Source organism: Balaenoptera borealis (assembly GCF_965194805.1).
Source record: "Balaenoptera borealis genome assembly, chromosome: 8".
Classification (NCBI taxonomy): Eukaryota; Metazoa; Chordata; class Mammalia; order Artiodactyla; family Balaenopteridae; genus Balaenoptera; species Balaenoptera borealis.
This window is the reverse complement of record NC_138865.1, coordinates 115,798,186-115,869,070: the sequence shown is the minus strand read 5'-3', so window position 1 is coordinate 115,869,070 and position 70,885 is coordinate 115,798,186. Positions and strand designations below refer to the sequence as shown.

At 52.8% G+C, this 70,885-nt stretch overlaps 1 protein-coding gene and 1 long non-coding RNA gene across 3 annotated transcripts; one reads left to right on the top strand and one right to left on the bottom strand.

The window, feature by feature from the left end:
• Positions 1 to 36,282: 36,282 nt before the first annotated feature.
• On the bottom strand, positions 36,283 to 61,465 carry LOC309633850. Of its 2 annotated transcripts, none has more exons than XR_014247714.1 (3): positions 61,345 to 61,465; positions 53,103 to 53,246; positions 36,283 to 51,135 (listed from the first exon to the last, which is right to left on the bottom strand). It is a non-coding gene; the product is annotated as an uncharacterized lncRNA (long non-coding RNA). The 2 variants fall into 2 exon arrangements; XR_014247715.1 differs by lacking the exon at positions 61,345 to 61,465 and adding an exon at positions 55,434 to 58,085.
• A 507-nt stretch (positions 61,466 to 61,972) lies between these two features.
• IER5L (immediate early response 5 like) lies at positions 61,973 to 64,618 on the top strand. Its single transcript, XM_082403115.1, has one exon. It carries the CDS (start codon positions 62,110 to 62,112, stop codon positions 63,319 to 63,321), a length of 1,212 nt encoding a protein of 403 aa, XP_082259241.1. The 5' UTR covers positions 61,973 to 62,109; the 3' UTR covers positions 63,322 to 64,618.
• Positions 64,619 to 70,885: the final 6,267 nt, after the last annotated feature.

Below are 70,885 nucleotides of genomic sequence, written 5' to 3'. Positions count from 1 at the left end.
ACTGGAGCCCAGGCAGAGGCCCGCAAGCCCCCTACGGCTGGGCTGCCCCCCTTTCCCCTCCCCAGCCCAGCTCCCTTGTTATCCTGCAGGCTCCCCAGGTCCGCTCTGGACTGCAGCCTCTTGCATCTTCCCATCATGCACTGCACTGGGGCCCTGCAGGAGTCATTCTCAGAGCTGGCAGTGGGAGGGATTTCAGACATTTTTTCCTGCATGACTTTTACATCTGCCTCTCTTTGCCCGAAGCTGGGTAATGGGGGCTGATAACTGAGGAGTTTGCAAGTCTAGGCCTGTGGTTCACAGACAGATACAGACCCAGGTTCAAATCTGGAGTCAAACGGGCAGCAGTCTGGCCCTTGGAGAAGGAGAGATGGGAGTCATGCTTATCTAGTTCTTCTGGAAGCCAGGGGACCAGGTCTCCCTCCTCCCGCCCCTTGGATGTCCTTGAAGCTATTTTTATGTGTTGCTGGAAACCAGAATTACAACCAGAGCCAAAAGCACTGGGAGGTTTTCTGTGCGCCGCGGGTCTCACCCAGGGGAGCACAGGCCATTCCCAGCAGACTGGTGGAGCCCATCCAGATGCTTTACTGTGTGGGTGGGGAAGCCTGGTCCCCATCCCCCTCGAGCCTGGAGGTCATTGTTGAGAGGCCCCTGGTTGGTTGGCGCAAAGATAAGGAATGAGGATTTACAGAGGCTGAGGAGGGGGTGCAATTGTCCTGGGGTCTTTGAGGCCTGCGTGAAAATCCAGAATCCTCATGGAGTTCAATCATCCATCCATCCACCCATTCATTCATTCATTCATTCACTTATCGCTGACCTCTTCACCCATCACTTATTGAACCAGGATCTTCTTGGTGTTGGTGGGGCATCACCCACCAAACACACGGGGCCCTGCTTCCAAGGAGCTCACAGATCTGACTGCTTTACTCTCCAGCTCCAGCGGAGATGCTGCAATCTTTATACCATGACAGGTACGAGGCACAGCAATGGTCCCCACTCACTTAGGTCTCATAAAAGAGGATCTTGATCTTGGCCCTTCCTTCTGCCCTCTGCAGAGAGCTCTCCCTTTCCCAGCCTGGTTCCAGGGAGAGGCAGGGACGCAAAGCAGAGGGGAAGGAGCACGGTTGTGCGCTTGCTGGGGCAGTTCTGGGCTGTTCTTTATTGGCGGCTCTGTGCAGTGGGGAGAACAGAAAGGGACTGGAGTCCCTGAGGGTGAGTGGAGCTGTAAATGAAGAACTGAGTGGGCAGAGAGAGGCAGGAGAGTGAGGGATTCTGGAGTAGAACACAATACAAGAGCCCTGGAGGGAGAGGTGAGGGGATTGGGAAGAGTTGCTGGGGGTTAGAAATTGGACCCTCCGTGATATTCTTTGCAAGACAAAGAATATTGGAAACCCCTGTAAATAATATGTGGGTGCTGTCCCAAACTCCTTTTAATGAAACTTTGTAGGGAAGAGACCACATGGGCCCCAGGAGTTACTCGGGTTACATTACATGGCTTATGGGGCTTTCCATGATCTGTGGTCTGCCCATCTTTTTATCACTCATCTCTTCACTTTTTCCCTCCCCCAACTCCTCATCCAAACCCCTCATTTCAGCCTGATCTAGTCCCTTTGACCTCCTGCTGGCCTTACTGTGACCTCTGCCTGGAACCACCTCTGCTCCCATACCTGGACTCTTTCGAAGTATTTGGTCTCCTGAGCTCTCTATCACTTCCCTCCCTCGGTCACTGGGTTGATATGCCCAGACTACTTTCCTCTTGTTTTCTACTTTAGTATGATTTTTAGTGCAGTCTTAGACAGATGAATATCAACTTAGCACACCGGTGAGTTTTATCAGTCTGTTCACACTTAGCACGACACACAGACAAATAACCAGAATATCTAGGGAAGTGACCCTGCCTGGCACTTTGTCTTTCTTGTTCACAATAAACCACAGTAATTAATTCATTAAAAATATCCCTTGGGCACCTATTACCTCCTAGACATTCTGTTGGGGGCCGGTGATATAAGTATATTTAATGGAATTCAAATCTACAATCCAAACCCTAACCCAACACCAGGCCTAAACCCAACCCTAAACCCAATACCAGCCCTAATCTTAATGCCAACCCTGATCCTGAACCCAATGGTAATCCTGATCTAACCTCAATCCTTTCCTGGCCAAACCCAATACCAACTCTACCCTTAACCGAAACCCAACCCTAACCCTAATTCTAACCTTTGTGTTAAAAATCTTTCGGTAAATGTGTGTCTCCTTGTCTGTCGTAGTCAGTGGATGGTGCTGAGTAGTAACGAAACTCATCTGATTTTGGATCATCCAATGCCTTCAGACTGGAAAAGGTGGAAGGCAGGTGAGACCAAGTTGAGCACCAGCCCAATCCAGGCGGGAACTTTGAAAAACAGGGGTGTATATTTTCATGTAAGTCCCCATGAGGCTATGTCATGGCCCATTTTCTAAACTCAAGATCTTTAGTGTGACCCTGCCTGACGCAGGTGATACCTGTTGACTCCTTCCCTCGCCGGCCTCTGGGCCACACAGACCCTCTCCTTCTGTGGATGACCCGAGCTCCTTCTGGCCTCAGGGCACCCATGTGTTGTTCCTCTTGCCTGAAATACCTTTCCTCCCCTCCTCACCAGGCTGACTTCTGCTCAGTCCTCAGGCCCCTCTGAAATGTCACTTCCTGCCCTGCCTGCCCTCTCCCCCCAGACTCGTTTTTATTTCCTTCATGCTCACGGATCCTGTGCTTTCCTTTCAGGGCATTTGTGGATATTTGTGGCCACATGTTTGTTTGCATGTTTATTTCTTTAATGTCTGTCTCCCCCGCCAGACGGTGACCTCTTTCAGGGCAGGGACCGTGTTTTGTTCACTGCTCTAGCTCCAGGACCTAGCACAGTGCCTGGCACACAGCAGACCTGCAGAAAACTCGGTTGATTGAACAAACGAATGAATGAGGGCATTTTCCACTTCTTCATAAAAGTGAAAGAAAGATTCCAGCTAACTGCAGCTCCTGGCTAGGGAATGTTTGTCCCAGGCCCTGAGCTGAGCCCTGGGGAAGCCAGGAGAGAGGGGTCAGGTCTCCCAGCGCAGCTGATCATCCATTTCCTCTTTCCAGATTCTCCACCACACTGAGTGGGAGGGCCTCAGGTATCATCTTCACTGTTTTACAAGATGCTTTTGCCCAGAGAAGTAAAAATGCTTGTGTGGGTCACCTGGCTGGTCGGCAGAAGTGCCAAAACCCTGCTTCCTGGTCCCCAGCCCTTGGCATTGACCCTTCCTTTCCTTCTGCCCTCGCAGCTGGAGGTGTTCAGCTCTGTGTCTGCCTCCATGAAGTCAGCAGCAGGCCCGCTGCCATGGGGACCCTGACAGACTCCAGGCCATCTTCCCATTTTGTTAACAAGCATGTTGAGACTGGTGCTGGAACCAGGCTTGAGCAAATGAGTCAGAGGTCAGCACCCTGGGCTCCCAGCTGAGAGGGTGGGTTCTTCACACCCCAACGGGGGCCCTCCTCTCTGGAGGGTCAAGAGAAGGAGCTGAGTCATAAGGGTCGCTGCTGTTTATTGAGCATCTACTGGTGCCAGACCTGGGCGAATTGCTTATTATCTCGCTGGAGCTTTACAATACTCAATTTACCAGATGAAGAAATGGAAGTACAGAAAGTCTGTCACTTGTGCAAGGCACACAGCTGGTAAATGTTGCTGGTGGGATCTGAACACAGATCTACTGGGGTCTAGAACATTAACCTTATACTTAAAGGCAAAGAAAATCCCAGGAGTGCCGAGGAAACGCTGCCCAAATGTTAGCAAAGCTGCCCGGTCCAGATAACGGCACATTATGGCCCCAGGAAGCATCCTGTGCACTGCGGTCCGCCCAGGCTGCGGCGGGTGATCTGGGCCCCGCCCTCAGTTTTCTGACACCTCGGCCCCGCCCCGCCCCTCCTGTTTAGGCCGCGCTTGGCCTCGCCCCCGCAGGCAGAGCGGGACTCCCATTGGCCACCGTTTCCATGGTTACTTGGGGTCTGTGGAGCTCCGGCTTGCCGACACGTGTCCCCCGGAGCCGCCCGAAATTTGACAGGGGACCACGTGCCCGGCAGCGCGGGAGCCAGACAAAGGACCGGGGGAGGCGGGGAACGAAGCCGGCGGAGAGGCCAGCGTGGCCGCTGGTTCCGGCGGGGGTAAGCTCCACGCTCCTCCTGTGAGAAGGAGGAGCCCTCCACCTCCGTTTTGGAGGAAAGAAAAAAACAAAAAAGAATTGCTGCGGGAAGTGATGGGGGAAGAGGATTCCAATCAGGTCCACCTGCCCTCCCTCTTCCAGGGAAAATCGGGTACAAGGGCATCTTTTAAGGCCTGAGAGCCCACAGTGTCCTTACTTATGCCCTGGGCTTCTAACCCCGCCTTGACTTCAGTCCTTGAGGTTTCAGTTCTCTTTCGCTGGCTTGTTCAGTAAGCAAAAGCTTAACGAGCATGGTTGTTTTGATGCTTGAAAAATGAAACCCAAGGAATTCTGGGGAATCTTGCCATCCATTCACCCTACAGCAGCTACTGCATCCCCAACCGTGATGATGTTGACCCCGCCCCCAACTTCTTTACTGGGTCCCTGGGCTCTGTGCCTAGCGAGGGCCTGGGCTGGGCTGGGCTGGGCCGCTCAGGTCAGTGCAGTAGACAGATACTCATCCTCACCCTGTGGCCTCTCCTGGTTGGAGGCATTGCCATCTTTCCAGTCTCCAGGCCAGATGCCCTTAATATCCCCTATCCTCAGCCCCCATTCCCATCACCAGTTATATCTGCTTCCTATTGCTGCTGTAACAACTCACAGCAAATTTAGTGATTAAAACAACACAGATTTACTCTCTTACTGTTCTATAGGTCAGAAGTCTGACACACGTCTCATTGGGCTAAATTCAAGGTGTTGGCAGCCCTGCATTCCTTCTGGAGGCCCTGGAGGAGAATCATTTCCTTGCCTTTTCCAAGTGTAGAGGCTGCCCACGTTGCTTGGCTGGTGACCCATTTCATCTCCAGAGCCAGGAGTGGGCCGTGGGGTCTGCCTTTACTGCAACACCGACTCTTCTTCCCTCTTTCATATTAAGAACGCTTATGATCACACTGGCCAACTTGATAAGTCCGAATAATCTCCTCATCTCAAAGTCAGGTGATCAACCACCTTAATTCCATCTTCAATCTTAATTCTCCCTGCCAAGTAACATAAAATATTCACATGTGTGGAGATCAGGACGTGGGCATCTTTGGGGGTGTATTCTGCTGACCACACCAGTCCTGACAGTTTGACCTCCGAAACTTCTCCGCAGTCCCCCTCCTCTCTCCTCCCTTTCTGGCTGCCCACATCTCTGGCGAGATGCTCACAGTGGCCACCTTTCTTTCCATCATCTTCCTCTCTCACCCGCCTCTGTCCACAGCCCCCAGGGTGAGTGCTTCAAGATACAGATGCTGCCACTTCCATGGCCCCGGTCACCTGCAGTTGAGAGTTCAAACTCTGTACTTGGGCACAAAGGTCCTCAACCTGCCCCCCACTCCGCCCCCTTAGCTCCTCCAGACCCATCCCCTCCCTCTCTCTGCCTCATGCCCTTTGCCCCTGTAATACTAAATCACTTCCGGTTCTCTTTATTCCCCAGGGCATTTGACACCTCCTGGACTTTCGGGATTGTTCGCCCACCTTTATCTCCCCCAGGAAACCTTCTCTGACCCCTAGGTCGAGTTAAGGGCCCCATCATTGTCCTTCCCCAGAACCTAAATGTGCACTGACCACGGCGGCTGCAAGAGATCCGAACCTGTGTCTGCCTCCTGGTGTCTCTGCGAGCCCTCCGCGATGGGCCCTCTGGGAGGGGCACTGCATCTCACTCACCTCTTTTGGCCACACTGCCCAGCATGAATTGGCCACAGTCAGCTCAGGGACTTGGTGGTGGGTGTGAGGAGACCAGCTGGGCTATTCTGGGAAACAAAGGATAAAGTGGATGGAAAAGGCCTTTCCTTCCCGATACGGGAGGACTTTTGCTCCAACTCCGGCTGCTGGGATGGAGTAATAATAACAGCAACAACAATGGCGGCAAAAAAACAAAACAAAAGAAAACCCCCAAAAAACAATGGCGGCCAACGCTGCAGGCTGCTCCACATCAGGAGCATTTGCTAAGTGCTTTATACATGTGTCGTCAACTGATTCTGACAACAGCCTAGGAGACACCAGCTATTATTCCCCCACCCCCATTTTACAGATGAGGACCCTGAAGCTTTCCAGGTTAAGAGCGGGTGGGCTTCTGAAGAGACCCTGGGCCAGGAAGGTGTCTTGGGCTCTACTTGGAGGGGTGGTAAGAGCCAGTGGAAAGGTCCCCAGGCTGTGGCTGGCTCTGCCTTGGGTGGGGTTGGCCTGGCCCCTGGGGAGCAGCTTCCGGGATGCACTTCCTATAGCCTCTTCTTTCCTCTCACTTCCTGTTTCCTTTTCCTCATGGTTCTGCCAGCCTATTATCCTCTTCTCCCCTCCCTGGCCTGTTCAACCAGGATATGTAGGCAGGAGGTTCATTTTGAAAAATAAAGGAAGGGGAATGGGGAGTTAGGGTTTGACAGGGGCAGAGTTTCAGTTTGGGAAGATGAAATGTTCTGTGTGTGAATGGTGGTGATGGTTGCACAACAATGGGAATGCATTTAATGCTCCTGAACGGTACACTTAAAAATGGTTAAAATGGCAATTTTTGTATTATGTATATTTTACGTCGATAAAAAAATTGAAAAAAAAAAAACGAAAGGAAAAGTGTTTCACATTTGCAGAAATTTTGAAGATCGGCCTCTCACTGCACCTTTGTCATTTCTCAAGCCCCTCTCAGGGACCAGACCACATGCAACCTCACTTCATCCTGGAAACAACCTCCAGGAGAGAGGTGGCCTCCTCCTCAGCTTATGAGGAGACTGAGGCCCGGAGACTGGACGTGGTGAGGCTGTGTTTAAAGACGATCCACCTCTAGTTCCAAGGTGCAGTGTAGGGAAGTGTTAGGGGTTTGGGCTTGAAATGGGCTCATCTCCTGACTGCTGTGAGACCTTGGGCAAAAGTTTTCCATCGCTGACCTTCCTCTTCTGGCAACTGGACACAATAACAGTGTCCTCTAAAGTGTGATGGAAAGATTTGGCAAGATGTTGTTGGAAAGTCTTTGCACAGGGCCTTGGCCACCGTCAAGAGTAAAATGCCCTCCAGGGTCCTGCTGGGGCCCCCTCTTAGTGCTACAGTGGACAGAGGGCTGGGTGTGAGGCCAGGAGACCCGTGTCAGCCTGACACTGACTTTCTCTGTGACCTTTGGGAGGTCCCCTCCCCTCCCTGGGCCTCAGATTTCTCTCTGTAAAGTTTGGAGGGGGTAAGGTCTGCAGAACTCTTCCAGTTCTGGTTTTCTGGGGTTTCACGCATAGCCGAGACATCTTCAGAATCAGTGCCCTCTGTCTGGCCCATCCTCCGGTGGAAGGGCGGGGCCAGGTCTCTGTTTCTACTTTTGCCCTCTGATCTTTTCAGGAGCTTTTAATCCCTGACAAGAGGAAAAGGAAGAAGAAGATACCAAGCAGTGTAGCACAGGGAGCTCATCTTGGTGTTCTGTGATGACTTAGATGGGTAGGATGGAGGGGGGAGCGGGGAGGGAGGTCCAAGATGGAGGGGATATATGTATACATATAGCTGATTCACTTCGTTGTACAGCAGAAACTAACACAACATTGTAAAGCAATTATATTCCAATTTTTAAAAAATTAAATATACTGAAAAAGAAAAAGGGAGAGAGAATATATTTCTCTGCCACATACCACCCCCGAGTCCCACCACCATCCTCCAAGTCACAGCCAGTGATCAGGGGAGATGGGAACCACCAAGAGTCCAGACAAGCAAACAGCTTTTAAAAGAGCCCTTGTTCTGCTGGTGAGTCTGGGACACACCCCAAGAAACAAGAGAAAAGGGCCTTGCAGGTCTCACTCGTTGCTGAGTCCCCAGCACAGGGCCCTGCACACAGGAGGTGCTCAATCAATGCTCCAAATGAACAGTGAGTCCCCACCCCACCTAGCTGCTCCTCGAATCGTGGAGGATGTTGCCGGCAAAGGCTTGCCTGGGCCAGGATGGTCAGCACGAGCTTCCTGAGGAGCAGAGCCTGGCCTTGCAGATGTGACTAGACAGGGGAAGGGGAAGGGCATTCTGGAAAGGGGCACAGCACAAGCAAAGGCAGAGGGACAGGAAGGGACACGGAGGATGGGACAAAGTATATGGAAAGACAGTAAATAGAATCTAGAGAGAATGCACCATCAGCCCGGCCCCCATCAGTGCTCTGAGATGAGTAATACAGATAGGGGAAAGTCCCACAGTCAGGGATTCTAACCCAAGTCTGAGACCCAGAATCCTTGGACATCATCGGACACGCCTCCCAGCCTGACTTTCTCCTAGAAGCAGGTCTTGGAATTTGTGTGCACAGAAATGAACTTTACAGGAAATAGGTTTTCCCATAGTTCAAATTGAAAATGCCCCCTCAGGTATATTCTCCTATTCTTGGGACCTACAGCCCCAGTTCTTTGCTTAGGGGCCAGGGAGAGGGCATGAGCCCCAAGGGAAGTGTGTGTTAGAAGGAGCTTGGAGTCATTCTGTGCAAAGGATTGAGCAGCTAATGTGGAGGGGGAACAAGGAAAGGAGCCCTTCTAGCCAGGCACTACCAGTTCAGTTGCAGGGGATGGGTCCCCAAAGAGCCAGAACGATTCACAGTGTCAGGGAAAAAGTGAGAGGCCATCCGTCCATCAATCCATCCATCCATACATACATACATCCATTCATTCACTCAAAAATGTTAATTAAGCCCATAGCCTAGTGGAGTGACAGACAGGGAAGCATGTAATTATAGTGCGGTGTGGTCAGTGCTGTGATGGGGGATGTACAGGGTAGTGTGGGAGCCCAGAGGAGGCACCTGACCTAGCAAGAGGTTGGAGTGGTGCAGTCAGGGAAGGCTTCCTGGAAGAGGTGATGTCTAGCCTGATACTTAGAGGGCAAACAGGAATTAGTCAGGCCACAGGCTGAAGGAACCAAACAGCATCTGCCTACACTCAGAAGTGAGGGCTTTCAGGGATCAGAACAGCTCAGTGTGACTGAAGCAGAGAGCACCAGGGAGGAGGGGTGAGAGGTGAGCTTACAGAGGAGGGTGGCCAAGGCCAGATCTGTCAGGACATTGGGCAAACAGTCAGACTACCGTCTTTACTGGAGGGCAGTGGGAGCCCATCAAGACTTCTAAATGGAAGAGAGATGTAGCCAGATTTCCTGTTTAGAAAGATAACTCAGACTTCCAGTAAATATGGGCTGGGTCTTTCCAACCAGGCTTCTAGTTGAAGATAACAAGATACTTGAGGTATCTATATCTAATATAGAGGTAGAGATATATATTTGCAAAAACATTAAAAGTTTACAAGAGAGTAAGAAATTTCCAAACCATACCAGAAGGGCAAATAGGAACTCAGAGAGGAGAATGCACATGGAGACCACTTTTGGTTAAAGAGATTTTCCAAGCCCAGAGGAGCCTTCCCTCTGCCAGTTGTGAAAAACTAGGGGGACAGAAACAAAAGCCCAGAACCTACAGTCTAACAGGATATCCTCCCCACAATTAGCTGGGACCCCAAGGGCTACATCCTCAGGGAGAGGGAGACCAGAAGTGGACCAGCCCTTCTGAGGAACTATAGCTGGGTTTGAATGACTCAGGTCTTCCAGGGAACCTCAGTCTTGGATGAAGGTTGGTCCAGACAGGGAGCACATCCAAGTGCATGGTAGAAGCAGCCAAAATTCTCTCTGGAAGAGGTAACTTCATCCCATGCCTTAAATTATCCCTGCACTCAAGTTTTCAAAAACTATGACCAATGTACAAAGAAAACCAGCACACAAATAAGACACCATGAGAAAAAAAAAGAAACATACCTGTAAAGTTTTCAGATATTGGAATTAGCATAAAACAACTATGCTTACTATATTTTTAAAAATAAAAAGGCAAGCTTGAAACATCACCAGAGAACATAAAACTATAAGTGACATAGCAAGCTGACAAAAGGACCAAATAGAAGCTCTAAAAATGAACATTATGATAACTGAAATAAAATACTCAGACTTTATTTCTTGACCTTTTGGTGATGGTCCCACACTCTTCCACAAAGCTGTATGTTTATAATTTATGTGTTTTATGCATATGTGATATATTTCAAAATAATAAAGGATAAAAAACACTAAGTGGATGGGTTTAAGAACAGATTAAATGCAGACAAAGAAATAATTAGGTCAAAATAAGATAAGTAAAAAGAAAGTAGTATCCAGAGTGCACTGCATAGAGACCCAAAGATGGGGAAAAGGAGAGAGTAAGAGACAGAGAAGATTGAAAATACGGAGTTTAATTAGAAGAAAGAAAGACAGAAGAAGAGAGAGAGATGGGCAAAGGCAATGTTTAAGAGATGATGGCTGATAATTTTCCAGAACTGATAAATGACATCAAACCATAGATTCAAGACACCCCAAGAGTCCCAAGAAAGATAAATTTTAAAAATCCTCACCTCAGGCTTCCCCGGTGGTGCAGTGGATAAGAATCTGCCTGCCAATGCAGGGGACACATGTTCAATCCCTGGTCCGGGAAGATCCCATATGCCATGAACAACTAAGCCTGTGAGCCACAACTACTGAAGCCCGCATGCCTAGAGCCCGTGCTCCACAACAAGAGAAGCCACTGCAATGAGAAGCCCGTGCACCTCAATGAAGAGTAGCCCCTGCTCGCCGCAACTAGAGAAAGCCCGTGCACAGCAATGAAGACCCAATGCAGCCAAAATAAATAAATAAATAAATAAATAAATAAATAAATAAATAAATAAATAAATAAAAATTTTAAAAATTAAAAAAAAAACCTCACCTCAGTCTAGCATAGTGAAGCTGCAGAAAACCAAAGGTAAAGAGATAAGATACCTAACAGCCCAGAAAAAAACAACAAACAAAAAAAGCTATTCATTTTCAAGGGCTCCCTATTTAGACCAACAGCTGACTTCTCTGCAGCAACAATGGAAGCCAGAAGCCATGGAAGATACTCCCCTCCTGGAGAGTTAGAGGCAATGAAAGGACACTCGGGCTGCTGAGTGGAGAACGGAATGCAAGGGCCAGACCAGAGGCTGAGAAACCGGCCAAGGGCTGAGATGACGGCAGCCTGGACCAGGTCAGCAGCAATGGGGAAGGAGATGTGTGGATGGGTCTGGGAGAAGCAGAGGACGCAAAACCAGGATGACTGGGGACTGACTGTTTATGGGAGATGAGGTGAAGGAGGAGGCAAGGGTAAGGCCAGGTCTGGCTCAAGGGGCTGCTGGGCTGGAAGGGCCCCAAGGGGATGAGATCAAGGAGGAGGAGCAAGTTTGGGAGGGGGTGGGGCTTAGTTTGGGATGTGGTAGTCAAGAAGATCAAGGCTGTTGGTACCCAGAGGAAGGAGAATCTTCCAGGCAGAAGGAGACAGGAAAGACACCCAGAGGAGGAGGAAACACAATCAGCTCTAAAGGGCAGGAGGCAGGAGGGGGAAGATCTACACGGTGGCAGGTCTGCAGAGCACGGCGGCCACAGCCCCATGAGGCAGCGAGGGTGATGGGAGGCCATGGGAGAGAGCAAGCCTGGGCAGGGAGGCCGAGCGGGCAGAGCACCTGCAACAAGCAGAGCTTGGCTCAGTACACGTGCTCAGCCAACCCTTGCTGAACAAGTCAAACAACGACTGCCCTGCACGTAGTGGGTGATCATGGTTGGTGGCGACGGTGAGGGCAGCGCTTCACCTGATTTCCCTTCTCCATCCTGCTCCAGAGAGCCAGGCTCACTCACCTGTCACCTTCCCCTTCAGTGGTGATTTCCAAACCGTAAATATGCCTCCTGCAAACTGCAGCAGATGCAGCACCAAGTTGGGAAACTGAGGCAGTCAGAAGCAAAGATTGCTTGGCAGAGATTTTTCTTTTTTTCTTTTCTTTTTTTTTTTTTTTTGGTAGGAGGAGAAACCAAGCCTCCAGACCCTCCTGCCTGACTCCCTGCTGCCCCCACCAGCCCCCACCCCACAGAGGGTTTCCGTAGAGAGAGATGCGCACATTCACGTCTCTCCCTGTCACAAACGGAGAGCCATCACCTCAGCCTCGCTGGCATCCCCAGGGGTCCCACCTCCAGAGCTAAATGCATAACCATTTAATGACACAGAGACCCTCTCCTCCCCGAGCTGAGAACCCCCAGGGGTCCCCGAAGCCCGTGAAATTGGGGGAACTGAAGCTTCTCGGAGCCCTCCTGCTCCCGCCTGCCTTGCGGCAGCTCGTTTCTACAAAATCTGTGGGCTGAGACTCTGGTGTGTGACTCACCTCCCTCCCTTCCTCTTTCTGAGTAAATGTCAAGTAACATTAGTTATCCCATCTCCCTCAGCAGCGTCACTCCCCCCCATTTTTGGCAGTGCTGTTTACCTCGGCAGGATCAATCAGAAAATAGAAACCCTTTTAGATCCAATTAATGAAAATTGGGCAGCAGGAATGTGCCTGTTTAAAATTTCACTACCTGGGCAGGGAAAAGACTGGAGATGCAGGGACGTGGGCCCTGTTATCAAGCCCTGGACCCTTCCAATAGTCAGAAGAAAATCCCCAATTTCTGCAAGGGAAAGAGCTGGGAAGACCCCCCTCCAAACTGGGTTCTGGTTGAACACATCTTTGTGGGTACAGAGCTGGAAGCAGCCTCTTTGCTTGCTCCTTGGAGGGTGAGCAGGGAAATGATGAAGGAGAGGGGGAGGGGTTTGGGTCAGGTGGGGGCCATGAGAGTAGAATGAAAGCTTTGGGGAGACTCGAGGTCCAGCAGCTGCTTTGGGTGGGGCCTATGACACACCTTCCACCTGCCACCGCTTCTCCTCCTTCTCTGTCTCCCTCTCCCGCCCCTCACACAGCCCCCTGGGAGCCCTTCCCAGCAAACTATCTGCACCCAGGCCCTCACTGGGCTCTGCTCTCGGGGCCACCCAGGATCAGACAGGAACGAAAAATAGCACTGGTCTTCTAAGCACATGTGATAACCATGTGGCACGAGCGGATCCCAAGCACTACGGGAGTGTGACGGGCCCAGCGTGTAGTAGATGCTCAATAAACAGGTGCAGCTTCCCAGGCCAGGGCAGCATTCATTCATCCACGCCACGCAGGGTGGAGAGAACACCCAGGAATGGCACACTCCCTGCCCTCGAGGATCACAGTCTTCTAGGGCAGACGGACAAGTCAACCGTGGGGTGCAAACCCAAGTGACAGGGGTCATGTCAAAGTTGCAGAGGTGAGCAGGGTGCGATGGGAGAAGAGAGGAGGACATCCCCTGAGCCCCCTGCATCAGGGGTGGGAGGAGGCAGGAAGCGCTTACAGGCAGACAAGGCAGGAAAGACGTTCCAGGCAAAGGGGACAGCTTGAGCCAAGGTCCCAAGACAGAAGACAGCACCAGGTGGTGGGAATAGTCGAGAGGGATGGGCAGGGATGAGGCTGGGTGGGCCCAGAGTCTCGGGCTCCCAGCAGATCATGTCCTGCCAGCTGGGTCTTTGCTGGCCTAGGGGTGATGCCTGGCTCCCAGCGCTGGCAGAAGCATCTGGGCATGTGTGGCACGGACATCCCTCCACCCTGCCAGCAGCAGCTCGGGCTTTTGTGGAAGCACCCGGCTCCGGAGGGGTACACACAGGAAGGACCCCAGCTCTGCCCAGGTTCCATGTGGCTCGGCCAGGTTCGGAAAGGCCTGACAGAGAAGGGAGGCTGCCCCATGCCAGCCCAGAGCTGAGGGCCCCACTGGTGTCCTGGCGTGAACAAGAGGCCACATCTGCACAGGCCAGAGTACCCTGTGCAGCGGTGCAGCCCAGCCTCACTCAGACTGTTCCAGGAAGCAACGACCGAGCGCTCCCAGGGGCTGCCCACAGGGCAGGGATGTGGGGCAGTGCCCAGACACCTTCTCACACGCAGCAGGTGGGGGCCTCCGAGGTGGGAGAGTCGGGCTCAGCTGGACTCGGCTGCAGGAACAAACACCCCCCAAATCTCAGTGGCTCCACGCAACAGAAGTTCCTCTCTTGCTGACACTTCCCAACCACCGGTCTGCTTCACAGCGTCACTCAGGGACCCGGGCCAGGAGGGGCTCCCCATCTTGTAGCTCCCCATCTGGAACAGGGGGCCTTCTCGGTCACCAAGATAGGGGAAGAGACAACAGGGAAGTTGGTGCTTCAGCCCAGAGGGACCCCGTCTCTTCAAATCTCAGCCCATTGGCCAGAGATGCAAAGGGGCTGGAAACGTGAGACACACATGAGTCGCTTGGCATGACCATCAACTGCCACAAGCAGCAATGTGAATTCTCAGCGTGGGACCCTGGACCTGGTGGCCTCGGGCACGCGACTTAACCTCTCAGAGTCATCCCCGGTGGAATAGGGAGCGGGTGGTCTCGGCCTCACTGGGTTGGAGCGGGAGGCTAAGAGGTGGACTCAGCAAAGCGCTTCCCACCGCACCAGGCCCGCAGACAGATGTTTCCTGTGTGTGTGGTTCCTCCTCCCGTCTTTAATGCAATGGTTATTAGTGAGAACTGTCAAAACATTTTATTGCGTTTTCTCTTATTTTATAAAAATGAATTGAAAAATGCAAGAGCAGCGCCACGAGCACAGAGGGAAGAGGGGTGGGCTTGGTTAGTGTAACGAGCCCCAGGGCAGACCTCCAGAGACCCACCGTGGACCATGGCTCCTGAACCTCCTTTGGACATGCCCCGGATGTAACCCAGACAACAGGGCTGGAAACTGTGAAGTGAATGAAAAAATTGAAAAACACACAAACTCCTGGACCTAACACCTTGGTAATTGTGCCTAAAAAGGTAAGGGGATTTTATGTTCTCCTGCTTTGCGGGGGAACAGAAACCCCATTAGAATACTCAAGTGTGTGTGACATTCACACATTCGCCTCCCAAGAGTTTTCTTCAGGAACATCATATGTTGAAAGGAAGGGATTCCTGTCACAGGATTCCAGGTGCCCTAGGGGTGAGGGGCAGAGGAAGGGATGACCAGTTGCCAGGGGAAGCTGGCTTCACAGAAGAGGCGATATTTGGGGTTGGCCTGAAAGTGTAAACAGGGTCACATCCTGGAAAAAGGGAGACTAACAGACATTGAAGGTCAGCTCTCCCTCGGACCATTCCCAAACCCTTTTCCCCCACCTGCCTCCCATCACAGAGGCTAAAAAAGTCATGTGCTTACTTAGCCAGCCTCCCTTGCAGCCAGAAGAGGCCATGGGACTATGTTCTGGCCAATGGCATATAAGGCAAAGTCTGCAGGGGCTTTGGGGAAAGGTCTTTTCCTCAGGGATAATAGGCGAGAAGCCCAGGGGGAGAGCACTGCCTCACCACCCTCACTGTACCTCCCATCACACACACCTTCTCCCTTCCCACTTGGGAATGTGGTCCAGTGAAATCAGGGAGCCTGGAGCTGTGGCAGCCATCTTGTCACCATGAAAGATGGGCCAAGAGAATCACAGAGAAGCAACCCAGGGCCCTGACCCTGATCCTAAGGTGGAATAAGCCCTGTAAACACCTTCCCTGGTCTTCTTTTTAGGTAAACTTTAATTGGTCTGGGAGTTAGCTTGTCTGATACCTGTGGCTGAAGGCATTTCTAAGGGATATAAGGTCCCTCCCAGCAAGGAGCTTGCAACAGTAAGCAGGCTTTGCCTGTAGAAGCCATCTCAGGAAAGCAAGTAAACTCCCATTTAGGCAAAGAATGTTTTCATTATATCATCTAAAATCAGAACTAAGAGTATTCCTAAATAGCAGCAGGTCTGAATGCAACTCAGGGCCCCTGGCCCTTGAGCTGGAACCCACCCCCTCCAGCCTCACTCTCCTCCACCTCCTCCACCTCCCCCACTGCACTTCAGCTCACCATGACCTATGGCCCCTTAAACACACCGAGTTGTATTCCATCTCCAAACCTTTATCCACTGGTGCCCCACCGGCCGTGCTTGACTGCTACCCTCCTATCTTAGCCTGGGCTGCCAGACGAAACTCCACAGACTGGGGGGCTTAAACAGACATGTATTTCTCACAGTTCTAGAGGCTGGAAGTGGAGATCAGGGTGCCAGCATGGTAGGATTCTGGTGAGAGCCCTCTTCCTGGTTTGAATACAGCCTCCTTCACTGTGCTCACGTGGCCTTTCCTGGGTGGGTCCACATGGAAAAAGAGAGATCTGTCTCTCTCTCTCTCTCTCGTCCTCTTGTTATAAGGTCACTAATCCCATGATGGGGGCACCACTCTCATGACCTCATCTAACCCTAATTACCTCCCAAAGGCCCACCTCCAAATCCCATCACACTGGGGGTTAAAGCTTCAACAAATGAATTTGTGGGGACACAATTCAGTCCACAGCACCTCCCAAGGCTGGACCTAGTCTCCCTGGGCCCCAACCTCTCACCATCCAGGGTGCATTCACATAACACATCTTTTCTGAAGCCTCCCCTATGTCTTAATAAGCCCTAGAGAGCTCCTGCCACATGCCCAGTACCAAGCTTGGCCCTGGTGTTACAGCCACGCACAAGACACAGAGGTCACAACACACCATTCACTAACTACTGAATTACAATTGTGACAAATGAAGAAATGCAGGATGCCAAGAAAGTGTGTAACAGGGGACCCAGCCGGGTGGGTAGCAGAGGGCTTTCCCAAGAGGTGACATTTAAACTGAGACCCAGAGGACACATCAACCTTCTCCACTGGCTGAGGTCGGACAGGTGAGCCCATCTCTCTGAGCCTCAGTTTCCACACCTGTAAAATGGGGTCCTGGTGGGCCTCCCTCATAAGTCAGGCCTGACTCGTGTTAAGTGCTCGACAGACACAAGCTATGAGCATTATTCTTTAGGAAGAGCGGAGAGTCTGTTGGTCCCTTGTGACGGGAGCTATTGGAGAAACAGCCTTTGGCAGTGTGTCTTCGGGCTGAAGGGCTCTGAAGTGGTGGGCGGGAGTCCTCCTGTTTGACGCTTGGGAATGAAAGGCACTGCTCTCGAGGAGACCCCACCCAGAGGGCAGGATGCAGGAGACAGAGCCCCAGGTCCAGGGCAGGCAGGCTGTCAAAGGCAACCAGAGGCCAAGGCCAGGCCAGCAAGGGGTCAGGGGTCAGAGAGGAGGCCCCAAGGCTGGGAGGGGCAACGGGTCCTGGGATTGAGAGGCCCAAGCCCTGGAGTCAGACAGACCCCGGTGGGCTCCAGCCCCTACTCTGCCACTCAGAGCTGGGCTATGGGGCAGGTCAGGACCTCTGGTACCTCTGCAGCCTCGACTGAAACAGAGGCTGCTCATGGCGCTGCCTCGTGGGGCCCCGGAGGGTGGATGAGGACGAGAGCTCGCTGTGTGTTCCCGCCCCGTCACCATCGGGGAGCGGCGCTGGCATCTCCGTGGGAACCACCGTTTAACACGCTGCGAAAACTGCCTTATGCCTCTACCCCGCCCCCAACCCCTCACCCAGCGATGCCCACATCTCCGTGGCCGCTACTGTCTGCCCTCAGTTTCAGGAAAAAGTCCCGACGCCAGCAACCCCCAGGAAGTTCCGGAATCCCATGGCAGGCCGTGGCCTCCTCCTCCTCTTTGCTGGCTGCATCTCACACCCTGGGCTTGGAGAAATGTCGTTCCGTTTGGGGTTGCCAGAATTAGCAAATAAAAATATAGGATGCTTTGTTACATGTGCAATTTCAGATAAACAACAAATAAAATTTTATTTCAAGTATGTTTCCCATGCAATATTTGGGACATACTTATACTGAAAAATTATTGACTATCAGAAATTTATATTTAACTGGGTGTCCTGTATTTTATGTAGCAACCCTAATCCCATTATGTCCTCATGTCACATCCTCCCTAAAGATCCATCCATGGCTCCCCAGTGCCTTAGGCCAAAGTCCAGCCTGCTGCACGTGGGACGGCAGAGACCTGCACTCTGCGGCGCCTGACCGGTGCCAGCCTCTGCAGGAGGAAGCAGTGGGGCCCAGTGCACGAACAGCCGTGAACATCATGCCAGGGGCGTGGGTGGGGGTCAATTTTTCTTTTTCTGAAGACAATGAGGAGACATGGAACGAAAACCCCATGCCACCCACCCCCATCCTGGCACCCTGCCCCCACTGGAGAGTAAAAAGGGTCAGAAAAAGTCCTTTTATGTTGCTGTTGCCCCCTGACGCGAAGGGCAACACAGAGGTCCCTCCATTCATGTCGCAGTGACTGAGCCCAGCAGGGGCCTGGTGACCCTCCCACTGTGGCTGCCCTGGGTTCCCTCCGTGAACCTCACCCCCATCACAGGCTTCCACCTAAAAAAGCATTTCTTTCTGTTTTAAGCCCCTGCCTCCTCCCTACTTCCTCCTCTTCATGGGTGGGAAACCCCTGGTTTCAGATCAAAAGGACCCCAAGCTTCACATGGCATTTCAAGTCGAGTCCTCAGCCAAACTATCGACTTCAGAGAGTTCCCAAGAGCATCGCTAGGCAGAGCGGTCCCAACCTTCACCCTCGCGGCCGAGGGAGGGAGAGTCGCCTGCTTCCCAGAATCCTGGACCAGCAGCAGAGGCCACAGGCCTCTCTGCCTTCAGACTGAGCAAGAGACCAACTTGGGGGATGACTCGGGGGCACTGCAGGGATGAGACCCCAAAAGAAGGGATTAAGGCAGCGACAGTCAACATTTATGAGGTGCTGTGTGCTTAGCAGGTAACCCTGATCCTTTAAGACTTGCTCCAAGTAGACCTTCCCTCACCACCGCCTCAGAACAAGCTGCGTCCACAGATGACCCGTGTCTGAGCACCCTGACCTGGGGCAGATCAGTTTCATTTACTTATTTGGGGAATCATGTGTTGAAAGTCTGTCTCCCCAGTGCTGGGGGGAGGGGCAGACGGCCCATCTGTCCGCCTCACTGCTGACCCCCAGCACCCAGCCCAGCGTCTGACACAGAGCAGGCGCTCAGAACAGATCTGTGGGACGGAGGGGGGAGGAGGACCGTGCGCTCCGTGAGAGCAGGCGCCTGGTCTGACTGGCACCCCTCTCGGCCCTGTGTGCTCTGGGCAGCACCAGGCACACGCATGGTGGACGCCCCAGGAAGCTGTGTCGCAGCAACGGGGGCTCCCTGCGTCAGCACCATAACATCGGTTCCTAGAATTTAACCAACGAGCCATCATCAGGAAATGCAAAACCTCGCTCATACATTGTTCCCCCTCCTTCTCCCCAGGAGACGGTGGCACAGGCTGGGCCCATCACACAGATGAGGAAGTGGACGGCGCCTGCTTCCTTGTCACACAGGCAGGCAAACCTAAATCCTGGTGCAGAGAGAGATGTCAAACTCTAAAGGAAGGCAGGGGAGTGATTTCTCCAAAAGTTAGGATCGGGGTTACCTCTAGGGGAGATAAAGGGGGTGTGAACAGTAAGGAACACCCCGGGGGTCGGGGGGCAGGTTCTGGATGCTGGTGGCAGCACTCTATGTCCTAACTCTATCCACATCGCCACAAGTGAGAGAGAGAGAGGGATTTCATGACCTATAAAAGCTTTGTCTTCTGCCCGTCCTGCTGCTCCTTTACAACCCGCTTCTCCTCTAAAGGTCCCCTAACTGTCTGCTCCTTGGGCCTCTGGCCTGGGTCCTCTCCTCACTCCTCCATCCCCTCCACCCAGTGGTCCCCTCCAGGCCCGGCTCCAGCCCCATCCACACACTCCCAGTCTTCTGTCCACAGCCCAGCTGGTCCAGCTGCCTGTCAAGCCACTCAAGCTCCTCAGGGGCCCCCATGACAACCAGGCTGAGACTGGAGATCCAGTACAGCAAGCTGACCAGGTCAAGGAAGAATATTCTAGGAGCAGAGACAGCATATGCAAAGGCCCTGGGGCAGTCACGAGCCTGCTCCATTGCAGGGACTGAAAGTTGCTCCTCGTGGCCGAGAGGGGAAGAAAGGAGGGAACTAAAGTGGGTGAAGTTGTGCAGCGGCGAGGCCTGTGGGACCCCGGGGGGCACAAATGCCTGTGTTTTCATAAGGGCATCCACCCTACACCCCACAATCCCCCACAGACACCAACTCACCCAGGCCTCATGTGTTCTCACAAGTGGGGTTTATCGCTCCACCCGACCTCACACCCTCATCTGCCAAAACTCCCTCTCCCTCTGTCCTTCCTCTTCTCTCTCCTCATCTTCACCCTTCTTCTCCCTCCCCCCTCTTCCCCCTCCCCCCTCCCTCCCATTTCACACATACTCCCCATCTGAACAAGGAAGAAAGTACTAGCACAGCCCCTCCCTCTCCACGGCTGGCAGAGCAGACATGACAGCCCAGGACCCTGGAAGCCAGGAGGTGTGTTTGGCCTCCACATCCAGCCTGGAAGCTTCTCTCAAAGAACGGCCTCAGCCTCCTTCCCGCTTTCTCATCCCACCGCTCCTCCGGTGGATGCACCCCGCATGCCGTCCACTTCCTGCAGGGCTCTGGCTGCCGAGGGTGGTCAAGCTCAGGTCTGGCTTTCGTCAAACACCACCCATCCCAAAGACCACAAGCCTACGCGGAGGAGGAAGGGGTCAGGGGAGGGGGTGGAATTCTCCAGATTTTCTCCCAGCCTCCAAAGGGCCTCCAGAGAGGTGGTTATATAAGCTTTCTTTGTAAAAAGCGTGGAAAGGAATTTCTTGCAAATATTAAGAAGTGCCACGCAGGACAAATAACGGGTGGATACCCTGCTTGTGGATAGGGCCAGTCCTGAGCCAGGGAGGCCCAGCTGCTCCCCCGTGGGCAGCGGCTGGGCCAGCCCGTCACTTTGGGTCCCCAAGGCCAAGCTCGGCACCAGGCAGGACGAGGCGCTCAGCGAATATCTGCAGATTTAGCAAATGAAATCAAGGAGAAAAGAGCTGGAGAGGAGGAGAAATAGGCCAGGAATGGGGGTGAAAGGAGGGAGCCCAAGAGAGAAGGCAGGAGGGTGGCTCCTGATGGGGACGGGGCTCAGGAATCAGGAAAACTGCTGAGTAAAAACTGTCTTTGAAAAGGCCCCAGATTATTCATCTAAGTCCTCATCTCGCTAAATTTCAGTTCAAGCGGCTGCAAATATTTGAAATGAGTAATTTCTCCTGATGAAGAGAGTCTGATTTTGATTCTGCCTAATTTATTTTGAGATTTGGGGGAGCACCCAGAGGAGAGGGGTTGAGTCTGTCATCAGGCAGCTCCCGGCCGCCCTCTCCCCCAAGTCTCCTAGTCCGGCCCCGCCCTGCTCCGGAGTCGAGATCCTTGGGAGAGGAGGGTGGGCTGGTGCCCCTGGGCCAGTGGAGGGGCCTGCCTGGACCACAGGTGAGCCCCTAGGCCCAGGCAGCAGAGGGGCCCCCTTCAGGGGACAGAATCAGAGCCAGGTGGCCCCAGGCCTCCGTGAGCTCCTGGCCACTGCAGACTCATCTGGGCCTCTAGGCCTTCTGGTCCTAGCCTCTGGTCCGCTCTGTCACAGCTGCCGGCCCTGAGCCCCTGAGCCCCTCCGCAAATCCCTGAACCCAGCTAGTCTGGCCCGAGTTTACCTCCCAGCCCTGCCACCCCTAGGGCCCCTCCCTCATCCTTTATTCACCATGGCCAAAGTGTCCCCAGGCCCTGGCGGCTTTTCATCACTTGGGCGGGCACCAGGCAGTCCCCTGTTCCTCCTACAAGGCTTTTGAGACGAACGTCACCTCCTCTGTGAAGTCTGCCCTGCTACATGGGAGGCAGAGGCACCTGGGGCTCCCCCGCCCTGTAGAGCACTTGTTCCCTGAGCAGGTGTGGAGGCCTCCCCACTTTCCTCCCGGAGCGAGGCCCAGGGCTGCTCTGTGATCTGTAGCTTCCCAGCCTGGCACATACAGGGTGCCAGGGTAATATTGGGGGTAAGAATTAACTATAAGGGCACAGATGAAGAAGTGACGAGTGTCTGGATAAACACATGAGGGAACCAACAGATGAACTCAGGGCCCACCCTAAACAAGCAGAGGCCCCGGCACCCTGTCTGGGTCCAGGGGCAGCCACAGGAGCCTCCAGGAGAGGTCAGTCCATGGAACCTCTCCAGAGTCCACCCACCCAGACAGGGAACAAAAGGTCGGCCTTGGCCCTGGGACCCAGACAACACGGTATCTCAGCAGCCCCTCACTACATGCAGACTGTGGCTGGCTCAGGGCCATCTGTCACCACTGGGAGAAGGCCACTGAAATGGCACACAGTGGGCACTCAGTAAACACTTGTCAAATGAATGAATGGATGGATGGAAGCATGGATGGAGGGATGGATGGATGGAGGGAGGGATGGAGGGATGGATGGATGGAGGGAGGGACGGAGAGATGGAGGGATGGATAGAGGGATGGAGGAAGGGATAGAGGGATGGATGGAGGGAGGGATGGATGGAGGGAGGGACGGAGAGATGGAGGGATGGATAGAGGGATGGAGGGAGGGATAGAGGGATGGATGGAGAGATGGATGGAGGGATGGAGGGAGGGATGGATGGTTGGACGGAGGAGGAGGCTCCTTCTGATTCTAGATCCCTAGTAAGGAACACAGCCTCTGGGTAGGAGAGCCTGGGCTTGAATGTGGGTTTTTTTTTTTTAATTGAAGTATAATTGATTTACAATGTTGTGTTAATTTCTGCTGTACAGTGAAGTGACTCAGTTATACATATATATATTCTTTTTTCATATTCTTTTCCCTTATGGTTTATCACAGGATATTGAATATAGTTCCCTGTGCTGTACAGTAGGACCTTGTTGTTTATCCATCCTATATATACTAGTTTGCATCTGCTAATCCCAAACTCCCAATCCTTCCCTCTCCCATCTCCCTCCTCCTTGGCAACCACAAGTCTGTTCTCTAGGTCTGTGAGTCTGATTCTGTTTCGTAGATATGTTCATTTGTGTCGTATTTTAGATTCCACATGTAAGTGATATCATATGTTATTTGTCTCTCTTTCTGACTTACTTTGCTTATTACGATGATCACTAGGTCCATCCATGTTGCTGCAAATGGCATTATTTCATTCTTTTTATGGCTGAGTAATATTCCTGTGTGTGTGTGTGTGTGTGTGTGTGTGTGTATACATATACCACATCTTCTTTATCCATTCATCTGCCAATGGACATTTAGGTTGTTTCCATGTCTTGGTTATTGTAAATAGTGCTGCTATGAACATAGGGGTGCATGTATCTTTTCAAATTATAGTTTTGTCTGGGTATATGCCCAGGAGTGGGATTGCTGGATCATATGGCAACTCTATTTTTAATTTTTTGAGGAACCTCCACACTGTTTTCCATAATGGCTGCACCAATTTACATTCCCACGAACAGTGTAAGAGGGTTCCCTTTTCTCCACACTTGAATGAGGTTTTGCCGCTTCCTGGCCCCGAGGCCACGTCAAGCCACATAGCCTGGGGGGGGGGGGCTTCCAGAACATCTGAGGTGCCTTGTCTCCCAGGGTCCCAGGAACCAGAGGCCCTGACGACCCGGATAACAACACTCACGTCTGTTGAGCACTGGCCGGGTGCCTGGCCTACGTCAAGGCCTCTCCACCCCATGTGACCCACAAGTGACACCACAGTGACGCCGTGTCACAGATGAGGAGACTAAAGTGCAAAGAGATACAGCGACGGGTCCCAGTTTAGAGAGGGGAAACTTACGCCCCCAAAATTAACTCGGTAAGAAGGGGAAAGAGCACTGGGACAGGAGCCCAGGAGCCTGGGTCTAGGCCACCTCTGCCCCCGCCAGGAGACCCACAGCCCGCAGGTCCTCCTGTCCCCAGTGGTGAGTCCGCTGTCCCACACTCAGGATCAGAGCAACACCCAACAGAGGCGGGATCCAGCGGAGCGAGCTTGGCCCTAAGACCCTCGTGAGTCCTGAGCCCTAGAGAAGAGGCAGGTGTGTGCCCAGCGGGAGGGGGCATCAGAGGGCAGCGGCACAAAAGCTGGAAAAGGTGGGCGTGTTGATGCCTGGGTGCCCAGCTAGGTGCTCTCGCTTGCATTTTCCCTATAAAGGAAAAGCAGCATGTGCGTGGGGGGTAAAGGGAGTGTCACCAGACAGGTGACAACAGGCTTTACACACATGCCCAAGAGCCTTGGTTCATTTCAAGGACGCTGACCCGGCCCTACAATGCTCCAGGTCCTGTGCTGGGGTGGGGTTCAGAGCTAAGTGAGGGCGGCGGGGTGGGTCCCTGCACTTGAGGATTCGAGGTGGGGGAGGGGAGGCAAGCAGAAGCATCGTTGGAGGTGGCGGGGCTACTCTCCAAGGCAGACAGGGCTGGCAGCTCCCACCACCGAGGATCAGCTTCTGGGCGGAGGGGCGATGCCAGGCCCAGAACTCCACTCTGGCCCGCAGAGACCAGCACGGACTCTGCCACCCATCCTCCCAGCGAGGTTTGGGCTGGGCTTAGACCCCAGGGGGGAAATATTTGAGCTGAGTGAGCCGGTGAGTTCCCACCCCCAGCCACCTTGGGTCTCAGATTTCAGGATGCCCATAAGGGCTGGGGTAGGGTAAGGGGTTGGGGGGGGAAATCCCTTGTTTTAAATGCAGGTTTCCAGGCCCCACCCCAGAGGCTCTGACTCTGCCAGTCTGGCCCAGGCCCAGGAATCTGCTGTTTGACAAGCTGTCCAGGTGACTCTAGTACAGCAGGTCCAGGAGGGTATCACTGCCCAACACTGTATTGATGGAGAACCTGGCAGACGTGAGGGCAAGTCCCACTTCCCCCCTTCCCTGCTGTGTGGCCTTCAACTTTCTGCTAGCACCCAGCGCAGCCATTCAGAGAGGCCGGTGGGTTCAGGGTTTAAAAGCTCAGGCTCCCAGTCAGATGACCTAAGCTTCTGTCCTGCTTCTGTCCCACCTGTGCCCCTCACAGCTGTGTGACCTTCCACAGGCTAATCAACCTCTCTGTGCCACAGTTCCTTCATCTGCACAGGAAAGGTAATAATAGCACCTGCTCCCAGGGGTGTTAATGGAAAATACATGTGTACACTAAACATTCAGTGAACCGTGGCTCTTGGGTACGAATTCTTGACTTCCCAACGGTCTCCCTGCACCTGCCCTCGCCCCCAGAGCAGCCAGAGGGATCCTGTTAAAACCTGTGTCCCATCAAGTCAGGCCCCCCCTGCAGTGGCCTCCTGGCCGGTAGCCTTCTTTCTCACCATGGACCACTGGCCCTGGACGCTCTAACCCCTGCCCATGCCTGTGTGCTCAGCCCCATCCACCACCTGGGCCCTGGCTCACGTGCCTGCCCTCCCCAGGAACCCTCCCTGGTTTGGCTCCTTCTCATCCAGGCCTCAGTCCACATGTTAGTGCCCACTGTGTGCCGGCTTTTTCGTTTGAATAGAATATTTATATTTTCTCCAACAGGGACACCTCGTCTTACTGTGCTTCGATTTATTGCACTTCACAGTTATTGCGTCTTTTACAAATTGAAGGTTTGCGGCAACCCTGCATCAAGCAAGTCTATCAGTGCCATTTTTCCAACAGCATTGGCTCACTTCGTGTCTCTGTGTCACATTTTGGCCATTCTCGAAATATTTCAAACCCTCCACCAGCAAAAAAATTATTAATTGCTGAAGGCTCAGATGATGGTTAGCATATTTTGGCAACAAAGTATTTTGAATTAAGGGGTGTATATTGTTTTTTGTTTTGTTTTGTTTTAAATATAAATATTTATTTATTTATTTATTTATTTTTGGCTGCGTTGGGTCTTCGTTGCTGTGCGCGAGCTTTCTCTAGCTGCGGCGAGCAGGGACTACTCTTCGTTGTGGTGCGTGGGCTTCTCATTGCAGTGGCTTCTCTTGTTGCAGAGCACGGGCTCTAGGCGCGCGGGCTTCAGTAGTTGTGGCACTCGGGCTCAGTAGTTGTGGCTCGTGGGCTCTAGAGCACAAGCTCAGTAGTTGTGGCACACGGGCTTAGTTGCTCCGCGGCATGTGGGATCTTCCCGGACAAGGGCTCAAACCCGTGTCCCCTGCACTGGCAGGTACATTCTCAACCACTGCGCCACCAGGGAAGCCCCTGTACGTTGGTTTTTTTAGACATAATTCTACTGCACACTTAATAGACTGTGATATAGTGTAAACATAACTTTTATGTGCACTGGGAAACCAAAAAATACCCGTGACTCGCTTTATTGAAATATTCGCTTTATTGCAGGGGCCTGGAACCGAACCCGCAATATCTCCAAGGTATAACTGTATCTACCAAAAGAAAATCTGAAAGATTCTTTAAAAACTAAGAACAGGGCTTCCCTGGTGGCACAGTGGTTAAGAATCCGCCTGCCAATGCAGGGGACACGGGCTCGAGCCCTGCTCCGGGAAGATCCCACATGCTGCAGAGCAACTAAGCCTGTGCGCCACAGCTACTGAGCCTGCGCTCTAAAGCCCATGAGACACAACTACTGAGCCCACGTGCCACAACTACTGAAGCCCGTGCACCTAGAGCCCGTGCTCCACAAGAGAAGCCACCACAATGAGAAGCCCACGCACTGCAAGGAAGAGTAGCCCCGCTCGCCGCAACTAGAGAAAGCCCACACACAATAAAGACCCAATGCAACCAAAAATAAATAATAAATTAATTAATTAATTAATTAAAAAAACTAAGAACAGTGTTTATTGGGATATGGAATCAGGCAGATAGGAGCAGAGGTGAGAGAAGGGCTTTCCTTTTTAACTTTTTCTCTATTCTGGGTTTTGAACCACATGAATGCTCTATATATTCACCTTTTTTGGTGAATAAATGTATAAATAAATGGATGGATGCTTTTTTAAAAAAGTCTCCACCGTTTTCATTAAAAAAACAGAAAGACAACTTACTGAATTGGAGAAGATATTTGCAAACAATATGACAAATAAGGAGTTAATATCCAACATATATAAGCAGCTCATACAACTCAACATCAAAAAAAACAAACAAACAACCCAAATAAAAAATGGGCAGAAGAACTGAATAGACATTTTTCCAAGCGGAAATGCAGATAGCCAACAGGCACATGAAAAGATGCTCAACATTGCTAATTATCAGGGAAATGCAAATCAAAACCACAGTGAGATATCACCTCACACCTGTCAGAATGGCTATCATCAAAAAGAACACAAATAATAAATATTGGCAAAGATGTGGAGAAAAGGGAACCCTTGTACACTGTTGGTGGGAATGTAAATCGGTGCAGCCACTGTGGAAAACAATATGGAGGTTTCTCAAATAACTAAAAAGAACTACCATGTGAGCCAGCAATTCCACTCCTGGGTATATAGTGCCCCAAAATGAAAACACTAATTCGAAAAGATACATGCACCCCAATGCTCATAGCAGCATTATTTACAATTGCCAAGATATGGAAGTAACCCAAGTGTCCATCAACAGATGAATGGATAAAGTTGTGGTGTATATATATATATATGCAATGGAATACTACTCAGCCATTAAAAAAGAATGAAATCTTGCCACTTGCAGCAACATGGAGGGACTTGGAGGGCATTATGCTAAGTGAAATAAGTCAGACAGAGAAAGACAAATACGGTATGATATCAATTATATGTGGACTCTAAAAATAATACAGCAAACTAGTGAATAAAACAGAAAGGAAGCAGACTCACAGACATCCAGAACAAACTAGTGGTTACCAGTGAGGAGAGGGATGGGGGGTAGGGGCAGTATAATGATGGGAAAAAAGGGTTATTATGGATTTATGAAATCAAGTGTGTGAAAACTCTTGAAGATTGTAAAGCACTATAGAATTTAAAGAATCTTTCATTCAATTTTTTAAAAAGGGCTTGCCTGGCAGCACAGTGGTTAAGAATCTGCCTGCCAATGCAGGGGACACGGGTTCAAGCCCTGGTCCGGGAAGATCCCACACGCCGCGGAGCAACTAAGCCCATGCACCACAACTACTGAGCCTGTGCTCTAGAGCCCGTGAGCCACAACTACTGAGCCCGCGTGCCACAACTACTGAAGCCCACGCGCCTAGAGCCCGTGTTCCACAACAAGAGAAGCCACCGCAACGAGAAGCCCACGCACTGCAACGAAGAGCAGCCCCCGCTCGCTGCTACTGAGAAAGCCTGCGCACAGCAACAAAGACCCCACGCAGCCAAAAATAAATAAAATAAATAAATAAATTTATTTCAAAAAAAAAAACTTGAAAAAATTTTAAATTAAATAAATAAATTTTTTAAATCACCTTTCTGGAGAGGCTCTCCCTGACCAACCTTAATAAAACTGCCCCCTTTCCATCACTCTCATTCCCTCACCTGCTTTATTTTTATTCATAATCCTGTCACTGACTGCCATCATTTTAAGTGTGTATTGGCTGATTATTGTGTGTCCCTCCCACTGCAATGTCACCCTGTGAGCAGCAGGCCATATCCCGCCCCAACGCCTTGTCGGAGGAGTGTCATAGATCCCGAGGGGAAGAGTGCAAATCATCACAGAGTTAGTTGCTCTCACCTGCCCGGCTGTGTGCACCTCCACACCCTGTCCAGGGCTTGTTGATATCGCACCCAGTATTGAACCTGGCACAACTTCACGCTCGATAAATCGTTGTTGAGTGAATAAAGAAATGAATGCCTAAAAGACCTTTTAATAGATGGACACATACCTTCCAGAGGGACAAGCAAAGCTTTTTAAGAGGAAAACACCTAGAAGAGGTACTGGCATAGAGTAGTTGCTCCATACGTGACAGCTACTATAATTATACTAAAGTCTAAATGATTTACCTGAACCTCTTTCTTTGAGCAGGAAGAAGTGAGGCCAGGAGAGCCCTGAGAAGACAGGGAGGAAGCAATTCCAGAGACACAAAAATCTTCTTTGGAGTTTTTCTCCAATAATTGTATCATTTCCTTTTTCTTTTCAAGAAGTCTCTGTCCGTGTGGGTCTCTGCTTGCCTGCCCCTCCCTGCTGTAAAACATCCCAGACAGTCTGAGGGCCAGGAGCCCCCATCAGAGAAGCTACAGCTTCAGATTCATGGTCACGAAGCTCACAGCCCCCCAAGGGGCCAAAGGGGCCACACCTAGGTGTTGGGGGTAGGGAGAGCAGGGAGTGACCACCTCTTACCCCCCACCTACGCCCAGGGCTCCTCCAGGCCCTGCTCCCAGCAGCCCTGAGAGGCCACAAACGTGCAGCGGAAAGAACTTGGTCTCTAGAATCTGTCAGCCCTGGATCCTGTCCCAGCTCCTGACCTTCCAGCACATTCTATGCCCCAGTCACCTTACCCACTATTTGATATGCCTGGTTTTATTTCACCCTCACATCTTTGGGAAACAGTTGTGCTATTGCCCCATTTCATAGCTGGGGAGGTTGAGGCCAGAGAATCACTTGCTCACATACTGTAAGAGTGTCCCAAGCCAGGAGTCCCACCCAGCCTGCCTGTGCTCCCACCTCCCACCACGCTGCCTTAGGCCAGGTGCTCCGCCTGGTGACCCTCAGTTTCCCTATCAGTAAAATGTGGGGAATGGAGGCTCCTTTTCAAGTTTATTGTGAACATTTAATCACTTGAAAAGTGACTCACGGAAGCGTTTGACCAAGGAGGGGCTCATCCAACATCTCCTTCCCTCCCTGGGGAAGCCCTGCATCCGTTCACCACTGGACAGCAGCCTTGGTCGGTCACTTCTTCCGTTTCCCATGTGAGCGGGATGAGGATGCAGGGAGGGCCACTGGGAGGACCTGAAGGGGCATAGTGCCCACCAAGCCCGGCGTGGGGAGGGGCTGGGGGCTGAGAGCCCACGTGCCAGGACCCTGCACACCCCACCCCCGGCCTGTCCCCACAGTGACACGGTACCTGCTGCCATCAGCTCTGCAGCAGGGCCAGCAAGGAGCTGGCAAAGGAGGGCTGGACAAAGAGGAAAGAGCAGCCCTCCTCCCAGCTTTTGTTTCTTCCTTGCAGTGCTGTTTTTTGCTTTTTGGCTTTTTTTTTTTTAAATCCAGCCACGCTGTGGTCCCATCCAGGGCCTCCTGCCTCCTTCCACCTCCTCACTGGTGGCTGTCACACGACAGACATTTTTAGTGGTGACAGCTGGCCTTGTGGAACTCAGCTCGAGTACGGGAATGGTTTTTAAAAAAAGAGCGAGCCAAACCACCGTCACTTTAAATAGCAATGCAGCGGGAGGAGAGGCGGGGAAGCGCAGGCAGGCAGGAGCCCCACGACCCGCATCCCCACGTCAGGCTGGGCTTCCACACACAGCGTCAATGGAAGGAGGAAGGTCCAAGCCGAGACGACCTCAGAGCTCACAGGTCCCACCTCTGCATTTGACGAAGGGAGAAACTGAGGCCCAGAGAGGGAGGATGTCACACCCAAGATCACACGCTTGGGAGTGGCAGGGCTGGGACGCCAACCCAGGTGTGTGTGGGTCCAGCCCCAGGCTCTTCACTGTGACAAGGCCCGGCCCCCCGATGCCCCCGGGCCCTTTCCTGACCTTGGAGAGAGTCCACTGCAATGGGCGTGACTGGTGACCGCTGCTGAGACCAGCGCTCCCAGACCAGGGCACCATGAGAGCAGAGGCCCCCGGGGCCTAGAACAGGCTGGAACTCAGTTAATATCTACAAAGGAATGACAGGTACAGGCTCAGATTCCAAGGGATCCACAAGCTTCCCCGGGACCCTCATCTTTGTAGCTGCAGGATCTAGAGCCTGTCGATTCCCCTTGGTCCCATCCAACACCAAGTCTTGTCACTTTTGGCCCCACCACATTCCCTTCAGTAGCCTGAAACTGACCACAGTGGGCTACTGATACCGTGAAATGGACCAATGCGACCACAGCTCCACACACAGATCGCGAGCATCAGCTCTGAGCCCGAGAGACCTGGGCTCCAGTCCTGTCTCTTCCGCTTCTCTCTGTGAACTCAGGCACGTTGAGCCTCCATCAGCTCCTCTGCAGGCGAGGATACGAGTATCAGGTGGACTGACTGTGAGAATCAATGAGAAAAAGCATGTAGAGCCCAGAGCCCAGCACCTGCCTTAGTAAGTGGTGGCTGTTCTTGTGATGACTAAGGTGACACGGTTCCCTGTCCCTTCGCCATCCAGGTCTCCCCTCTCTGGACATCTGCCCTTCGCTCTGACACCCATAAGGGGCGGCTGGTGCCCAGCACAGTGCAGCACACGCCCGTCTGGCCTGAGCAGAGAGAGAAGAAGAGGACTCTCCCCTTCCCTGTTCCAGAGACCGCATTGCCCCTAGTGTAACCTAAGAATGAACTCCCCAAGCCCTCTGGGCCACCCCATTCCCTACCACTGCCCTTTCCTGCCTAATTCTCTCCATGGCACTTACCTTCAGCGCTGTGTTGGTTGGTTTAATGCGCATCTCCCACCCCTCATCCCCACAACAGGGGATCCATGAGGGCAAAGAGTTTGCTGCGACATCCACAGTCTAGCCGGGTGCCTGGCACATCACAAGAACTTAATACACAACCACTGAGGCTCAAACGTGCCCTGGGGACACCTCAGCGGACTGACAGCTTCTCCGTGCCTCATCCAGAGCAACCTGGGCAACCATGGGAGAAGTTAAAAATTAGAGAAGGGAAACATGAAGCAGAAAGGGGAGATGAGGGCACAACTCCTGCATAGCAAGAGGGAACGTTTGTGTCCCAGGAAGCTTAGTTTAAACGCAAACCTCTAGATGCCCTCCTCTGCTGAGAACCTACTGGATGTCTCGCATTTGACCCTCACAACACCTAGGAGGTGAATTTTTTTACTATCTCCCCACCCAACTTTACAGAGAAAGACACTGAGGTTCAGAGAGGTGAATACACTTGCCCAAGGTCACACAGCACTAAGTAAGTGTGGGACTCAGAATTCTAACCAAAGTCTGACCCTAGTGCCTGTACTCTTGCTATTAATAATCTATTAATAATCTGCAGCCCTGCCCAAGAGAATCATTCTGCATCAGGGCAAAAGATTCCGAAATTAAACAGGCTGGTACCTGAAGCAGGGAGCTCCCCATCACTAGAAGCATTCAAGCAGAGGTTGAGCAACCCCCAGAGATGGACAGGATGGCAGGGTCCCTGAACTGGGTGAGGGTGGGTGTGAACTAGAGGGACTTTAGGATCTCAATGCTGAGACATTTCAATTCTGTGATCCACACCCCAGGCTGTGAGCTGTGGGTCCGTGTTTCCGTAAGCAACACAGTCACTCCTTGTTTCAAGGCTTAGAAAAGAAAAAATAACCCAAAGAGTTAAATAAATGTATCAGCATGTCATGTCATACATTGGAGAAACACACTTATTTTTACATAAGAAAAATTCTGGTAAATAATAATATCTAATATTTTATGGAGTTACTACATGCCAGACTATAACAAATATTTTAATATATTAAATTGTTTAAATATATTACCCCATTTAATCCACACTGTGGTCCTGTGTGGTGGGTACTGTTATTATACAGGTGGATTAGTCAGGTTTCTGCTGCAATCCTGCTGTGTAACAAACCACCCCACCAATCCAGTGGCTCACCACATTTCTCTTCCTCTCTCATAGGTCTGCGGGTCAACTGGGGTGACTCTGCCTCATTCTGTGGGTCGGCTTGATTTAGCTCCAGGCCATGGGTCAGATTCAGGTCAGCTCCACAAGTGTCTCCTTCTAGAACCATCAGCTAGCTACCTGGGACATTTTGCCTTGTAGCACATGGCAGAAGCTCAAGCATCCAGGCCAAAAACCCAACCACATATCAAGCCAGTACTTTTGTCACATCCACTAATGTCAGACTGGCCAAGGCAAGTCACATGGCCAAGCCCACACTTCAGCGGACTGGGGATTATACTCTGGCTACTCCAGTGGGGGCACTGCAAAGTCACATGGCAAAGAGAATGGATGTATTAACCTATGACAGGAGGGAATGAAAATCTGAGAATAATACCCAGTCTATCCCCAAGAGGTGTCACAGATGAGAACCCAGGGCCTCACCTAGGGACACAAGTGGCCCAAGGTCACAGGGCTGGTTACTGGGATTCCAACTGGGATTCTGACCCAGGATGTCTGACATCAAAGCTACTCCACCCCCACAGGCAGTCAGGCAAGTACCTGATATGTACTAGGTGCTCCATAAATTATCAGTTCATCGTTAAGTTGTATGCTTCAAATAGGTGCAGTTTATTGCACGTCAATTATAGTCAATGAAACCGTTAAATTGTCTTTAAAAAGAAAATTTAAAGAACAAGAGAAAGGGCTTCCCTGGTGGCGCAGTGGTTAAGAATCTGCCTGTCAATGCAGGGGACACAGGTTCGAGCCCTGATCTGGGAAGATCTCACATGCCGCGGAGCAACTAAGCCCGCGAGCCACAACTACTGAGCCCGTAGTGCCACAACCACTGAAGCCCGCGCACCTAGAGCCCATGCTCTGCAACAAGAGAAGCCACCCAATGAGAAGCCCGCGCACCGCAACAAGGAGTAGCCCCTGGCTCGCCGCAACTAGAGAAAAGCCCGTGCGCAGCAACAAAGACCCAACTCAGCCAAAAATAAAAATAAATAAATAAATTTATTTTTTAAAGAAAGAAAGAACAAGAGAAGAATGATCAGTCAATAAATGAGATGTTAGTACCTGGTGCAGGACTTGGTTTTGAAGAACATCAGCAAAGGATTGGAGCTTGGCTTCCACAGTGAGAACCAAGAAAGCCTCCGTGACTTCCATAAGGAGCTGCTCAGAGGGGAGGTCAGGCCTCCACCACAAGGCTGCCCTGGAAGAGAGGCCAAAGGGAGGCCTGGTTCTTCTCCAGAACCGAAGGCTGAGAGCAAGCAAGTATGGTCGGCCTGGGCATTGAGCAGCCGGAGGTAAGGAGAGAGGAGGGTCCACTGCTTGCTGGGACCTGCCCCAAACATCCCTCGCACTGAGCCAAAGAGGGTGATGCACCCGACGCAGCCAATGAGCGTGGGGCGGTCTGCAGGATTCAGGGAACAGGGTCAAGACTGCGGCCCAAGGTCAGTTCCAACACTACATCTGCCCTTTCACCTCTTGGGTTGCAGAAGTGACCAGGGGTGAACATAGAGAGGATGTAGCCCTTGCCCAGCTGGGCCCTTTGCTTCGTGACCCAGAATTTGGGTCACATGTTGCCTCAGAGCCCCAGATTCCTCCTCAGTTAAAAATAAGGGGGCGGGGGCTTCCCTGGTGGCGCAGTGGTTAAGAATCCGCCTGCCAATGCAGGGGACATGGGTTCGAGCCCTGGTCCGGGAAGATCCCACATGCCGCGGAGCAACTAAGCCCATGCGCCACAACTACTGAGCCTGTGCTCTAGAGCCCGCGAGCCACAACTACTGAGCTCGTAAGCCACAATTACTGAAGCCCGCGCGCCTAGAGCCCATGCTCCGCAACAAGAGAAGCCACCGCGGTGAGAAGCATGCGCACCACATCAAAGAGTAGCCCCCGCTCACTGCAACTAGAGAAAGCCCGCGCACAGCAACAAAGACCCAACAAAGACAAAAATAAATAAAAATAAAAAATAAAAAAAATAAGGGGGCGGGAGAGGGGCTGGTAAAAGATGGTAAATAAAGGGAAAGGATGGAGCATCTGTTCTACCTGCCCTAGTCAAACTGTATCACCTGGTGCCCAAACATAGAGGAGGAACATCTCAGCTAATGGATGAAGCAGGGATAGCACTGGGCTACATCCACTTTGCAGCCCCTCATGAATTAACGGGTCTGGACCACGAGGAGCAACTGGCTGCTGACCTCCCAAAATGAGAAACCAGAGGGTGTCGTGCCTGGTGGGGAAAGTGCTTCAAAAGCACGCCTCTGAAGTCGTCTTACCAAAAACAGCGAACTTAAATCTGGAAGAGCCTCTAGACCTGAATGCCAATTTACAGGAAATACAGAGAGAAGAGAAACAGGTTAGAAACCACCAAGGGGACACAGTCGGCAAGATCCAGACCAAGGGGAACTCTTCGTGACAAATACATTGCAAGGAAAACAACATGGGACTCGGGGAGCCTATTTAAGAACAGATTAAAAGCACTTGTCAATTTCAGTGTGCGGCCCTTATTTAGATGCTGGTTCAAATGAAAATAAACACACATGAATGCATGTTGTATATATTTTCACATATTAAATACATAAATATAAATATATGTTAAGTATCTAATATATGAATACCCTAAATATTAAATAGATATGTTTATCTATTAAATGTAAATTGAGACCATTGGAAACGAGACCATTATGTAATGACACTGCATAAGTGTTTTACATGTATAATTAGGTATGAAATATATTTGCACTTAGAAATGTGATGGTTTGATTTCGGTTTTTTAGGTATTGTAGCTATGTGTTACACTTTGAAAGGCCTTATTTTCTAGAGCTGCACTCTGTAGTATTTCCAGATGAAACAATATGATGTCTGGGATTTGCTTCAAAGTAAATAGGGAGGGGAAGCAGGGGGTGGGGGACAGAGGTGAAATGACACTGACCATGAGTGATGGTTGGCACAGCTGCGTGATGGGCACACGGGGCTCATTATACCATCCTCTCCATTTTTGGTAAATGCTTGAAAATTTCCATCTGGAGAAATTAAAGCTAAATAACCTCCATAATGAAAAATTTAGAAAGTTTTTTTTCCATTTTTTATCGCATAAACTACAGATAAACATAAAATTTACCGTTTTAACCGCTTTTAAGTGTCCTGTTCGGTGGCATTAAGTCCATTCACATGGTTGCGCAACCATCACCACCATCCATCTCCAGAATCCTTCTCATCTTGCAAAACTGGAACTCTGTCCCCATCAAACAATTCCCCATTTCCCCCTCCCCGCAGCGCCTGGCACCCACCATTCTACCGTCTGTCTCTATGAATTTGATAATCTAGGTGCCTCATATAAGTGGAATCCCATAGTATTTGTCCATTTGTGACAGGCTTATTTCACGTAGCATAATGTCCTCAAGCTTCATTCATGGTGTAACATGAGTCAGGATCTCCTTCCTCTTTAAAGCTGACTAATATTCCATTGCATGTATAGACCACATTTTGTTTATCCATTCATCCATCAGTGGACACTTGGGTGGCTTCCACATTTTGACTATGGTGAATAACGCTGTGATGAACATGGCTGTATAAATACCTATTTTTTTTTAAGATTCTCTAAGAAGATAATTACGGAGGCCATTCTTTCCAAACCAGAAGTGGGAACTCACAGCCTGGCATTCCTGCAACACTTGTAATAAGACACATTGGGCACCTGCTAAACGTCAGGGGGCTTCCCTGGTGGCGCAGCGGTTGAGAATCTGCCTGCCAATGCAGGGGACACGGGTTCGAGCCCTGGTCTGGGAAGATCCCACATGCCGCGGAGCAACTGGGCCCGTGAGCCACAACGACTGAGCCTGCGTGTCTGGAGCCTGTGCTCCGCAACAAGAGAGGCCGCGCGATAGTGAGAGGCCCGCGCACCGCGATGAAGAGTGGCCCCCGCTCACCATAACTAGAGAAAGCCCTCGCACAGAAACGAAGACCCAACACAGACAAAAATAAATAAATAGATAATTTTTTTTAAAAAAACCGTCAGGTACCATATTAGATTCTATGGACCCCCCCCAGTGAGCAAGACAGACACACCCTTGGCTGAGTGGAGCTGCCTGTCCCATGGGACCTGTCAGGTCAGGGGGTCTCCAGGGCAGGGGGAGAGGGCATGGGGGTCAGGCCTGTGATTTCAGGAGCTCTGGCAGGGCGGCAGGCTGAAAGGGGACAAGTTCACCAGCCGAGCAAAGGACAACAGCAGAGCCATTCCACGCCCCCCCATCCATGTCATTGTCCTGCTCCCAACCAGGAAGTGACCCTCTCGTCCCCTCCATCCCTCCCTCCCGGCAGCCCTCCTCTGAGCATTGGACTCAGGCAGCCGTGGCTGTCAGGCCGGCCAGCCCAGCAAGACTCAAGGGGTCACCTCTGCTTTAACAGGAGAGTAACCTGCAGGCCAGCTTTTGGAGTGAGCCGGTATGCCTCTTTCTCTTCTCCTTTCTAATCGGTGTCCAGGAAAGGAGGGTGGTCCTTGAAGTGGTGAAGAAAGCTGGGGCCGTGCATCTATCCGCTCACCATGAGCCCCTGTGTGCCACGGCCTGAGTGGCCATCGGGGAGATGGAGGTGGCCGGGGTCCTGATTTCTGCTCTCAAGGGGTTTGCAGTCTTTAATTGGAAAGCCAAACACACACCCAATGGCAATGCGGCAAGGAAAGTGCTGTGATGGGGGAAGTATAGGCCCAAAGAGGACCCCAAGCCCCACTGAAAGGGGATACCTGGGCCAGAAGGCACACCTGGGCTGACTCTGGAAGGTGGAAAGGCAGTGTGCCTCCTGAAGCTCAGAGGGGAGGGTGGCCATGGTTCAGTGTGACGCTGGGCTCCAAAAAAGAAGCTGAGCAGTGGGCAGGGCCAGGGACTGAAGAGCCTGTAGGCAAAGGGAAAGGGTCTGGATTTTACCCAAGGGCAATAGGGAGCCATTGAAGACTGTTCCGCAACAGAGAGAGAACTGAGCATATACACCCTCAAAAGTTCCATCACTCTGGTTGCTGTGGCAAAGATGGGAAGTGGGAGGGCTCAGGCTGGAGGAAGGCAGACGGGTTGGAGGGTCCCACAGCAATCACAGCGAGAGTCTCCAGCGCCATCTTGGGAAACTGCCTACAGGGCAAGCCCCCTCCCACTCACTCCCCAGCACTGGAAACTCCAGAAATGGCCAGGGCTGCTTCTTTGGCCTCCACCCCAACCTCCTGCCAAGGCATTTAGGAAGACGTGGCTAAAAATGCAGAGCTGCAAAGAGTCCACGTGGGCCTGAGCGGTTAAGAACTTGGGATGGAAATCAGAGAGACCGGTTGGCACACTTGGCCTCTGCAAAACTTTGAGAAGGTTGTCACTTCTCTGGGCTTCAGTTTCCTCGCCTCTAAAATGGAGATAATGCACATGCTTCCCCTACAGGGAGGCAGAGAGAATCAATGAGAAAATACACATCAAGAGCTACCACGGTGCTTGCTCAACAACTGTTGGTTACTGATCATCAGTAGCAGTACTGCTATTACATATGTCCCAGCAGTTCACAAAATCTCAACCCCTCCACCCAAGGCAGCAGGGTTCAAGTGTTCCTGGTCTTTTCTACCTGCTTTTTTGTGACTCCTTCTGCTCTGAAAGGTCCCCTCCCTGATTCTCAAACCAGTGAAATCCTGCCTGTGCCTCAAAGCCCAGCCCAAAGGTCACCTCCTCCACAAAGCCTGCCCGGATTCCCCCTCACCACAACACAGAGACTCTCACGCCCACAGCCTCCAGGGTTCACCTCTGTGTCAGCTCCTAGTTTCCCATGAGGTAAGAAGCTTGTGTCACCTTGTCACTTTCCCCTTCAGTCTGTGAGGGCTGAGGTTCCAGCATAGGGGCTGGCGTGGAGCAGGAGTTCAGTAAATGTGGGCTGGCTGGGTGGACAGATGGACAGAAGAATGGTGAAACAAGCTTTCTGTATCAGTCAGAGCTAGTTGCAAGTACAGAAACCCATCTCAATCTTCTGTAAGCCAGAAGGCAGAGACTGCTTCAGGCAAAGCTGGATCCAAGTGTTCAAATAATGTCATCTCTTTTTCTCTGTCTCACTCCATCTCTCAGCAGTGTTCTCTACTATGTTGGCTTCATCTTTGCCCAGGCTGTCCACGTGGTTGACCTTTTACCTTATACCCTACCAGCCTTGACTGCCAGCAAAAAAGAGCTTCACTTTCCCCCTTATCTGAGCCCTTGTCCCAGGATTACATCTCATTGGCCTGCCTTGGGTCACATGACGACACCCACCAAGCCCTCTAGCCAGGGGGATGGCCAGGCCAGGGTCACAGTCTCGTCCCCGACCGAGGGAACCAGGGAACCGAGGGTGAGCGTGGAGCAGGGGGCAGGGAAAAACAACAGCCACAGCCCATGTTCCCATCTCACCCTGAGCGGCGGATCTACAGGCTGGGTCTGGCTTCGGCCTAAGTGTAAAGAGAAGACAGAGGGCCCTCCTCAGAGAACTCAGCCCCAAAGAGGAAACGGACAAGTAAACATATCACTAGGAGCCTCGCTGTGCGGCCACCAGAGCCGAGCAGATGGCCCGAAGGAGGTGACCGAGGAGGGAGCCAGCCCCTCCGCCTGGGTGGTCAGGAGGGACTGTCCCCAGGGGAAACGGAGCAGGGTCATCGCACTCACCTTGACCAGGCATCCCAAGACCCTCCTCCCACAGGCTAACCTGCCCGCCCCACCGGGCCACACCCAGACCTGGTACGAGGAGGCCCCGTGGGTCTCCAGCTCCGACTGGCCCTGATCTGGAGGGTGGTTTCCCTCAGCACACAAGGGAAGGGCACCACGCCCCACAGTGTGCACTCGAGGCAATTAAGAACTGGAGTCATTTAGATGGCAATAAATTCAAAATCTGTCGCCTCCCCTTCCTCCCTCCCAGGAACAACAATAACAATAATGATAACATTATGCACACCTCACGCAACCCCGGGAAGCTGCTGCACGCCATTTTATCACCGTTCACAGACAAGGACTCGAGGTCCAGAGAAGGACGTCCCCTGCCCAGCGTTACACAGTAAGCACTGGGCTGGGATTGAAGTGACCCCGGAGCTGTGTCCTCCATGCTTCGCTGCCGCCTTTCACTCCAGAGCAGTGTCTCCACACTCGGATGCCCGTCACCACGGCCTTGGGAGCTGCTTATAAAACCTTATTCCTGGCCCCTCCTCGGACTCTCTGCATCAGGGTCTCAGGATGGGAGGGGCCCAGGAATCTGCATTTAGCCAGCCTCCGGGGAGATTCTGATTCAGCCAGACTAGCAGGCACCTGGGGAAACCATTCGGTTTCCAGAATATCCCCATCAAGAGGGTGAGGAGCCAGGTAGAGACAGTTCCCAAGGGTCCCACTGGGGAAGGGACCTCAGGGACAAACGGCCCCCTTGTTCTTCCCAGCCCCTCCTCGTGGCCCCACATATCCTCAGTTTTTAACTTAAATATTCAGAGTCCCCTCCCCTGTTCGAGCATAAATGTGCAGTTCCCACCGGGATTTTGGGGGGTGGGGGGATCTCAGGCCAACACTTTCTGTGTGTTCCAATCTTTTCAGGAAGAAGAGGCCCCCAAGCCTCAAGAGAGATTTTTTTCCTACTCTCTGAATTGCATTTGTGAGGGGGTCATTGATTTGCTTCCCCATTTTTTATTAATCAAAGGCAAACCACAGCCAGCCAGGCCTCTGATCTGGGGGACGCAGCCACACTGAGATGACCCCATCCTCACCCAGAGCACAGGCACCCAGCGTTTCTGATGGGGTCACAGGGGCTTTGTTCCTACTAGGCTTTCTCACGTATCTAGAACACTCCCCAGCAGTCCACGAGCCCAAGGTGCCAGATACGGAGCCTGGGTTCCAGGCAGAGGGGACAGAGAGTAGGCTGAGAACAATTTGCCAAGGTTACCTTGGAAGCAAAACCCAGGTGCTGTCATAATTGAGGCCCGGGCTTCCTGCCTCTCTCCTTAGATGTGAGCAGAGCCCAAAAGCGCATCCCCAGGGTCTCTTGGCCACAGTGTCAAAGCAGAGAAAACCAGAGCAGCAACCCAGTTAGGGCTCATTTTCAAACAGCAGAACTCCAGACGTGGCCCCCTCCACCCCCATGCAACTTGCTGGGCCTACGGATCCCCAACATCTGGCCTGAATCCATTCTGCTTCTACCACATCTGGGATGGGGAGAGGGTGTGAAAATGACCCTCCCCTATTTCCCAGGGCTGGTTCCTGACAGTTGGAGAGTCTGAGGAGGAGAAGGCTTTTCTCGGATCTCACACAGAAGCTCATTCAGCAGAAGTTTGCCCGAAGCCTCAGTTTCCCCTCCCAGTAACAGAGACGCTGAGCCTGCCCCGCAACCAACCCACAGCTCCCCCATCTCCCTGGTGACTCCTGGAACAGCTCCCGGACAGCACCGGACCAGCTCTTGCTGCAACCCTGCCCTGGAGCAAGTCAGGACCCACAGACAGGGCCCCTGGGCTGGGTCCAGGCTCTGCCACTGACCCCTTAGGCCGGCCGTCCTGCCTGAGAAACACACATCCATGTGAGATCAAATGAACACTCCTCACCATGATTCCAGGTCCTTCAGATGCCCCCACTGGACTCCCCACCTCTCACACTGGCCTCTTAGCCCCAAGTCCCCTCCAGCCGCAGAGCTCTCCCTCACGCTGTTCCCTCCAACTGGAACACCTTTCCCTGCTCCTAATCTGGCCAACCCCGGCCCAGTCTGAATATCACCGCCCTCTGGAAGCTTTGCCCCTTTGCCCGTAGCTAGGGTCTCTTTCAGGCCCCTGGGCCGCCCTCCCCACGACTCAGGTGGGGTCATCTTATGTGTGATTGATGGTTGAATGCCTGTGATCCCCCTCTCACGCCCCACCCTGACCCCCAAGGACCAGATACACAGTTGACAACGCTTGGCCAATGGAGACTGGAAAGGTTTCAGTGAGATCACGGGTTTTAAAGCGCCGGATCGCATGCCGCTGGGGGCTGATGTTTGTGAGAGGAGGGTTGGTGAGTCAGGGATGGGGCAGGCGCCCGGCCCCGCCTCTTAAAGGGCTCCCGGGAGAATGCGACCGAGCTATCCAGGGGTCCTCAGTGTCGTGAGGGTTAATTCAAAGGGCCTTCCACGGGTGTGCCCTCCACCGGGGAAAGCGGCCTGCGCTCCCCCACGAGCCGCGAGCCCTGCGGGCGCCCGGCTCCTCCGCTCACGTCTGCGCCAGCGGCGAAGCAAGCGGGGCCACGGGGCTGAACTACAACTCCCATGACGCCGCGCTCCACGGCGTGTCCGGGAGGAGCGAGCGCCGGCAGCACCACCCCTCACGGCCTTCTGGGGACTGTAGTTCTCCCCAGAGGGGCGCGGCCTGGGGAAAGAGGCGTCTGGGCGGTCTCTCAGGGAAATGCTGAGCCTCCGCAGCCCGCTAGTAGGGAGGGGCTGAGGATGCTGCAGGCCTGGCCGGGTCTCCCTTCACTCCAGAAACGGTCACTCCCAGCATCACTTCTTCTTCATCTTCATCGTGATCATCACCACCACCCTCATCATCATCAACGTCATCACAACAACTACTCTATTCCGTGAGCAGCTACTTTGTGCCAAGCCCTGAGCTCATCTCTTGGAAGACAGAGATAAAGACAGACATGGTCCCCGTCTTTGCTGGCACACAGTCCAGGCAGGCAGACAGGCATGGGACATTTAATCGCAGACTTAATTATTTGTGCTGGGTCCAAAAGAGTACAGTATGAGGCTGTAAGAGCAGAGGGGACAGGGAAGGTGAGGATGAATATTTTCTGAGCTAAAGACAGACACAAACAGAGTGTGGACAACAATGGACTGGAATCTTTGAAATTCAAAGAGTGAATTTGATGGGTGGGGTGGGAAAATCCAGAACCGTTCCTGCAAATCCCTTCATTATCCCCAAGAAGAAATTTGCCCAGAGAGATTTGGGGACTTGCCCTAAGTCACACAGCAAGTCAGAGGAAGTTGGTACAAGGAGGCAACCCCAGATGTTAAGCTCCCCAAGGACAGGGCCTGGGTCTTCTGTCTTCTAGATGCCCCACCCCCCAACACACACACACACACACACACACACACACACACACACGTCTCGCCCAGCCTTGCACATAGTGGTGTGAGGAAGAGTTCCAGGGGCAAAAGCATCTCATGCCCAGCATCCTCCCTCAATGTGGCAGAGCCCAGCCCTTACTTGGCGAAAGTTTTCGCCTCCCTGAGCCTGTTTCCCCATCAATGAAAGGAGGGCACAGTACACCCCCCTCGTGGGGTAGTTCTAGCAGAAAAACCAAAGATGATGGATCTGAAACCAGCGTTTTACAAGCAGGAGAGGTGCCGGTGTGAGCCACTTTCCATTCTGTGCCCCATTGCAACACTGTGGGACAGCCAGGAGCCATCTGTGGACGGCCACTGGGTGCCGACTGGGGGACAGCTGCCCGTGCGGGAGGTGCACATAGGAGACAGCTGGGAGCTGAAGGCTCTTCTCTAAGGGGTTCGAGTTTAATCTGAGCCCTGAGGACTCCCCCGTCAAGTCTTCAAGGCGAGCATGGAATGTGTCTCCCTCAGCGACACATCGCAGGTGCTCAGCTTAAATAGCAGAGCTTCAGTGCAAATACAACCATGTCACTCCTCCTGAAAACTCGTCCGTGGCTCCCTGTGGCCCTCCAGATGAAATCCACAGTCCATAGTCTGACCCCAGCTCACTCCTTGCCCCAGAATTCACCAAACCCTTCCCTCCAAGGGAAGGAAGGCCTTTGGCCAAAGCTATGGGTTGGCAACCCGAAGGGCATTACAATCCCTCTCCCTTTCCATCTTCTACTGTAGAGATGAGCAAAATTGTAAAACTCCATTTTCCCAGCCTCTCTTGCAGTCTGAGATGACCATGTAACCCAGTTCTAGCTAATGAGATAGAACAGAAGTCCCTGGGGAGCAATTCCCTTTCTGAATAAAGAGATGGAGTCTGGCAGGGAAAAGGCCTTTTCACCCTTTGCTCTTTGGCTTTTAGATTTTTCCCCTTCTTCCTGCCTGGAACACAGACATGAGGCCCAGAGGTTCGGCAGCCATATTGTGACCATGAGGCACCAATGTGAGTTCAAGGCCTCCCTGCTGAGGATAGTGAAAAGGAAGACAGAAAGAGCCAGGGCGCCTGGTGGCATCTATAAACCTCTATGCCAACCCCTGACTGCTCACCCCCAGCTTGTTGTTGTCTAAGTCAGAATCTCCTATCTGTTTAAGCTGCTGTAATAGAGTTTCTTTATTTGACCTGAACACGATGCTGATGATACACAACCCTGCATGAATGGCCCCTGCTGAGCTCATATCTTATTGCTCTCCTTGGGGTTCACTGTACTCCAGCCTCTATACTGGCCTCTTTTGGTTCTTTGACCACACTGAGCTCATTCCTGCCTCAGGGCCTTTGCACTGCCCACGTCTACTCATGGCTGGTTCCCTCCATCATCCAGGCCTCAGCTTAAATGCTACCTCCTCCGAAAGGCCCTCCTGGTCCACTACACAATCTCAGGGAGCCTCGCCAGAGCCTCCCCTCTACCATATGACCTTGCTTAATTTTACCACCATTCCTTATTGCTAGCTGATACTTTCTCTTTCAACTTATTTCTTCATTTGCTTATTATACAGAATGTGAGCTTTGTGGGAGGGGGGTTGTCAGGATTTACACCTGTATTACTCGCCTCTGTGTCCCCAGTGCACAGTACATAGTAGGCATTCACTAAGGGTTTGTTGGATTAATTCATTAATGTGCTAATTAACACTGCTGCCCTGCCTGACATGCTCTCTCTCTCTCCCACTTTGCTTGGGAACTGGAAATGTCCACTCTTTCTTTGAGCCACCCCTCCTAGGAAAGCCTTCTTGGTACTCCTGTATTTGGGCTGGGACAGGTCTGGTTCCCACACCCATGACTTTCTGTGTCTCTCCTCCTCTGCCCTTTCACACTCAGAACTGCAGGGCAGTTGACATCTGGCTCTGTTCGATGTCATCTCACCCTCCAGGATGCAAACTCTAAGAGGGCAGGGACTGTCTGCTCTGTCTTTCATTCCATGGCTAGTGCCTGGCACAGGTAAAAGTGATTGTTGAATGAATGAATAACAAACGAATGACAGGAGCTACTTGCTGACTGTGCGCCAGCTGGGCAAGGGGCTATTTTGACGACTTGGTTCACTGTCCCAGCCTAAAAGGGCTGGGTCTTGAGGGCAGGGACCACTTAAGTCCCATCTACCCCACCCCCTGCTACGAGAAAAACTAAATCAAAGCAGTGCGGCCGGTTCAGATTTGCCCTGCTCTGAACAAAGGGGCAGCTGTGGCTTCTGCCTAGACAGGCGCCTGCACCATAGCCGAGCAGAGCCAGCCTGCCTGCACAGCCCAAGGGGCTCCGGGCTGTTTCTCAGCAATATTTTGCCCCTTCCCTCCGCCCCATCCTCCTTCCTCATCCTCTCCCCCAAATAACAGCACAAACCCTCGGCCTTCGCATGGAATTTTTCGTCTTCAAAGCACTTTATAAACATTAGCTCATTAGCTGAGCAGCCCCTTGACACCAGGAGGCTGCTCCCTGGGTGTCTTCTGAGTCATAGCGCCAGAGTTTACCGACGAAAACAAGTTTTTCCCATAGAGCGAATGTAGCGCCACAGCCAAGATCAGTGCGTCTCAGAAAAAAGGAAGAAGGAAGGAGAGAAACGCTGCCTCTGGCGAGCACCAGCCGAGCGCTGGGCCCAGTGTCAACTCCGAGAACCAGGAGAGCCGAGGGGTGCAAGGCTCAGGGCGATGCCACCAGGCTTCTGTCCCCTGCCCAGGGTCCGACGACCCCACACACGGGGGAGTAGCTACTGGAGCATCGCCCCCAGCACCCTGGCACCTCTTCCTGCCTCTCCCTCCTGACCCACATCTGCCTTCCCACCGCTGGGGAGTTTCCCGCCTCCCACCCCCACTCCCAGCCACAGCCCATCCGCAGCGAGCAGAGGACCAGCGCCTCCTAATCTAGAAGGGGTGGCGTCGGCCGTCGGTACAGACGGTGGCTGCTTTGGGACTGGACAACCTGGGTTCAAATCCCAGATCGGCACCTACAAGCTTGGAGGCCTCGGGCAAGTGGCTGAGACTCTGTTTCCCGCTCTGTAGAGCAGGGCCGGATGTGCACGTCCTCTCTCGGGGGTGGTCGTGAGCCACCTGTGGAAGATGCGTGAGAAGCACCTGGCACTTGGGGGTCGGCGTTGTTCTCAGTGAAGGGGACAGCTTCCTCCCTCCCGGGTTCCAGGGCGTGGCAGAGGTAGGGCACAGGTCTCCATGGAGGGAACTAAGGCCTGAGCATCACTGAAGCCTGCCACAGAAGTGGGCCCTCTCCCCGAGGGAGGGCCTGGTCTCAGCAACCCCCGCCTCCACACCCCGCACCATCTCATCTCTGGAGGAGGCATTTAGTGAAGCCCAAACTAAAAGCCCGGAAAACATCACCTAAACCACTGCGGAAGTTAAACTGGCTCATGGTAAAAGCCCTGGAAGTACTGCTTTCTAGAACCTCCTCCCCTGTTTCCCCAACAGATATTGACCGAGCCCCTACTGTGCGCCAGGCACTGCGCTGGGCAGAGGACACTGCCTCCGAGGACAGTAAAAGAGAACTGAGGGTCTCTCCTGAGCACACGCCAGCTGCTTGCTACTTCCAACTACAGTGAAAAGGTCCAAATCTACATGGCCCCCAAACGTGGACTCCTTGAGGGCAGAGACCCTGTCGGGTGGGTAAGAATACTACTGGCCAGCTGGGTGTCCATTTCAGCTCCATCTCCCCTCCTAACAGAACTTTGGTTTGAAGTGAGTAAATATGCTCAGATAAAATATTCACCTCCCAGACTCCATTGCAGCTAGCTGGGCTGCTTGACCCAATTCTGGCCAATGAAATGGAATTAGGAGTCTCCTGCTGGGAACGCCCAGGAAATCGGTTGTTTTTCTGATAAAAAGAGGAATTCACCTGGCAGGAACCTTTTATCCTTTGCCCTTCACTTTTCCCCGATCTTCACCCTTATTTTCCTGCCTGGAATGCTATCATGATACCTGGAGGTGAAGCAGCCATTTTGTGCCATAAGGATGAAAGCCACATGCTAGGGATAGCGGAGCAGGAAGCCAGAAGGACAACCTGAGAGGCTGCCCAGCTCTGACTGCCTCCCCCAGGACTGTCTGGGTTCTTTGTTTAAGCCATCTTGGTCGGGTTTCTGTGACTTGCAGCTGACTGTAAATCCTGCCTCATCAGCAGGCCACCTCGGAGACCCTCACGGTACTCAGCAGAAGGGCCAGCACAGAGCAGCTGCTTACTAAACATAAGTGAATGACGGAGTGAATGGATGAACGGGGCAGACCAGCCCTGAGACTGTAGGACCTGAACTGCAAACTCAACCCAAAAAGGAAGAGTGGTGGACAATCTAGTCAGTTAGGAGACCTGCATTCCTGATCAGCCCTCCCTGGACCATGCTGTGTGACCCTGAGCAAGTTCCTTCCCCAGTCTGGGCCTCAGTTTTCCTATCTGAAAAATTCGTGTGCGGACTTTGATGGGTCTGCAAGGGGAGCAGCCAGATTCACAGGCAGTGGCCTCTGTGATTCTTCTTTCTTTACTTTCTGGTGAGGGAGGAAGGGGGCTCCTCTCACCTTCAAGCCAAATTCCACAGAGGGGACAACAAAGGAAGAAGCTGCTGGGTTTGGTTATTATCTGGGAAGGGCTGGCCTCGACCAAGCTTGCCGCCTGTGCCAGACCCCACCGGCTATGTGTCATCTCTGAATCTTCACACCACCCCACGAACTGGGTGCTCTTATTATCCCTATTTAACAAATGAGGAAACCGAGGCTCAAGGGTTAAATAGCAGGGCCTACTGTACAGGGTGAGCATGTGGCAGAGCCAGGGCTTGTGAGCCGAAGGGATGAGGCCAGACATAACTGTAATCCCCAGTTATGGGGACGGAGGGATGGAACCTATAAGAGGTGACATCATTTTTCCCAAGGTCCCAGGGAAAAATTCAACAGGCAGTCCCAGGACCGGACCCCAGGTCTTTCTGCCTCCAAAGCAGGTGCCTCCTCCCAGGAGGAGCTGGCCATCGAGGGTAGAAGAAGGATAGAAGGAGAGACAGACATCAGTGTGAACCCAACCTGTGGGATGTTTGCTAAGCAGAGATGCTCAGAGCCACGGGGACAAAGAGAAGTGAATAGGTCTAATGGGGACATCAAGGAAGGCTTCCTGGAGGAAGTGATGTTAGAAAGGGACATTTTGAAGGGGTGGGAGCAAGGAAGGGATTGTTTTCCAGGCCTGCAGAACCACAGGAGGGCTGGACACTTGCTCCACTGTGTTCTCTGAGTGTGGGGGAGGGCTAACTGTGAAGGCAGCCCACCCATGACTGTCTCCCCCATCAGACGATGTGCTCCTCAGAGTCCTCCTCAGGACTGAGCACAGGCTGGGACTCAGGGGACGGAGAGAGGTTGGATGAGGTCCAGCTGGGTCCCAGAATATCTTGGGGTGAGCAGGGAGTGAGGACAGGAATTTTCGCCCAGTCCCAGCCTGGCATACAAGGCGGCTTCCTCCCGAAGAGCTCTCGCCTTTTCCTACCTCTCTCACCTCTGGAACCCATCGCATCCCCCACCCCCACCAGAGAATCCCCAGCTGCCCCTGGGAGGCAGGAAGTGCTGGCTGGCAGCTGAGACCAGAGGGGAGTCTGGGGTGCTTAGACTCACGTAAAAGTCAGTGTGATGACACTCTCCCTCCCAAGCTTCTGCATAATTAACAAGCCCTCCGGTGGTTCTGAGGCACAGCCAGGTTTGAGAAGCACCGACTTAACCTGCTCAAGTCTCAGTTTCCTTATCTGGAAAATGGAGGAGTATATGTCCCACCCCCACAGCATAGCTATGGAGATGGTAAGATGGTGCACAGGAGTGTTTAGCAAGGGGGAAGAGCCCTGCAAGTAAATAATGGTGATGAGTATTCCACACACTCAGCTAGTAACCGGCCACAGCAATAAAGCAATGGCCCAGACCTCCACCAGAGCCCAGGAAATGGCCCGGAATCTGTGCAAGAAGCTGGAACATTATTAATTCGTGAAAAATTCACTGTGACCAAATAGTTATTCAGTACCTCCCAGATCATTTTTAAAATGCAAATTTTATCAACAAAGAGGAGAGCCCAACGCAGTAACTAGCAGAAGGGAAAGCAGAAAAGTGAATAAACTAGAAAACCAAAAATCAGCCTCTTCTACCCACCCCCACACATGCCCAGCAGGAGTCAAATATTAATTAACTGCTTCTTCCACTTGGACCCCCTCTTTGCAGGATTCATTCATGTTTGTTATGACAAACACTGCAGGAGCCAACCAACAAAACCCATATCTTCAGAGGAAGAGATGGAACCCAAAGTCACCAGCAGAACAGACCCCGGGCTGGGCTGGACCTTGGGGAGTTTTCTCTTAAAACAAATGCACCCTCAGTGGTTGAGAATCTGCCTGCCAATGCAGGGGACACGGGTTCGAGCCCTGGTCTGGGAAGATCCCACATGCCGCGGAGCAACTAGGCCCGTGAACCACAATTACTGAGCCTGCGCGTCTGGAGCCTGTGCTCCGCAACAAGAGAGGCCGCGACAGTGAGAGGCCCGCGCACCGCGATGAAGAGTGGCCCCCACTTGCCCCAACTAGAGAAAGCCCTCACACAGAAACGAAGACCCAACACAGCCATAAATAAATAAATTAATTAATTAAATTAAAAAAAAAAACAAATGCGCCCTAATTTTCAGTCACTTGTATATGATACCAAGGAGGGGCAGTGGGGTGAGGTGTTTGATTACTTTTACCTGGAGTGCAAGTATTTGCAGGTACTTGGAGCTATCGAAAACTTGCACTCTTGAAAATAATAAGCCCACAGAACATTTAAATAATAATCATGGTATTCAGGCACAAAGACAATTTCAACAAATTCCAAAGTAAAACACATTCTCAACACAGTGAAATAAAAATTTTAAATTAATAGCTAGAGAGGGTTCTTTTAATCTAACTTGGTAGAAATTTGAAAACTCTTTTCCAAATAACTCTTGAGATAAAGAGGGAATTCAAAAGGAAATTACAGCCTACTTAGATGTTTCAAACTATTTGGACATTAAATAAAATGAGAGCATTGAATACTAAAACTTATAGGATGCAGCCAAAGCAATACTCAAAGGAAAATTCATATCCATAAATATACCTAAAGGATATTAAGTCCCTAAGAAAGAGATTCTTTTAACAGAAAGTTGGCTTACCTGTCAAACAGCCCTCAGTAAGGGGAGAAACATCTGTCTAGTTGTCTTGCCAAGGCTCCTTAAAGTTCATACAAAAGAAAGATTGCTAATACACAGTTTTCTTTCCCAAAACTCTCCATCTCCAAACTTGAGATATGTGGTGATGAAATCACAGGAGTAGCAGAGATGCGTAAATATACACTGGGTTTGCTATTTCCAGTAGACAGATAAAGAAAGCAAGCTAGAGGAAGTCTGTAATGCCTACAGAGAAGCCTCAGTCCCAGTTCTGTTCTCATTACTGGCTCCTTTACCTGAAAACTCCAGTTAAGCAGTGGAGAGGGAGGCCAAAATTCTAGACTCTGACTCTTCCGTTCATTAGCTGTGTGACTTTCATAGAATCACTTAACACTTATGGAGTAGTCAGCTTTTGCCATAATGATGCTGTTTAACAAACAACCTCAAACTCTCAGAGACCTCCTACACATTTATTCTCATTGGTCTCTAGGTTGACTGCAACTGGTTGGTCTAGGCTGGACTCAACTAGGTAGTTCTGTTTCAGGCCGTAGGTCAGTTGAACTTGACTCCAGGCTGTGACTTGGGCTCAAGTGTGCCCCGTGTGTCTTCACATTATTTTGGTATCAGAATCCAAATGGGATATATTCTGTTGTGACAGATAACAAATATGCAAGACATAGGGCAGAAGCATGTGATGTCTCCTAAGGCTTCCTCTCAAGAGGCATCCTGTCTCTTCCACTAACAGTCTGTTGGCCAAAGTAACTCACGTGGCCAATGCCAAAGTCAGTGGGACAGGAAAATCTATTCTGCCTCAAGAAGAAGGGGAGTGAAGAATTGCTGAACAATAATCCAATCTATCCTTTTTTTAGCCTCATCTTTCCTGTCTGTAAAATGCGGTTGATGGAAATTCCCACCTCATAGCAACAAAAGTCCTGAGCTTTGCTCTAACCTAACAGTACCTGAACCCTCCACTGGTTGGCTTTGACTCGAGTTATGTCCCGTTGCTGCCCAGTAGGGGGATGGGGTGGCCAGTCCTGGAGCCGGGGGTGGATCCAGTGCCACTCAAACCCCACGTCTGTTCCTGGATGGAGAAGCATTGGAACCTGTGTCAGGAACCTCACCTCAAAGCCCACTATCAGTGTTATACACTTGTTATCCATCAAATTTCCAAAACTGCTTAAGTCCCACTAAAATGTTCACTACAGGGATCACCTCCCCTTATCCAGGCGCCTCCGGAGCTGTAAGCAAGGCTGGCTGCCATCACTAATTTACCAGCTGCCTTTTCATCTTCGTCAGTACCTCGAGTCCCTCTGGGCCAAGATTAGCCTGGTGAGCGGCCTCATGCAGACCCCTGGAGACGGAGGGGCTCAAACAGACTCGTTTCAAGGTCCAGTCTCAGGATGATTCCCCAGTCAGTCCAGCCTCCTTTTCAAAGGAAGAAAGAAGAAGCCAAAGGCAGGAGAGTAGAGTTGTGAAGCATTTGTGTTCTGGAAAAGAAAAGACTTGAGTTCAAACCCCATCTCTGCCACTTTCCTACTCTGTAAATTTAAGCAAATTGGGTGAGCTCTGTACACCTCAGTACCCTCATCTGGGAAATGGGCCTGATGACTACATCTCAGGGGGGGTGTCTGCACAGAGTGGTGGAGGGATGATTCAGAACATGGGATAGAACAGCACCAGGTTGGAACCCCGGCGCTTCCAGTGAGGGATTCTAGAAAAGCTTTGGTCTCTTCATCTGTAAACTGGGGATGAGACAACAAGGTGCCTGACGGGGTGTTTGGAAGTCCTGTGCTGTGAACCAGCGAGTGCTGTGCCTCATATGTACTCAGTTCTCAATAAATGATGGTTCCATCCCTTCTCCGCGACTCTGAAAATACCAAATGGGCTGCCTTTAACAACATGGGGACAGAACTAGTCACTAAATATGGGGTGATTCGGTGTGTTGCATGATGTGTCTTATAAATGTTAATTAGTCCAATGAGTAAAATATCCAGACTTTGTCAAATCTAGGATGTTAACAATGGTAAGACACATCACAATTTCAGAGGTATTAGATGGGGGCGGGGGGAAGGGCAGGGCGGGGAGTGGGTGCCTTAGAATAGATTAAATTCAGTGTTTGGTACTACAGGTGAGAAATCAAGCCATGGTTCCAAAGAATTAAATGGTGTCTGATTTCATTACCTTGGAATAGCCTCATCTCCGAGTATATTGCATCCACTGGAGAATGACTGTCCTTTCCCATTCCCTAATATCCTGAAAGGGTTTAGCACATAGCAGACACTCCACAAATATATGTTGAAAGAGTTAATCAATCTCTCCCTCCAGTCATCAAAGAATCAAAGAACAAATCAGCAATGAATGACACTTGTTGGTCAAAAACTGTGTTCACCACTAAGAAAGGACAAGACTGATTAAAACTTTTTTTTTCTTTTCAAAAGGGACTTCCATTCTAGACTGATGTTAAAAAATATTTTTGTCCACATCTGATATATGGAAAGCTAAAACAGTTGTTCACCAATATCCTTTCGCACAGATAATGTTTGTTCATTGAACAGATAGAAATTGGGCATCTATTCTTGGCTAGGGACTAAATAAGGTATCAAGCACAGAGAGTTGCTTGTGGATTCTGCCCACAGGGAGTTTACAGTCTAGGAGGGGAGACAGACAGACATGTTAAAAAAATAAACTTTTCTTGGTAGCCATGTGATAAGAAGCCCTCCCCACCCTGTCCCCAGCTAAGAGCCTTTTAGTTTATTTTTGTGGTCCACAATTTGGTGAAGCTCTGCTTTTGCTTTCTTCAAGGCCTTCATGTCAGTGACAAAGCTGTGTATTCACTGAACCAGGCCGTCTGCCTCCTGTGTGCAACTGAGGACTACACTTTCCAGCCTCCCTTGCAGGTAGGTGGTGCCATGTGACTCCATTCTGGCCAATGGAAGGGAAGAATGCAAATTTGGACTTCACCATAAGACATGTTGCAGCATCATCCACATACTGGCTCCCACCTCCCCTGTGTGCAAGGCTGAAAGCAAAAAAATCTGGGATGGTGGAACTGACAATGGGAGGAGGCTGGAGGAAAGCTGTCTGATCCATTGGACTGAGAAAGAAATTTTTATTGGGTCAAGTCCCTAAGATTTCAGGAATTATTTGTTACTGCAGCAGAGCATAGCCCAACTCACCCAGACCTTTATGAAAATCATTCCCATTTTCTAACGAATGAGAAATGAATGGGACTAAAGATCTCCTCACTGCTAAGGAGGAAAACCAGGCACTGAGGAAAGACCCTGCTACGAAGAGGCAGCACAAAAGGAAGATGAGGCTCTAGGCTGCAGCCATTGCTGTCCCTAGAGGATCAGTGATGGGGCAAACCACCTCCCAACCCTGAGCACTATGAACCAGCGAAATCAGGCTGAAAAGATGAACCAGAACAGCATCAAAGGTTCACAAGGATATTCACCAGCCTCAGCTCTCAGAGTCCTGGAGGCCACCTTCTTCTTCCTGCCCTCTGCTTCCCCAGGTGTCAGGGTTAAAAGAGCCAGGTGTGGAGGCAAGCCAGTCTAGATTCCAGTCAGTTCACCTCTCTGAGCCTCAGCATCCTCGTCTGTAAAATGGGCATGATAATAAAAGTACTTCAGTCATAGATTCTATCATGAGGATCCAATAAGATGATTCATGTCAAGAACTTGGTGGCTAGTACACAGTAAATGCTCAATAAATAGGCTAAGGGGAGGGCACTGGGAGCCACCACCAAGGACACAAGGCGGAGACCCACTTTGCTACATCCTGGGGTCAGTTCTAGGGAAAGGTTTTGACCCCCCAGCACAAACCACAAGGGTTCACTCTCCAACCTGTAAGTCTCTCTCCCCTTCCTCCCTCTCGGCCAGATTAATCCCAGCCCCTTTGAGGTCACAGGCTGGGCTCCTTGCCTCATTTCCACCCCTCCTGAGGCCAGAGCTGTGACTAGGTAACTCACTTAGCCCTGAGTGCGTGTGTGTGTGTGTGTGTGTGTGTGTGTGTGTGTGTGTGTGTGTGTGTGAGAGAGAGTGTATGTGTGTGTGAGTGTGTGATGGGGCAGGCAGTGTGGAGCCATGTGACTCCTGCCTCCCTCTCCACCACTCATTAGCGGGAGGACCCACACAGATACTTCTTGTTTCTGCACCTTGGTTTCCTCATCTGTATGACAAACGTAATGATGGGGCCTGGGTCCCCCAGGGACTAGGTGGGTTTGCTTAGGACATGGATGTCGAGGGCCCCCCCAGGTGCCCTTTCACCAGCACAAAGTCCCGAACTGAGATCCTACTTAGCCCCACGTTTTAAAATTTTTTTAAATAAAAAGGAACTCAGGAGATGAACTGAGGACAGATGATTGGTACTCACTGGGCTGTCTCTTTCTCACTCTACACACACACACACACACATACGCACACAAGCGCACACACACATACACACGCGCGCGCACACACTTGAGAAATGGTTTTTTTTTGAGAAATGCTCTCAAAACAAAAACAAAAACTCTGCTTTGTTCCGTGTAAGCAGCATTAAAAATTCACCAGTTGTGGGGAGTAGGAGGGACAGGAGTACAGCCTGAGCTCAGAACAGATTGCTGGAGAGTTCGGGCCAGCGAAGCAGGGACTTGGGCCTGGGGAAGGCCGGCGTGGGGCGGGGGGAGGGGGCCAGGGGAGAGCTGGGAGCTTGGGACCCTCTGACCAGTGTGCCTTCGAGGCTGGTCACTCCCCTGCCACAAGTCCCCATCACAAAGCCCTATTTACTTCTTTATCACCCTCATTGCAATCTTGTTTATTTATCTGCTTACTTATTTCTTGTTTGTTTCCTGTCTGGTCTGGAATGTAGGTAAGGTCCTTGAGAGTGGGGTTGTCCTGGTTCTAGGAGCTGATGCAGAGCCTGGCACACAGTAAGCGCTTAATATTTGTGAAGGAACAAAAGGATGAAGTGAACAAATGAGTAAATGGATGAATGGACAAAAGACCAAGGACGAGGCACAGCTGGTCAAGAATGGATGACACAGTCTTTCTCTAGCTCGGATCAGAATCTGGTACCCACGGACCAGCAGCAGCCAGGAGATGTGTGGCCCCAGAACTTCAGTTCTCTGGGCCTCAGTTTCCTCAACTGTGAAATGGGGATTATTGTGCTACCCACCTCATTAGATTGTTTTGAGGATTAATGAAAAAATCCATATTAAACACAGTTCTGTGCCTGGCACAATGGTCTATAGTTTTATTCCCTGAGTAGGGAGGTGGAGGTGGCAGGTGGCACATACACCAGCTCCCACTACTCAAATGAAAAAAAAAAAAAAAAAATCTCAGATTCAGTTCCTAAGATCCAAGGAGCTTCTCATTCCTTAGGAACTCCCAGCTGAGGCCGGTGAGGGGACAAAGGTCTGTACTAAGTGAGTTATAAAAACAACTCTGAGCCAGGAACCTCTGAGCCACCCCCCACCCACCCATACACACACACACACACACACACACACACACGCACGCACGCACGCACGCGCACACACACGCGCACACACACACACACACACACACACACACACCCCAGGGCCGGCCCAGGATTAACTCTGGCCTGCCCAGCACGCTCTGCTTCTGGCAGGGTTTTGAGAAAGGAAAAGAGAGGGAGCGGGTGAGGGGGTGGGGGGAGTTTCCCATTTCAGTACTAATCCCCTCAACTCTTCAAAGCACTTTCCGGTCATTTGATGCTCACACTGCCTCCTGGAGGAAGGTGACAAATGAGCAAACTGAGGCCCAAGAGAGGCGATGCGCATTACCTGAGGATAATAGGCCAATCTGGGGCTAGAACCCGTTTCTCCTGACCTCCAGACCCACTCTGTCTACTGAACCAGCCCAGATGTCCAAAGCGCTGAACAGACACTCCATCCTCATCCCAGGGGCAGCTACCCAGCAGGTTTGCCGCAAAGGCTCCCAGCTGAGCCCTTGGCAGACATCACTAATCAACTGGAGCACACACCAAATCCCTTCCAACCCAGGGTTCCGGGCAGACACTACCAATCAATCGGGGTTGGCCTAGGAGATTAAAAGGATCCTCAGCCCCGCTCTGGCAGGGAGAGCTGCCTGGTGTTCTTAGCACAGCGCCTGCTCATTGGCCAGTATTTAGTCCATGGTTATTGAGTGAGTGAATGAATAAATGAATGAATGGGTGAGTGAACAAACAAATGGGTACCCAGCCGGTGTCAGGTGCTTGGGCAGAGACCCCAGGTGACAGATCACATCCGCCCTGTATGCACATTCCATCGATAAGTACAGAAATCATTCAAAAGGCCAATGAATCCAAAAGTAGCAGCGGGGGTCTCCAGTCCTCCCCTGCTGCTCCCAGTGCCCCCACTTCCCCAGAGTCCTGGGATTGCAGTCACTTCTCCTTCCTTGCTCGGTGACCCCAGGCAAATCACCCAAGCTTTCTGTGCCTCAGTTGCTTCATCCATAAAATGGAGATGATAACCAAACCTGCCCCAGAGGTTGGCGTGGGGCTTCAAGGAGACCAGCATGCGAAGCGCTTGGCCCAGTGGCTGGCACAGAGCAAGAGCTCCAAAAAGCCAAGCTGCTGTCAACCTTCCACATTACACTTAAGGACCTTGAAGCCAGGAGCCATGATGCCTTCCTGGGCACTGAGCCTGTTGCCCAGGACCACGCTGGGCAAACACAGACCGGTCATTAAGCTGTGCCTGGAACACTGACAGGATGACGGTTCTTCAGGGCAGAAGGAAGGCTCCCCGGCTCCAGGACCCCAGCCAAGCTTCCCAGGGCCCATCAGCCACAGAACAGCCTTCGTGGGGTACAGCAGGGGGCTCCCTCGTCCAAACACCACTGGCTCCACAGCCTCAGAGAGGACTCAGCAGTGACCCCTGTGGTCAGCTGTGCCCCATGCCTTCTCTGCCACTGTCCACAGTCCCAAATCTCAGTCCCCACGGAGCAACGCCCACTCCAAGCCACGGAGACAGCGAGCTGGGGCAGCCAGAGGCTGGACTGGGAGGTGGGACGTCTGGGTTCCAGTCCCAGCTCGGGGCGACACCTCAGCACATCCTTCCTCCTCTCTGGACCTCAGTTTACCCATCTGAAATTAGGGATGGGGGCAGCCCGATGCCTAGGGCCCTTCCAATTCTAAGTGTTTTCTGCATACTTACATGTATTGACTGATCTACTTCACAAATATTTATTGAGTGCCTACTGCATACCAGGCCCTGGGCCTCAAGCTGTTCTCTCTGGTGAAAGGCCCCTCCCCCTCCTTGGCCTCCCAGTCTCAGCTTCCTGCAGGAAGCCTTTTCCAGGCCAGCTTTGGGGTCTCTCCCTTGCCCTCCTCCAGCCCCGTCCTTCCTATCACAGACTTATCGCTCTGTGTCATCTGGTCTGTTTATCTTGTCTGCTTCCCTCTGAAATTGTGGCCTCCTGAGGGCAGGATCACGTCTTGTTCCCCAACCCATTTGCAGAAATTCCAGAGTAGTGTTCTGGAAATACCTCTTGGGCCACTGAACAAAGGAATGAATGTGTCAGTTCCAAATCTCTCTCCCCCTTCCCCCTCCTCCCAATACAAAACCCTCAATTAACCTTTTTGTCTCTGCGTCCTCTTCGCCAAACCAATCCCTGGGAACCCACCAGGCAAGTCCCAAAGCTGACCAGGGTCCTTCCCAGCATGTCTCCCACTTCTGAACTGGGTGACCAAAATGTGCCCACAGGCATATGTGGCATTTCAAGGTGTTCACGGCTCCACTGTGGGGCTGACAGCACCGGGGGTTTGACGGGAGCCCAGGTCCCGAGAGGTTCTGTGCCCTGCTCCACTGTCCCAGCAGACCCTCGGTAAATATTTAGGCATTAATTAACTTCCTCCAGGGAGCGGTGACTCAGGGCCAGATGTAATCTCCCAGCTCCAGGGGGGAAAAGGTGAGCGCTCCAACCTTTCTCAGGTGCCCAGACCAATAAGGCCAGCCCTTCATTCCAAGAAGCCTGGTCTCACTCGAACCTGCCCTCCTGCACACGTGTGCACACAGATACTCATACACACACGTATACACCCGATGCCCTGGAAGGTCTGTAGTACCCTGCTCTGAGCCGTTGAACGTCCGAACAGAAGCCTTATGTGTGACCCACCCATTCTATAAACGTCTGTGAATTCCTACTGTGCGCCCCCCAATCTTCATTGCTCCCAGGGGCACCAAAGAGCTCAGCTGTTCCACTGCCTCCTTCAGCAAGTGTTTTCTTACGACAGCTGCAGCAACTCTCCCGTCCAGGCCACCCCAAAAAAGATCAAGGGTTTTATTAAGCTGGACAACTGCTCAGCCCTCCACATTAGCCACCTCTTGATTCTTGAGAAGGTGGGGAGACCAAGTGAATGCGGGCCCCAGACAGGAGGGCCCAAAGAATGGGGCCACGCAGACGGGGCTGACCACTTCTCAGCTGGCCCCAGGGAGTGGAAGACACTTAGAAGAGCTCAAACTCACCTTGGGGCAGAGGCTAAGTAGGGGATGCTGGCTCCCCTGCCCCCAGCCTGTGGCTAGGGAATCCATTTCCATCCCTACCTGGTGTCCCATCTGGACCCCCAGAGTTAGGGGGTGCAGCTCTGAGAATGGCTGTCAGTGATGAGCTGAGCTTGGAGAGAGATTTGCTCCTTCACGGGTCCTGAAGGCCCTGGTCTCACAGCCGTTGTCAGGATAGTCGTGGGGTGTTGATCAAGTCAAGGTTACGTTCGCCATGAGCTGAGCCCTGAGAACTGGACTCAGATCCACCCACGGCAGAAGCAAGCAGCTGATTTCAAAGAACCTAAAGCGAGTTCCAATCCTGGAAACAGACCTGGGTTCAAATCCTGCCTCGACCTCTTCTTGGCTGAGTGACCTTGAGCAAGACACATACACTCAAAGTCTTAGTTTCCCCCAATAAATTCTCAGCAAGCACAGAATGAAGGTCCAAAATCAGCATTAATAACACATTCTTGAGACGTGGCACATATATACAATGGAATATTACTCAGCCATAAAAAGAAATGAAATTGAGTTACTTGTAGTGAGGTGGATGGACCTAGAGTCTGCCATACAGAGTGAAGTAAGTCAGAAAGAGAAAAACAGGGCTTCCCTGGTGGCACAGTGGTTAAGAATCCGCCTGCCAATGCAGGGGACATGGGTTTGAGCCCTGGTCCGGGAAGATCCCACATGCCACGGAGCAACTAAGCCTGTGTGCCGCAACTACTGAGTCTGCACTCTAGAGCCCGCGAGCCACAACTACTGAGCCCACGTGCCACAACTACTGAAGCCCACGCGCCTAGAGCCCGTGCTCCACAAGGAGAGAAGCCACCACAATGAGAAGGCTGTGCACCGTAACCAAGAGTAGCCCCTGCTAGCCACAACTGAGAAAGCCCGCATGCAGCAGAGAAGAACCAACGCAGACAAAAATAAATAAATAAAATAAATTTAAAAAAAAAGGAAAGAGAAAAACAAATACCGTATGCTAACACATATATATAGAATCTAAAAAAAAAAAAGGTTCTGAAGAACCTAGGGGCAGGACAGGAATAAAGATGCAGACGTACAGAATGGACTTGAGGACATGGGGAGGGGGAAAGGTAAGCTGGGACAAAGTAAGAGAGTGGCATGGACATATATACACTACCAAATGTAAAATAGATAGCTAGTGGGAAGCAGCCACATAGCACAGGGAGATCAGCTCGGTGCTTTGTGTCCACCTAGAGGGGTGGGATAAGGAGGGTGGGAGGAAGATGCAAGAGGGAGGAGATATGGGGACATATGTATATGTATAGCTGATTCACTTTGTTATAAAGCAGAAACTAACACACCATTGTAAAGCAATTATACTCCAATAAAGATGTTAAAAAAAAATTACATTCTTGGCATCTTGCAATGTGCCAGACGCCATGGGTCCCAGACGTGATGGTAGAACCGCTTCCCTCCACATGCTAATGATATCTCAAAGGTGAACTTCAAAAATAAACTAATGGGGGCTTCCCTGGTGGCGCAGTGGTTAAGAATCCGCCTGCCAATACAGGGGACACAGTTTCAATCCCTGGTCCGGGAAGATCCCGCATGCCGCGGAGCAAATAAGCCCGTGTGCCACAACTACTGAAGCCCGCGCGCCTAGAGCCCGTGCTCCGCAACAAGAGAAGCCACCGCAGTGAGAAGCCCGCGCACTGCAACGAAGAGTAGCCCCCGCTCACCACAACTAGAGAAAGCCCGCACACAGCAATGAAGACCCAACACAGCCAAAAATAAATAAATAAAATAAATAAATTTATTTTAAAAAAACAAATAAATAAGCGAACGAAGGCTTTGTGTCAAGACAGGCCCTGGGGAAGTAAGGAGCAGTATATTTTTATTCTTACAGGTACTATCACATAAACAAGTTCCACTCCTGTGTGTTCCTATCACCAGATCACCAATAGTATGGAAGTAAGAGGCCCTTTCTCACAGTTCCCCTAAAATGTCAATCTTGGCTTCTCTGGGTGGGGGCAGAAGAGGTGCTTCTGATCACAAGGGCTCAGACCACTTTGAGATTGTTCACAGATGGCATGGAAAGGCCAGGGCACTGGATCTGGAGCTGTGGGACCTCAGGCAAGTCCCTTCCACTGTCAGTGCCCCAAGCTTCATCTGAAAAGTGGGGTACGTGCTCCCTAAATCTATTTTTACCCTTGATGCCTGGCACTGAGTAGATGCTGAAAATTTGTTTGAGGAAACAAACCTGGAGAATTCTTAAGTCTGAGGGGAGACCCAGAAAGTACAGAACGGGCTGGCTGGGTCTCTTTACTCCTGCCAAGGGATGAAGTAGGTGCTGAGGACAACAGGCCCAAGGAAAGAGGAAACTCAGAAGAAATCCCAAGGAAAGGGGGAAACAGCAGGAAGTTTGCTCCTGGGACCTCGTCCCACCCCAGCACCGCCCCCCAATCGCCCCCAAGGCCCACCTAGCCCTCATACTCTCTGTGAAGCCTCTTCCTCCTTCAGGGGCCAACTCGAGGACCCCCTCCTCAGGCAAACCTCCCGACCACTTCAAAGAGACCCTCCCACCCAGGCGCCTTGGACCCCCCCTATCTGAGCAGCAGTCACCCCCTTTCAGGCTTCCCAGTCCAGGGGGAGAGCGCCCTGGAGATCGTCCCCACCATATCAGGCCCCAGCTGGGAGGAGGTGGCCCGTAAACGGTTCAGGACAAGAAGGAAAACAAAAGTGTCAACAAAAGTTAAGTGAGCGAGTTCCTCGGCCCTTGGTATTCGCCTCCCGCCTGGAGCTCACAGCCCTGGTACAAATCCGAGCTCTGCCCCTTAGGAGGTGTGGGATTCCGCCACGAGTCACCCCGCTCCTCAGAGACTCAGGTCCCCGCTCTGCCTGCAGTCACGGGGAGCGAGTCAGGGCGCTTCTGGCCGGGCCTGCCCCGGCCTAGGCACTTAATAACAGTCCCCATTGTCATTATTATTAGTTAGGAAGGCAAGGAAAGGTTACAGAACCGGTGATTAGGACACTGGATGTCAGCTCTCAGAACGCCTTTAGATCTCAGCTGTTGGCGAGGGGCACGCCTCCAAGCCTCCCCTATCAGAGGAGACCAAAATTCACCATGTTTTGGTTTCTCCCGTCAGACAAATGGGGAGGACGGCCCTTCCCCGAGTGTTCCCTGAGTCTCCTCAGCCAAAAAGTCAAGGCGTCAGGCCCAACATAACTCGGCGGCTGAGGGTACCTCGAAATCTCTTTCTCCTGAGGGGTCCCCAAAGGTCAAGCCGGCGGCCCCACTAGTCTCTTGCAAAAGCCTTGCGTCCCGCGGGTCACCCGGGGGCGGTAGGTAAGAAAGGAGGTGCCGCGTGGCCGGGAGTGGGAGCCGCGCTCACCTGCCGCAGGTGAGGCCCAGCCGTACGGAAGGGGGAGGAGCCGTAGCAGCAGCACGCAGGTGAGCCGACCCCCGGCTCCCAGGAACTAAGCCGAGGGCGGCCGCGGGCTCCAACGTGGCGGCTGCGAAGCGACCCATGTCGCAGACAGCGGCCTCGGTGGCTCCGAGTCCCGCGCGGCGCCGCGGCCACAGGAGAACATTCGAGGCAGCGGCGGCGTTGGAGGCCCGGGGTCCGTTCGGTATTTGAATAGCACAAAGGAACCGCCTTGGTCTGATTGGCCAGTCTAGTGGCCCCGGGGCGGGTAGCGTCTGTCACTCGGGAGGTTTTGGGCACTCTTATTGGCTCATCCGGTGTGGGGCGGGGCCCGGACGCCCGGCTAAATAGCTGGGGCCGGGGCCGGCCGAGGCTCATTGCTTTGGCGCCGTCTGGGGAGCACGAGCCCGCGGGTGGCGCGCAGCGCATGGTGGCGGCTCCTCTCGGAGCGCAGCCGACCCGCTGACCCGGGCTCCGTTTCCCCTGACCAGCGCGTCCCGGAGGCCGGCTGGAGGCCGAAACAGCAGCAGCATAAGCAGCAGCAGCGGTCGCGGCTGCTCCGCCGCCGCCGTCTCCGCGGGAGCATGGAGTGCGCCCTGGACGCCCAGAGCCTGATCAGCATCTCCCTGCGCAAGATCCACAGCTCCCGGACCCAGCGCGGCGGCATCAAGCTGCACAAGAACCTCCTGGTGTCCTACGTGCTCCGCAACGCGCGCCAGCTCTACCTGAGCGAGCGCTACGCCGAGCTCTACCGGCGCCAGCAGCAGCAGCAACAGCAGCAGCCACCCCACCACCAGCACCAGCACCTCGCGTACGCGGCGCCGGGCATGCCGGCCAGCGCGGCCGACTTCGGCCCGCTCCAACTTGGCGGCGGCGGGGACGCGGAGGCGCGCGAACCTGTCGCCCGGCACCAGCTGCACCAGCTCCACCAGCTCCACCAGCTGCACCTCCAGCAGCAGCTGCACCAGCACCAGCACCCGACGCCCAGGGGCTGCGCGGCGGCGGCGGCCGGGGCGCCCGCGGGCGGCGCGGGGGCGCTCTCGGAGCTGCCCGGGTGCGCCGCGCTCCAGCCGCCGCACGGCGCGCCCCACCGCGGGCAGCCCTTGGAGCCGCTGCAGCCGGGTCCTGCGCCGCTGCCGCCTCCCGCGCCCACCGCGCTCTGCCCGCGGGACCCTCGCGCCTCGGCCGCCTGCTCCGCGCCCTCCGCGCCCCCAGGGGCCGCCCCTCAGGCGGCTACCGCCGCCTCCCCGCCCGCCTCCCCGGCCCCCGCCTCCTCCCCCGGCTTCTACCGGGGCGCGTACCCGGCCCCCTCGGACTTCGGCGTGCACTGCAGCAGCCAGACCACCGTGCTGGACCTGGACACTCACGTGGTGACCACGGTGGAGAACGGCTACTTGCACCAGGACTGCTGCGCCTCCGCCCACTGCCCCTGCTGTGGCCAGGGCGCCCCGGGACCCGGCCTGGCGTCCGCCGCCGGCTGCAAGCGCAAGTATTACCCAGGCCAGGAGGAGGAGGAGGACGACGACGAGGACGCGGGCGACCTGGGGGCCGAGCCCCCCGGGGGCGTCCCGTTCGCCCCCTGCAAGCGCGCCCGCTTCGAGGACTTCTGCCCGGACTCGTCCCCGGACGCGTCCAACATCTCAAACTTGATCTCCATCTTTGGCTCGGGCTTCTCCGGGCTAGTGAGCCGACAGCCGGACTCCTCTGAGCAGCCGCCGCCGCTCAACGGGCAGCTGTGCGCCAAGCAGGCGCTCGCCAGCCTCGGCGCCTGGACTCGAGCCATTGTCGCCTTCTAGGGACCCCCGAGGGCACGGGGACACGGGGCCCCGCGGGGCTGGGGCCAGACAAAGACTCGGCCAAGGGGCGAGAGGAGGGAACGAACGGGCGCCCGGCCACTCGGGGCTGAGCTGGGGGCGAGCAGAGGGAGATGGCTGATGTTTTATAAATTGTAAAATAAAAAAAAAAAGAAATCTAAGATCTTGGACTTTATTTTTGCATAGAGAAAAAGCGCCTATTTAAGTATGCTTTGTGTTTCTCCTACTCTTTTTTTGCTTTTTATTGTAGTGATTGCAGTGGTGTTTAGCGAGGAGCCAGCCACGTGAGGAAGGGCTGCTGCCCGGTGGAGGTGCCGGGCAGCCGGGGGCGAGGCAGGGCGCCCGGACCGCCGGGGCGCGCTGGGGGCGCAGCGCAGGAGGGCGCGGGGCCCGGGGCTCCGATTCCAATCAGTTGTCAGACCTAGGAAGCCCGGCGCTCCGTTCTCCCGAGTCCCTCCGTGGGGTGAGGAATGGGTCTTGTGAAATCCTGAGCAAAAACAAAGGCAAACTCTATCTCCGAAAGGGACGTTTGGGTCACATTTCCTCTCTGGGGGCGGCCTCCAAAGTTCTCAAAATGAGAAGGCAGAAATGAAAACACTTCAACTTTTTTTTTCTTTTCTTCGCGGGGCGGGTGTCTTGAACCCCTCCTCTCCCCGCCCCTCTGGCTCTGTCCTCCTCCCCTCCTCCACCCGTCTTCCAGACTCGGGGGTGGCGCCCGACACCCCGACACTCTCGGACACTGTTTGGGGAAGGGGTGGGGGGCGGGCACAGCCGACTACATTTCCCATCATGCCCAGCACTGCGGTCCTCACTAAACAAAAAAGGAAGTCGATTCCTTCACCTGGATCCCCGGCGGCCCCGAGGGAGGGAGGGGCCGGGACCGCCGACTGCGTTAGAGACTTTTCACTAAGTTCCTGGTCAGATGTGGTGTTTGTGTGTGTGCTTCTAAGTTGCACTGTCCTGGTTCAGCCTTCGGTTGCATTTCATGAAACCAGCATTGTTCGAGCCTGTGACAGCCCCGTCCTGTGTCTTTAGCTCGATAGATCTTGTTTAATTTAAAGCCTTTTGTTGTAAAAAGGTGGGGTTGGTCTGCAGCCCCTCTGGTTCTCTATCATCAGCACCATGTGGACTCCAAAACAAGTTGCCAACCCTTCCTTTCTTGGCCCTTCTCCCTCATTGCCCTGTATTTTTGTGCATACTGAATTGTATATCACCGGGTAAAACTGTTCAGATTATTTGTTTAAATTTATAATCTTAATAAAAAGTCGATTATAGAGGATGGCGGTGCCTTGTTTTCAGGTCGGCCTGGAGGTGGAGGGGAGGATAGAGGGTGGTGAGGAGAGACCCCTACCCTCCGGCAAACCCCAGCTCTCCTGGGCCTGGGAGGGCAGGATCTGCCCACATCCGCAGGGCCGGGGGTGGGAGCGGAATGGGGGTGTGGTGCTGGTTGCTGGGGAAGAAGCCGGCGCTGCGCGCTTCCCGGGCCCCCCTCCCCAGAGGGGCCTATCCCCCACGGGAACCGGCCGCCCCCAGGGTCTCCATCAGGAAGCCGAGCGAGCCTCCAGCACATTTCCTGACCTGCCAGGGGCGCAGGGCCTGGTCGGCCTCACGTCTGAGCTCTCTTCGGCTGGGGAGAGCAGCCGGGGGACGCCGGGGGGCTTGCGGGCCACCCACACTCCCAGCCCTGCGCCTCCGCCCGCACGTCCGCACATCTCGGGCTGCAACTTGGGGAAGTTTTTTCCTTTTCCTTTTCTTTTTTTTAAGTTGAGTTTGTTATCACTGCTCGGTGCCACTTGGTGGTGTGCTGGCGGCGTCTCCCTCCCTCCTCGCGCCCCTCCCCTCTCCCTCTCCCCTCCCTCCCGCCCGCCTCTCTTCCCTCCCCAGTGGATGTAGGCAGGAAGGCTCCAGGCGCGCTCTCCCCGCTGACCACCTACGGAATGACCTCAGAGTGGGAGAATGTGCCAAGGCCCCGAGGAAGCTCGCGTCCTCCCCCCTGGAACCAAATTCACATCTGGAGCCGCGCCTCGGGCTCGGGGGCGCGCGGGTTGGTTCCAGCGTAAGAGGGGATAGGAAAGATTGAAGGGGGGGGGGGAAGAAAGAAAGAGAAAAAAAGAAAAAGAAAAAAAGCAAAGTGGCAGCTTGCTATTTGATAGTGCCTCTCTCTCCCTCTCTCTCTCTCTCCCTCTCTCTCTCCCCGCCCCCCCCCGTCCCTGGCGGTCTCCCCAGTGCCCTCTCGCTCTCTTTCTCGCCCCTGCGCTCCCCGAGCTTTGCTGCACGAGCCACCCTGCAGGACGACTCACGTCCCCGACCCCAGCCTTCACGCCTCCCGCAGCGAGAGGAGTGGCTGCCGCCGAGAGGCCCCGCACCCCAGTCTCCGAGAGGCGGACGCAAGCCAGTCCCAGGAGCCCGCTGGGCTCTGGGTGCCGGTGTCGCGCGAGGCGAAGTTCTCAGGGACACTCCAGAGCCCGGGGGGCCGCGAAGGGCCCGCGATGGGGATGGAGGAAGAGGGAGGCTATGGAGGCGTGAGTTACGGGGAGGAAAGGCACCTTCACCCCCCAGGGCTGTTTTCTCGGCCTCCCACGGGAAGAGTCTGGAGCTGCTGAGGAAGGGTAACGGCGTGTCGCCCTCCTCCCCATCCTCCCCCCCCCCCCACCCCACCCCGCCAAGTCCGAGGAAGAGCTGTTTGATGCGCGGTTTTGATTCAATCCACCAAGCCAGTTGCCAGAGCTCCCCCTAGCGCTCTTCCAGGGTGCTGCAGCGGCAGCGGCTGGGAGTGGGCGAGGCACAGCCGGGGGCGGCGGGGCTGCTGGGGGCTGCTGGGCGCCCACCTGGGGCACAGCGCTGCGTCGGGATCTAGCCCTGGCTAGAGCGGGAACCGGGGGCTGCGTGCATCCCCACTCCAGGCCCGCGGGGAGCAGGGGGCACGTGGTCGGCCGCCTTTGTTGGGAGGGCGGACCTGGGCCTGGGAAGGGACCAGCCGAGGGGGCTTGGGAACTCCCACCTGTCCTTACGGCAAAGGAGTGTGGGTGGTGGCCTGTGAAATAAGAGCTCTGAAGTCAACAGGACCCCGGACCGGGGTTCTCCTCCCCTCTGCCAGGTTTTCTGAGCTTCAGCTGTGCTAAGAGACCTCAGGCACACTGGGATCTAGTGAAACCGTGGGGAGGGGAAGGAGGGCGCCGGAAGCACCTGGAAGAGAGGTGCCCTTCCACCCAACTATCTTTTCAGGGCCCAGGGACCTTGGGTAGCCACACAAAGGGTTAATGCCCTGAGCACAATGCGCAGCGACCCAAAACACAACCCCCTGGCCACCTACCTCACACTAAGACATTCCACACAAAGTGGTAACACAAGCAGCGCTGATGTTACAGTACACACCACACTGAAGGCCGCACCTGGCCGAACGCACTGTCCCCAACACAAGACGCTCTAAGGAGCATCGTCACTCCACTCAAGGCCACGCCCCCTCCCCGGAGGTTGGCACAGCTCACAGCGTGCTCTTCCAGAACATCCTGAGAGAATAATACTCCCCAGCTGAGAGCAACTGAAAGGCTGAGGGGAGGGGGGGCGTGGTGAGGATGCGGGCCATGAGGGTCTTGGGAAAGGGGGAAGGAGGCAGGCCAGCAGGCAAACCAGGAGTCCAGAGACCCAGGTCCACAGACAAGCCCTGCCCTTTCCAGGAAAAAGACCAAGCCAGACCCCACAAGAGCCCCCAGGCAGGACTTAGTGTGGGGGGCTGCTTGAGGAGGCAGGGAGATTGGAAGAGACTGGGGGACGTAGGGAGTGATGAGACGGAGTTTTCAGAGAACAGCAGTTCTGGAAGCGAGAGCTCCAGCAAGCCCCTGGTCCCCCCAAGTTAACCAGCGCACACGCGCGCACGCACACACACACATACTTCCCTCAGCTCCTAGAACACCACAGGTCCTGCTGTCCTTGATACGTGGTGTAAAGCAGAGCCAGGCTTCAAGCTGTGCTCCCAGCAATGTGGAGCTGCGGGGATAACAGCTGAGAGCCTGGGAGAGCTGCAGGCTGCCCTCCAGAGAAGCCAGGGGCTGGGGATGCCCTGGGCTCCCAGGAGGGTCACTGTGTAGGATGCTGAGATCTGAGTGCTGCTATCCTGTGTGTGTGTGTGTGTGTCCGTGGGTGTCGCTCTGGTGCAGGGCATGTCTTTCTGCATCTCCATGCATGGGACACGCATTTGCAAGGTGCCCACTTAGTGCCTGGCCAGTGCAAAGCACTGAGCTGAGTACTGAGAAGAAGAACAGCAGATAAAAGGACAGCAAATCCCTCTGTATGTATTCACTCAGTTAATTTTCCCAGCTACTCTCAGAGATAGATACCATGAGCATCCTAGTTTTAGAAATGAGAAATATTGCCAGAAGTCACATGACAAAGAAGTAGCCAATCTTTCTGCTGGAGTTCACAGTCTCGTGGAGAAGAATGTATAACATATTACAATGCGAGCTGTCAAATGACCCTGCTGTTGTCTAAACAGTAACATTGGTAAGTTCCAGCTGAACCTGAACTAGCAGGGTGGAGGGATGGAGAGACACACAGGACAGCGGTGTCTGTATCCCACCCCACTCAGGGCAGGGACTGACCTCTTCCTGGTATTTGTCAGGATCTTTATGGTAGGGAACAATGACTTGAATGGAACCAGCTTGGGCAAAAGGTGGGATTTCTTGGTTCATGGCACTGAACTGTACAGTGGGCAGGGGTGTGGCTGGCTTCAGGTACAATTGGATCCAGGGACAAATCTCCAGATGCTCTCTCTGCCTCCTGTGACTTTCTTCTCTGCATTGAGCACGCCACTCTCCTACTGCAGACCCACTTCTCACGACAGCTGTAAGAGGCAGCTCCTGGACTCCCATCCCATGGCTTTTCCACCCAAGGAGGACTGTCCTCTTCTCCTGTTTCCAACTCAGAAGATCTCAGGGAAGGACCCTGTTCTGTCCCAAACCTGCAGCCAGGGTTGGACGGGGCTTGGTAGTGCCCACTGGAAGCTCATGGGCAGAGAAGGGATGCTCTTCTCAGAAAAGGGTGATACAGGTGACAGACGAAAGATGTCCTCCAGAAAGAGGGGCTGCAAGCCAAGCAAAAGGAGGCATTTTCACGTGGGACATGGGGAGACCCAGGGCACAGGCATGGTTGCCTCAGGGCCTGGGTGATTAAGTACAGCCAACACACCTCTGGAAAAGGAACATTCCCTTGCTCCTCAGCAGGGTAATGAGGTTCCAGGGCCATCTGATGCCTCCCAGCGTTGCCACTCAGGAATCACCAGGGGAGGGGAAGCTGCAGGCCCCAGGACAGGGGCAGCAACAGAAGCCACCCTCGGGGAACTAGGGCAGTGGGTACCCACAAGGAGGCCAAAATGGAGGAACTTGGCTGGAGCTCATGTGTGGCTCCCCCAGGCACTCCCAGACCTAACTGAAAAGGCTTTGAGGGGAGGCCAAGGTGCTGGCCAGAGGGATGGAGAGGGACATGCTGAAATTAACATGCCCACCTGTACACCCCCAGCTGGCAGGGCCTAGGGACATCTGGGGTACAGGTAACATTATCGATTCACATGTGCAGATAAAACAGACAGAATAGAAGCTGGAAAACGTTGAAACGGTTGAAAGGTGGAGGGAATATAGATGACCTTTGTTTTATCATATGCACGTTTCTATGTTTTCCAAGTTTTCTACAATGAGCACGTATCACTTTTATATTTAGAAGAAAAAATTAACACTATATTTTTCAGAGAAAACTGTGATGTGACAGGTGCTATCATTGATGTATAGTCTGCTACAGAGCAGAGAGCGGGGAGCAGCGATATGCAACCTGTCTGGGGCAGGCTCAACCCCTGAGAACAGAACACTCAACCAAAAAGCCGTGGCTCACCAGAAGTCAGCCTCCTGCCCTCTGTCTCTGTTAAGAGACTGTGAGACAAAAGGACAAACATTGAGGACACATCCTGGAGGGAGCTTTGCTTGTTCTCACCTCTGACCCCTGTCCCAGCTCTGCCCAGTCCTTTCCATCGATCATCACAGAATGTTTTGCTCAGAGTTGCTAGATTACCTGGCCAGGTGGGTAGTAAGAGGCAAAAGTGCTTGGGAAACGTCTTCAGCAACTTAAGCTGAAACTAAAGACGAAGTGGCAAAGCTCGGCAGAAAGGGCTCTGGACTAGGAATCTCTGGAGACCCAGGGGCAGGTTCTGGCTCTGGGTCACAGGCTCGCCTTGGGACCTGGGATGAGTTGCTTTCCTAGCAGGCCCAGGTTCCCTCATCTGAAGAGATAGAGCGGGAGGAAAGAAGTAAGGTCCTAACCCAGTCTTGATGCTCCAAAAGTAGAAAAAGGAACCATTGCTTCCAGCCTTCTGATGATCTGAGGCTTGTGTCTAATCACAGTAAGAAAACTGCAGGTGGCAATATCAGACTCCACATCTACCCATGAGTATGGTCATCTGCCTATGTCACTGACTCATTCAAGAAATGCATCCATTCATCCATTCGTTCAAATATATATTGAGTACCTATATATGCCAGGCACTGTGCTAGGCACCAAGGACGCAGCATGAACAAGACAGACAAGGGCCCTGCCCTTATGGAGCTTACATTCCAGTGGAGAGACAGACAACAAGTAAGTGAACCATTGAACAGTGAGATAAGTGTGGTGGGAAAATAAAACAGGGCTAGAGAAGACTGGTGAGGAGCTGGTGGCACCACTTTAACTTTGATGATCAGAGGAGGTGATATATGAGCTGAGATCTAAATAGGTCAGTTGTATTAGTCAGTGTAAGATAAGCTCTGCTGCAATAACAAATTAATCCCCAAATCTCAGCAGTTTAACACAACAAAGATTAATTTCTTGACCATGCAAAGTCCAACTAAATCAGACAACTCTCCCAGGATGCTTTCCCCCATGCGGTGACTCAGCGATTCAGGAGTTAGGTTATTCTGCAATGGAAGCGATTCTCCTCACTTATACTCACAGCCCATTGGCCGAATTAGTCCCTTGACCCCGCCTAACTGCAAGGGGCCTGGGAGGGGCAGTGCCCCTGGCGGTCTGGGAAGCAGATGGGTGGGCCCTAGAAATCTCTACCGTACTAGCGGGAAGAACAATGATGGAAGAGCGTTCCAGGCAGAAGGAACAGCAAGTGCAAAGAGTAAACACAGGAACTCATTGGCGTGTTGGAACTGGAAGAAGGCTCCCAAGAGGGAGAGGGCAACGGGGAGAGTGGCAGGAGATGGGACCAAAAAGGAAGGCAGGGACGGGAGGATTCAGTGACCATCCATGAAGGGCCTTCACGAAGTGCCTGGCACACAGCAAGCACTCAAGAAATGGTAGTGATTCTTGGTGTTATAGGAACTTCCTTCTTTCCCCCAGGTCAATGGGGTGGCGGGGGGTGTGCCTGGTGGGGGCAGAGGGAGGGGATAAACCAGTATAACAACCGTCTGGAGCAGCTGCCCCAACCAGTTTCGGCTGAGGCTCCAGGCCAAGCCGAGCTTTGTCCCTCTTTCCAATGGACTGAGCCCCAAGGACACACCCATCCAAGGGACCCTCAGCA

What these genes read in the sequence shown, in the direction of transcription:
- IER5L (XM_082403115.1), top strand. Translation starts at nt 62,110, where the DNA reads ATGGAGTGCGCCCTGGACGCCCAGAGCCTGATCAGCATCTCCCTGCGC.